The following is a 69,473-nucleotide window of genomic DNA, read 5'->3' as shown; positions in this document are numbered from 1 at the left end:
CGGGAAATTTAAACACGGATGTCTCGCGGCTCAATGCTGCCCGTCAGCGGTCCTTAATAGAGGAGTGGTTTGGGTTTGGGTTAGTGTGTTACACAGACAATGAGATGCCCGCTACGAGGTACGGAAACGGACAGCCACATGTTTGTCCACTAGAAAAAAGCTCGAGTCCTTCCCGGTTTTAACTCCCTGTTGACAGAGGAGTGTCGTTCGCTCGGAGGACGAACAGTGGGAATCGAAGGAACGTCTGCCAAAACAGACTCGTGAAGGGTGCGAAAACAGCAGAAAGTCAATGGCGCCGCCGTTTATACTGCAAGTTCCAGCACACCGAGTAGCTTGGAGTCTCGAGGATGAACAGCAACCTTGACGTCAGCCATTATTTTTGTTCAGCTTGAAGGACTTCCAGAGCGACAATTTTGGCGGTGCCTTTCACTTCTAAGCACGCGCACATGGTTGCCGGTTGATCAGGCACAAGTTAAAAGTGGGGAGAGAGAGGGGGGGAGGGACGTGCATGCACAGATATAGGTTTCATGCCCTCACTGATTACATGTCGGTTGTGCTGGCGGGAGGTTTAAACAGTCCACCGCCCCATTGCAAACTTTCCTCCGGTGTCGTCAGTGGTCGAGGGGATTGGTTTGGTGTATTGCGGGGACAGTAAGATGCCTACGACGAGGGAGGGAAACAGACAGCTCCATGTTTGTCCCCTAGCAATAATCTCGAGTCCTTCAAAGCTTGATTCAGCTAAGTGTAAATTCCTAATCGCAAATTGCAAACAAACGTGTTTCGTTTCGTACGTTTTGTGTACGGCGTCCAGCTTCGCAGGTCATCCTTCTTCAGAGAGTGGAGAATTTTTGTTGTGTTTGTGTACATGACGTGCTACATACACATTTGATCACGCGTGGTTGTTGTAAAAGAATGTAAGATATATATGTGGTGTTTAATGGATAAAAAAATTCCCCGCATTTCCCCGAGGGGAAGAATGTGAAAGTGCGAATGCACGAGTTGAATTTGCGCGGTTCGGTAATGTTCGCGAAAGAGAGATCACACACACACACACACAACTGCAAAGAAAGAAAGATGCATTTATTCACAGACACCTATTTGTGTTGTCGTTGTACTTGATTGCTAGAGCGGATCTCAGCTTTGAAATTTCGTGTCAGTACTCCTTTAAGCAGGTGCATTAGCCCTTCTCACGCCCGATTCTTGGCCAATCCCCCACGTGGGTATGTGCCATGTCAGCGGCCAGGCAGCGCGCGCCCATCTCCCCCCGTTGCCAAGGAAGACGAGGAGATTCCTGGCCAATCCCCCACGTGGGTATGTGCTATGTCAGCGGCCAGGCTGCGCGCGCCCATCTCCACGTGCGCGGACATCGCCGGTGGACGCAGGTTCAGGGTCGCTTAAGAAGTGCATTGCACTTAAATTCCAGTTGTTAGTCTGCGCTGGTCTTCGTGTCTTCCTTCAGTCTTCGTTCTATATGCGCTCGAGTTACAGTCATGAATTGTCACCAACTAGCCTGCGTTTCAGTGTTAGAGCGCTCAGTACTTCACCTGGTAGTGCTCCGCCATAACCGTGGTGGTCAAAAATCTCGCCAGCTGTCGTGAACGTGAAGACTGTGCGTTCACTAATGTAACTCCGTATCCAGGCATGAACTCGGTCGTCACATCCACGCACTCTAGAGCATCCATAATAGCGTTGTGGACCTGATTTCCTTAGGCCGCTTTGATGTAAAAAATAGTGCACCCAGGAATCGACAATGGTTTCCGTATTGCTCCACAAATTACCAGTTCCAAAACACTGTCACACGAGGATCCCTGGCTTCGAAATCCTGTCATCATATATGGGTAAATATTATTTTTCTTAGGTAGGTAGGTAGGAATAACTTTATTGATGCCGGCAACCGACGGTTTAACTCGTCGTGACGTTGGCCAAGCGTCGACCCGGGGTTATGCCCTACTCTGCAATACCCCAGTTCGGCCCGTTTGTGGCGGGTCGTGAGGCTTGTGCTTTTCGAGCGCACCCCGGGCCTGCTGGACGGCCCATAGTTGAGTGTCCTTGTCTTTAGACTCCACTGCACTTTGAAGTTAAGAAACAATTCGATTCGAATCAGCACCATTATCTCCATAATCGTTACAATGCCACTTTCTAAGGCGATGCGTCTGTACGAGGAAAGCTCCGAGGGGTATTTTCCTTGCTTCAGTGAAACCAGAACTCAACTGCATTTCCAGTGATTGAGACCCGAGCCAGAGGCCCTCTTTGCGCTGAGCCATGATAGCACGGCTTCGCGAACTCCACTGACAGTTTCCCAATACGCCGTACTGGGATCCTCACGCCCGAAAGCAGATAAAGTGTGGGAGGATGAAACACCTGCAACCAGCTCATGCACAGTGGACGAAATGTTTACGCGGTCATCTGTTGTCTGCGCTCTAGGTCTTTTTAAACTGAACGACACGGCGCTAGATGTATCTACAAGAATTTTGTAGTACACGTCGACTACATCCACTTTCCTTTCGCCCAGGCGTGAGCAAAAGCTCATATCAATATTATAGCCACCCATAGTTCCTGATATTTGTAGTGCGCAATATACAGGTGTCAATTTAGCTGGTTAGTTTTCTTGCAACGCGCAACGTTCCTGTTTTTTTATTACAGGAGCGAAGTTTTTCGTGCGAGAAAACACCAGAACAAATTTGGTTGCAGGGCCGGAATGTGCGCAAGAGCAGAAAATATTCTATAAACAAATCCAGCATTCTGGGAAAAAAGAACCGTTTCCACAAGGACAACGACAGTTCAATTTATTTGAACGCACTGCCACTCGCTGGGATGTTATTCTGTCTTTTTTTAGCTCCTGCTTCCGCTAGCCTTTGCGGTCATGGCCGCACATGTCCCTACTCTTTATTTTTAGGACGCAGTACGCAGAAGCATTCTGATTTTGTCAACAGGATGAAAAAACCGAAGCATCATAGGGATGCAAACATACTGACGAAAAATACACAGTAAGGGAACTGAATAGGAACTGAACAAAAACCACGACCCTTTTTTAACTACAGTGTGGTCCTTCGTGTGTAAAGTGTGCAAGCATCTCAAAAGCAAGTAGAGGTGCCGAGAAGCAGATGCAAGAAACAAGGGACGCCCCATAAGCTTTATACTTACACAGGCAAAAATATCTGTTGTGAAACCGAACCAAATATCCGTAACTGGCTGATTGAATGACAGCTAACGTTTTGTGTTTATCAAGAACGGTATCTACCCTGAACAAAACAACGGTTCTGATTGGCCGCACTTTCGCAATCGAATATGCAGCCACGGCAAATAAACTGCTGCTCAAGCCGGTAGATACCTCCGGAGCCTGGCACATAATTATGGATTAAGAACCTCGGCATCACGAACAAGATGGTTGTACTTTTCTCTCCGTGCCTGATTTCCGTGTTCATTTCAATGGCTGTTCTGGCCCGCAATGCGACGCCGCGTTGGTAAGAATAGCTATTTTTTGCTCCTTTGTCGCAATCGGGCATTTTATTGATCACAAATTCGCAAATTAAAAGCGCGTCATCAAAACGAAGTTGAATGTAGCCTAAAACTTTGCATATTAGCTCCATCAGTATGCCGTTTTAAGCCGGGTCAGCTTTTCAACGCCTGTTCTGTGATGAATTTTGTGTTTCATGTAAAACAGCCTTACTTTTTAATGAGTGCATATAAGCAACAGCACAATAAAAGCAGATATTGGCGCAGGCTGAGGTTTTCTGTTGACTAACCGGTTTTATACCACCCAACCTTAACATCTGCCATACTTGAGTGCGCATAAATGCCGCTGAGATGCAGACAAATATTTTAATGCGTCCATTGATGCGTGGAGAAGTTTGTCTAGACCTGCGTTCTTCCTCGACTGCAGTAATAAAAGAACCATTGTTGGCAATTCACCCTACGACATCAATCTAAGCGTTAGAACGAATCTCGCACATAACAGCAGACGAGGATTAATTAAAGTTTTTTAACGGTAACACGCTTCAGCACCCGGGGGTCAGTGATTTCCTGCACACGTTCAAAAGGCAACACTCCACACAGCGCAAGCATCAGCCCTGCAACTGATGTGCCTTGAATCGAGCGAGCCATTAGTCGCTTTCACTGCGCAAGTGCACCGGGCGCTCGCTTCACCTTGGCTGGTCCTGAAGGTCAACTTCAAGGAACCAAGAGATCACTGCGTTGGGTCGGTAGTAATGGGGTTCGGTTGAAAGAAAAAAGTGTTGAACCTGCATGGGTATGGATTCGGGTTGTAATGTTTCAAGACACCTGAAACAATGAGGGCGTCAATTCCAGCAGATTTCGGATAAACACTGCTGGCCTAATATAGATTTGCTTCGGTGTCTCATCTTGCCAAAATTTCTTTTCAATGCACCGAACAGATTTTTTTGTGGTTCCTCAATGAGGTGTTCTCTTTGTAGAGCGTGCCCCGTCCTCATTTTTCCTTTCAGTGTAATAAATTAACAGTACTTACCTTTTGGTTTCACGTGTTTTTGCGTTTACTAGCTAGCACTGGAAAGAGCATAACGGATGCTCACTCCAACTTACCCTTCCAAACTCCAGCTTTAACGTGATGTTGGCAATATTCAACAGCTACTGTTACACTCCCACCAGACGACCTCAATAAAGACTGTCCTATTGCCTACGTGTACTTGCCAGACAAACAAGGCGTGGATATTGGGGTCGGCTGAAAGGGAACCCCACATTGATGCCAACTGGACCGGTAATGAAGATTGCGTTTTGTGGCCATTCCGACATGGGAAGGCTTTCATCGAGCAGGACAAATTCGAGATGGCAGCTTTTGCAAAGAGCTAGGAATTAATTTTGTGCTTTCTCTAACATGCAGGCAAATTAAGCTTTAAAAGGGTCAGGAGTCGATACGCAGCGGTATCGGTTTTACTAGCCCCATTGTAAGAAACCCTTCGGTCACTTTAACGCAGCATGGAAAGAATGAATGCGGAAGAACTCCAGCGGATAGGGAAAAAGTCGAAGCCCCTTTCGTTAGAAACATTTGGTTTAAACGCGAAACTTTCTCCTATGCAAACAGAGTCAAAATTCAAAAACCAAACTGCCGCGAAAGCGTCAGAATGGCGTAGTCGGTTGGACGTCCGCTTCGTATAGTGAGAAACCCAGGTCTGATTCCGAACACAGGAAGCTTTTTCTTTATGCCCTCGATGTGCCTGCGCCTATCATGATCATTTTGCAGACTTGTTGTGCAAATTAAAATTTCCTGCACTGCGTCTTGCGCGACGAACATCAGTGATTAGCAGGAACCTTCGCTTTGATAAACATCATGCACTACGACGCAACACTCAAGGGAGGACACATTAGCTCGAATAACAGACAGAAATCACATTTGCGCCACTACAGTAACAAAATGGATACCACGAGACGTCAGTAGAAGTAGGCGAACTCAGGGGACTTTATTGTGGGACGAGAAAACAAATTTTTGGGCAAGTGACAGCTGAGACGGCATACGATGAGAGTAGTTGGAAGTAGTCGAATGGGGATAATGAATTTTCTGTTACTTTTCTGTGGAGCTCACCATAATACTGAAACGCACTTAAAATTACAAAAGCAGACAACTTTTCTTTCTGAGAATTGAAGTTGCTTTTCTTTTTTAGCACGAAAAAACAGCGAAAAAGAGCAGCAGAGAAACTGTGTAATGAGAGGTCCTGTATTTCGATGTTGCACTTACCCTCCGCGTTGTCGGTGGTGGCAGAACAAAGAACTGCTCTTGCACTGATTTTCTGTTTGGCGTTTATACTTGCAGACCCCACGTGGTTAACGCCTTTTAAATTGCGTATGCTGACTACGACGCCAGTTTTGTCGCGGACTTTGACATTGAATTTTTTGGCAAGACACGTTTACAGCTCATTTACACGTTTACAACCAGAACCATTCTCTCCCTAATCTTCCGGTGTAGCTTGCGAAGGCGATGTGTCTGTATGAAGAAATCTCCACGGGGGATTCTCCTGGCTTCAGTTGAGCAACCACTCCAGTGCATTTCTAGTTCTTGGGAAACCATACAGAAATGCACGTTGCATTGAACAATAAAAAAGGCTTTCCGAAACTTGCTTTGAAGGTTTCTATAAACGCAGTACTGTACGTCTTCGTGCCCTGAAACAGATGACCTGCTGGATGATGAAACAGCGGCATCCAGCTCTGGCATCCTGAACGGAATGCTTAGGCGGTCGTCGGTGTTGCGTGGCGAACTCTTTAACCTGAGAACCATGGCGTAAGATCCATCAGCCAGCATTTTTTGGTATGCTTCGGTTACCTTTACTTCGCTTTATCTTACGCGTTCAGCCAAAACTCAACCCCATTTTTATGTGCCATTTGTGGGACGATATAAACACGCGTCATTTGAGCGATTACTTTGCAAAGCTCGCAGCTCCAGTTTATAACACGTGTGCGTACTGAACTGCACAAGTTATGACGTGACAGAAATCGGTTGCAATAGACGCAGGCACGCAAAATGAGGAAACGTTCAGCTAAGCCCAGCGTTTCCGGATTAAACAACTTCGAAACGCATTCTTTTATCGGTTTTCGACGCCCTGACATCTCCTTGAATAGCAATATATTTCTTTGCGTACTGCTTTTGCATATGTCCACCGTACAGGCCGCACGTGTCCGCAGACTTTGTTCTGAGGAGTAGAACCCTAGAAAGTGTTCGTATTTCTTCAACAGGAAGGAAGTATCCACTATTTGTACGAAGGACCAAATAAAAACACACTAAGGAACAAAACAAAGTATAAAAAAACTGAACAACAGGAGCACCAGGAAGGCAAACATTTTTAGATCAGTGCGGCCGTGCATGTACGCTGTATCAAAGTGTCTCAAAAGCAGAGGCAGCCAAGGACTCATGAAGGAAACAAGGCCGAAACACGCGCGCACTGGTTCATATTCTCACATGAGGAAACAATCAAGGCCACCCAAACACTGGTGGTAGGCTGGCTTTACTGCAGCTAATGTTCTTGTTTTTCTAAAAAATGGTATCTTCCCTGCAGTGAATCACGGTTGTTATTGGGCAGACTTTCAAAATGGCTTACGCAGCTATGGCAATACGAGCTTCTGCTGAAGCAAGCCGGTCATTTCAGAGGCTTGGGTGAATTCTTAGTTACGGACGCAAACATCACAAGCAAAATGATCGCACTACTTGTCTCTGCCTTCCTGATTTGCATGTTTACGCCAGTGGCTGTGAATTCTGAAGCATGCGGCAGCAGTTCTGGGCCACCATTCAAGGCCTTTTTGGTAAAAATTATAAATCGTAGTGACCACAGAAGAGTGGGTAAGATGTTGATCGATATTGAATAAGTAAAGTGAAGGTCATCATACAAAGGATGGAGGGCGTAACTTTAGAGAATGCCAAGTAATTCTATTACTATGACTGTCTTAGAAGGTTCAGATCATATAGTACTATTCGGCGATGTATTTCGTGTCTTATGTTGTGTTCAATAAAATCTTGAGTGCGCATCAGCAAAAGCACAATAAAACCAGATTATCTACGCACTCTTAGGTTTTCTATAGGCTCTTTGTTTTGAGTAAACATCCAAAGTTAACGTCCGACATGCACTGCTATGCGGGAAAAGTGGCCGTTAGCGTACTGATATCCCTTTCAAACCACCCAATCACAGCTGTCGTATTTAGTCTAGTTGGAGCACGTTAGCCTAGTATAATCGCCGCGCTTTGGCCGACATGCCTGAAAGCCATACCTCGGCGAAACAGGACGCCACTCACTCGCACTCACACAAAAATATACTTTTCGTCTCGCACTCGCTCACACTCACGTTCACCAGTCACCCTCACTACTCACTCGCACTCACGCTCACCATTTGCCGTGAATACTCGCACTCGCGCTCACGCTCACCGCTCGCCGTCGCCACTCGCTCTCGCTCTTCCTCACACTCACCATTCGCCGTCATCACTCGCACTCATATTCACCACTTGCACTCACTCGCCGTCATCCATCGGACGCGGGTGTGCAAGCAGACCCTCCATAAATCATGTAATGGAACAGAATCAGCGCATTACGGCGCCAGAAGTCCATCCTAATCGTATTCTTTAGTCAACACATTACCAGAGAGTTACACCTGTGGTGCACCATTGCAAGGCTGCAGTGACGACATATTTCGGAAGCTAAAGGTAATCGCGCATTAACAATCACCACAGTGAGCGGCTCCTGCGGCTTACATCCAACAACAAGTACAAGCGCAATAGTGGCGCTCACCGCGGTAACCCCCACAAATCGCCCAAGTGCACTCGCGAGTGGCGAGTGGGGCTCACCCCTTCCGAGCGATGAGCTCACTCGCACTCGCGACTGGTTAGCGGTGCTCACTGCGAGAGGCTCTCGCACTCGCGAGTGGTGAGTTGGGTTCACCGCGAGTGGCACACGCACTCGCGAGTAGTGAGAGAAGCTCAGTGCAAGTGGGGCTCGCATTCACTCGCACACGCACTCGCCAGCTGAAAACGATTGCGAAACACTCTCACCACTCACTCGTGAGTGGTGAGTGAGGATTGTGTGAGTGCACTTGTGAGTAAGCCTGCCGACCTGTGCTTATTGCCCCTGCTTAGCTTCACCTCAATCTCATGTTCCAAATTTCTCAAAATTATAAACGCTCTGACTTCTGGTTATTTCTTATAATGCTTCACGAATTTTTTCCCTGAAACTATCACTTTTAAGCCCCAGCTCTCTGGCTCAAATGAAGGGCCAATTCCTTTCTAGCTATTTCCCCCACCAGTGGGGCTAACCCAGCGCTGTCCACGTGTATCGTCAGGATAAGTCATTTGAACGCTTAGAATCAGATGCAGGCAGAACTTTGAGAAATCCCTGGTTGCCATAAATTAACGAAAAACTTTTAGTATTGAATATTCATCCAAATGCCTGCAAGTGAACGTTGCGCACCTAGCTCAGAATAATTTGCATTCTACAAGACATATAACTGGACTAGGAAACATCTCTGCGGAACAAAACATATACCGTTGCGTGATAGACGTACCCTTTTGCAGCAAATATTGAATTATAGTTGCACAGATGTTCCAAAGCTCGTGGTTTTAGTCAAAATGTATTCAATTCGGAACGTACTGACGTACGATGAGTTTTTTGGTGACGATATAGAATTTCAAATTAGAAGCCTGTGCGCCATATGTTAGCTTGCATCAGGAGTCCTTTGACAACTTCTACGAATATCTGTACTCAGCAGTATGTGAGGTTTATACTTCATCCTAGCGGCGACCTGATTCAACGTACGTGCCGGAAACGGTCCGAATACTTGATAGGGCAGTCTGAAAAGCCACAGAGGCTGACCCGTTAATCCTGCTGAGAGAAATATTCAGAGGAGGACTGATGTGTTTATCTGCTAACGAATGAGCATAGATTTTGTAGAAAAAGGCCTGCCACAGAAACTGCTCATCAAAAAGATTTCTTCAAGTTTGTAATTCAGCTCTCCGCAAAGTGCAAAGGAGATAGCCAGAGTTTAGAGCAATTGTTACAGTATACTTCTCCCCCGCCCGCGATTATGATAAATTGTAACTACAACAGAAGGATGGTGGCGTAATAAAAACCTGGTGTGCAGTCAGAAGTCGAGAAGGGACAAAAGGTTAGACCAAAGTTATATTACAACTTTGGAACAATAACCGATAAGATTCAGGCTACAACCACACACACAATTAGTAAATGAAAAACTTACCCCGATGACCGCAAAGCAGCTATTACTTGTTGTCGAAAACACCATAAAAAGCAGACTTAGTTATTTAAAAATGCGAAGGAATTCACTGAAACATGCAAGATGTAAAAACTTGACGAACAAGAAACGGTAAACATGTCTGCAGGGTTGTGCTATTGAAAAAACAGACATAAACTTAGTGACATTTGCGCACATCATTTTTTCATAGACCCAGATATCTTGAAGGTAGCAGGAATCCAAAGACTAGTCGAAGATTATGTTAACAGACCCTCACTATCGCTTTCAAAAAACGAACATCCTTTTCTGTAGCCTATGTCCCCCCACTATATATTGGATGTTAATGCGACATCAGCATCCAAAATACAGTGGCGTTAAGAAAAAACAAGAAAGGAAGACAAACGGACAAAAAAGAACTTTTTTGTTCGTTTTTCGCACTATCCGAAACTCGATTGAGCTGGATTAACTTCAAAAGACTCGTCATGTGCGTACTGCTCCCCATTTTAGAAGTTTCTTTTATCCTTGAACGGCAACCCGTGCAGGTCCTGTTGTACATATTGTACCATTCTTTCCGTAACTACCCTTTTCTTTCCCTTTCTCTTCAGTAGATGCGTGCTATAGACAGGCTCTGAGTCCAGTTGGAAATTTTACTTCTAAGCCCAGGCTGTGTTAATGCATTTCTCCTAGTGTCCCGTCTTCTTGCGCTGGTTATCCTTCAAACCGGTTATAGTTTTACACTATTCTAGGGAGGAGTTAAAACCAGGTGTCACATGAAATGTTCGACAGCAGACTTATCTTCCTTCGACGATACTAAGAACTTAGTAACAGGCATTGCCTGCATCACTGCATATTTTCAGCTTTGATCCAATGATAGGTTATGATCCCATGGGGATGACTATGTGCGCCTCAGAAATCACATTTTAAAACACGAAATGTGCAATGGCGTTAGGTGGCGCCATATTGAACGAAAACTGTTGTCCAGCTAAGCCAGGAAACCCCGTAAATCGTCCAGCTTCATGTGAAATCTCTTGTAGTTAGGAACTCAATAACGCCTCCGGTTATGGCCACTAGATCAGTCGCTGGCTGCGCGCCTTCCTGGTACCCGAAGTTCCCAAGAAGCAGTGGAGCTAGCTAGGGAACAATGTAACCTGGCAACACGCAACGCATTCAACCACTAAAGAACTTGACGCCATCCTTTCTCATGCGTATTGCCTATGATGATGATGATTTTGGGTTTAATGGCGCAAGGCCAACAAAGGCAAAGAGCGCCATGACAATGATGAAAGAGATGAGAAATATTTGTAAAGGAGGGACTAGTTTAAAAAACTTTATTCAGGTTGGTTGGTGTATAGGGCCATAATTAAAGCATAGTGAGTATACTAAGATAAATGGTGTATAGGGTCATATTAAAACAGTGAGTGCAAGCACCTAAGGTGTAAAGTCTCAGGTTCAACCACTGTTTTAAAACACATAATGAACACAGGTGAGGTTATGGTCTATATGATATGTATTTTAAAAAGTCTACATCTGCTACGTAACTAAAAACTTTTTTGTAATGCGTATTGCCTAGAGATGCCGGTTTTCACAAAATTGTGAATGATGTGAAAAAGGAACATTTTTTTGTGTGTCTTCAGAAAAGTTTGAACAACTGATTGAACAACACTCGACACACTTCTTAAGGCAAAAGCCGCATATGTCCCATCAAACGCGAAAGTGATCGTAGCTGCTGGAGAATGCATGAATATAACCAAATTACGGCACCTGTAAAAAGAAAATAAGCAAAGTAAACATACATAGCAACTCATTTGGCCTCAAATAGAATTTTAACCTGAGCCGCCATAGCCGCAGCCATCTGTGGTAACTACAGTGCTAACCCGATACCGTGCCAGGATGGAACAAGCATTAGTCGGTTGCGTGCCTCATGACAGGTGAATGTGACAGCACCGCAAACAGATGCAAAAGGGAAGACGTATTTGATAATCACTGGCTTTCGCCGTGAAATCCCTTAAGAGACTGAAGTGCCCGGTGGATTTTTCAGTTAACACTGAAAAAGTATAATTGTTACATGGTGCATTACCAAAGTCCCAGCACAGCTGCCGCTCTCAATACCTGTTTCACGTCGGGCTATTCATTTCCGAAACCGCTTCTATTCCTGCAGATTGGTTGCATCAGAATACATTTCCTCGGAGGAGTTCTGTTTGTTTTTATAATGTTCTCCTCACCGGAAAAAAACAGAAAGCCTGATTTTATACGGTTTTTTTTACTTTTTTAACCTCTCACTTCTCTGGTAAGCTCTTCTCACACAGCGCAATGCTGATATTGGCTTTCATTCTAGGAATAAACTAAACTACAGGTACCGCTCGGTTCAAAAGTATTCTCGGTGCCGTATGCCTCAAAAGCAGAGTACAGTAACTTATGTAGTATTAGAGTATACCTTAAGATCAGCGTGAAATTCGCCCTACTTGGATGTCAAGTGGTCGTACTCTGCAAAAAATGCTTCCATCTTGTGCACCCCGTCTGCAATCGGTCATACACATATTTAGTGCAAGGGTGTTGGAAACTGCGTTTGGTATTCTTACGTTGATTGTATGCATACGAGAGTGGCAGGTAGTAACACATAGTGCTATTGCTAATGAGCAAAGATGCCTTGATGAGCATCCATGACCTAAAACGCAATACCCTCAATTCATTTAAAAAAGAAAAGCATCACCTCTAGTGTCTATCCTCATGTAGCTTGTACCAGTCTTTCTAGCAGCATTTGTATTGTTTTTGATACGTAAAATGAGCGCACTCGTGAGAAAAACAAAACAAAATCGTATGGTTTATTGATCAAGTTATTCACCCGAATTTTGTAACACAGAACAAGCAGATATCAGGTTCTCGTTGAGATTCTCCTTGTGCCGCTTAACCCAAACGATGGTAAGTTGAAGTAACCTCCGCCATTGTTCATCGTGACTTTTGAAATCAAGCCAATCTAAAACCTTCTCATGCTCTACCTACACCCAGGTGTACGCGGCATTTGAAAGCTCTTACCTTGCAGCCTCGACGTGAACACCCAACCAAAGATTCCGTATTCTACTGGTGCGCCAGGAGAACAAGGCTACCATAAATTACTGCCTTGAAGACGGAACGGCGGTGTGAGAATCTCGACCGTTTCGTTGCTTTATTGTTCAGAAGAGGCCTGTATACAATGCTCAGGTCATGTCACTTGTTCGGCCCTCATGATTAAAACATCGTCGTCAATATCCCTTCATACTCTGCTTTCTGAATCCTAAACGAAGGAAATGGAAGTGTGCAACGTCAGTTTTTTTGGGGTATAAACTGAAGAAGAAAACCATTGTGGACTCAACGACAACTGTCGTCAATTTTTCGCCTGATAATTCTCCGCGCACCAGCCACAAACTCAGTTCCTGTTTGTTATTTAGCTAGCCTGCTTGATTAAAGCAAGCTTCGTGTTTAAGCAGATTCTTCAATGAGATATAGCTATCAAGATATTTTTCCAATAATTTTTATTAGTTCCCGGTGAATGCACCACAATACAGTAAACGGTCACAGAGTCGACCACCAGCCTCTTCCTTCATTCACATGCTCCTCTTGACAAAACTTGTGTCCCTTTTTTCAGATACGAAGTCACAGAGTCTTATTCGTTTACGGGTATGCCCGATGTGTTCAACATCAGTTTTTCAAACAGTAAGTACTGCTTTTGTTTTGGGAAGTTCTCAAAAAGGTCAAGAAGGTTATGTTACCATTTCGTTCTGTGCAATGTCCAAAACCACGTTTATAATATTGGACCACTTCTGGAGCTACACGCGGCAAAGCATCTGCAAAATATTTGTTGTATTATCTGAACGTTTTACAGGCAAAGCATGACCTATATGAACTGAGTTGCCCGTTCTGGATGAGTGCGCTGGACGAAAAATTGGAGCCATTCCAGTGAGAAAATTTGGATAAGCAGAAAAACATTTTAGCGCAAGACATTGAGGTGACATGGTGTTTATGTGAAATATATGAGCAAACGTTATTATGGTGGAAGACGCCCGCCTTTGCCTTCCCCGCCTATTCACGTCAACAAACGAGCGATTAGACACTTTCTCTGGGCAAGCGCTCGAGCCGCTGCCTTCACTTTGGCTGATCTTGAAGGTCAGATGACTGTAACAAAGTATTTCATGAATTTTACCTGAAGCAACGTGCTGCGCATAAAAAAAAGAAAAGTTTATACTTTACAACACGGTAACTGTACCCAGGCTGGTCGAAGATACCGGAGACAACGGGTGCGACTCTTAAGTATAACATTTGGGAAAAAATGTCGGTAAACCATCAAAGCAGATTAGTTTCAGTGCGTTATCTTGCCCAGTTGTTTCCATCCAATTCAAGTAATTTTTTATGCTTCATAACTGAGATGTCTTTTTTCTAGTTCATGCCCACCCTGTATTTTTTCTTCCATTGTATCAAAGTATAGAAACTTAGCGTTTCAGCGGAGCAGGTTTTGCGTTTAGTAGTCAGCGTTTGAAATGTCCACCTCCTAAGCTTTGCTATACAACAGGAATTCAATAGTGACTTTCCTTAAATTTTCAAGCACTATCTCAAGCGCGATATCCATAATATTCCACAGCTATTGTCACATGCACACCGGACGGTCGCAAAAAGCGTAGTCCTATTGTCTTAGGCTACTTCCGAATCAAAACATCGCGAAAACATTGTTGTCTAGCCGAACAAGAAAAAAAGACTGTTCCTTGTAAAAATGAAGCTATTTCTTAGGCACTTTGCCTTGCAAGCGAGTCAAGACTGATCGAGCACCAAGCCCTGGCTGGCACGACGGCGAACAACAAACCCCGCGAGCCGCTCTCCAAGTTTCCCTTCCATCGTCGCCTTCTCTGCTGCTTCTTATGGCATGTACCCACACGGCTGGAAGCAATAATGGTCTCGCGCCGTAGCCAGGAATGTTTAGTCCGCATCTTAGCTAGTCAGACTTGCTGCGTTTACCTGATTTCACACAGTCATTTCCAGCCGAATTCCAAGCGATAGTTCTGGGCTTAAAAGAAGTACCTCCGCAGCCGGTTAATGTTGCAATAATAACTGACTCCCTGCCGGTTTATTCTGCTCTTTCTACGTCCGAAAATTCCGCTTTTATTCGTGCATTCAACTTCCTTGTGCCTTCCCATTTGCAGGGCATCTGCTTAATTTGGGTTCCGGGTCACAAAAGATTACTGCTTCATGAGCAGCTGATTCCTTGGCGCGATCGTCGTTGAATGGCACTCCGGTTGACCCATGCCCTAGTCCCGTTATTGTAGCAGGAGCAAGGTTTCATACCTATCAACGCCTAGCAAGAGTGCAGGAAGGGATCATCCCTAGTTTTGAAGATTGTGTTCATTTAAAACATACTTGGAATTTCCGTTTTCATGCATCTCCTCAATGCGAGGTCACAATCGCTGTCGAGTCCCCCAACTGAACTTTTATATGCACCGGGCTGGTCTGGCGTCCTCCACCCGATGTGGTGTCCGCCGTGAACAGGAGACTTCAGAGTACGTCCCGTTGCATTGCTGCGGTTTTTCAATGAAGAGGCAACGTCATCTTGCCACGCCATCTTGACAATATGGTCTTCCTATCTCCATGCCCGTAGAGGGAGAGATGGGGAGGGAGTGAGAGAGATGGCACCATAGCCGCGCGTGCCGCCCTCGTCCAGACCCTTCGAAGGACGCTGCTCTGCGTTTTCTTTCCATCGGCGCTGCTGCGTTCGGGACGCCGTCCCCGCGAATTCTAATGGCTGGAAGGGTCTTTGCTTTCACTGTTTGGAGAGCCACGTGTGTAAATTTAAGTGACGCCGCCTAAGTAATCGTTGCTGTCGTTCCCAGCTTGGCAGTCGAACCACCTTCACAGCATAGATTGGAGCCATTTTCTATCCGTTTACACCCTTTTCCTAAACTCCCTGGGTTTTTTACTGAGCAAATCGCTCTAAAAGAAACCAAAACGCCCAGTCGCCCCACGACAACAGACAATGAATACTTCCAAACACTAGTCTCCTTTTCGCTAAAACTTACCAGCACCCCACAGCCGCAACCTTTCACGCCCACATCTCAAGCGACACAAGCGTAGAATGCGTCTGTGTATCTTCTGCCACGGCGAAGAAAAACTACTGCGGCGAGCCTCGCTCTTTTAACGGGCCTTCAATAATAAATGCAGTAACTCTATTCCAAAAGGTTCCCTCGATGTTGAAATTATGCCATCGCGGCCAGCATCTCAGGGAATAAACGTAGATATTATCCCAAACTTTCTCCAACTTGACCCTGTGGCGCCATCATTGTTTTGCCATACAGAGTTTGGGGTGCACGGTGAAAGGCGTGCTGGGAATGCCAAAAGTCATCAGAAAATTTGGGTAACCTGATGCCATGTACACGGCTTTAGTTCTTATTAGCACACATTTCAGTTTGTTTCCGCGCAGACTCAGGCTTTCCTTCCTTGGTTTTTGCGAGCGTTGCGGAAATCCTTTGTACACCTAATAGAGAAGTGAACAATGTAGGCGCTGGCACCAGTCCGGGGGAAGAGTTCGAGAGTGAGTGAGTGAGTGAGTGAGTGAGTGAGTGAGTGAGTGAGTGAGTGAGTGAGTGAGTGAGTGAGTGAGTGGGTGAGTGAGTGAGTGAGTGAGTGAGTGAGTGAGTGAGTGAGTGAGTGAGTGAGTGAGTGAGTGAGTGAGTGAGTGAGTGAGTGAGTGAGTGAGTGAGTGAGTGAATGAGTGAGTGAGTGAGTGAGTGAGTGAGTGAGTGAGTGAGTGAGTGAGTGAGTGAGAGAGTGAGTGAGTGAGTGAGTGAGTGAGTGAGTGAGTGAGTGAGTGAGTGAGTGAGTGAAGAAAATTTATTTGCCCAGTTTGACTGGGTGTTGCTGTTCCCCGCCGTACATTGAAGACGGTAAAGTATCGGAAGACTTCTCGCGGAGCCGAAGGCGAAATTGGAGTAGCGGTGTCATGCTGCTGCCGCTGTCTTTGCAGGGTTCTCGCTTATCACTCCAGTTCGGCAGCGCCCTCGGTCAGCCTACACAAGGCTAGCTGGGTGTGATGGAGTGAATTTCCGGGATGGCTAGTACCATTGTCTGCCGAGCTCCCAATAACCAACAGGGCGTATAACGATCTCCACTACAAATGGGCGCTACCTGCTCAAACAAGGGTATCATTGTTCTTTTTCCACGCTCCAGTTACTGGCACGCAGTGTGCCAAATTCAGGCGACCACGTGCACGCTTTGGGAGTGCGCCTGATAACGGACGGCTAGGAGAGCGGACGGATACGTTACTCAGCTTAGACATATCCAACCGAACCCCACCAGCTGATGCTACCGATTGCCACTGCTTTGAGATTCTGGCTTATGCTAAGCCAATTCAAGCTCAAGAATACTGGAACGTACATGTCGCAATGTTACAAAGTGAAAGTTAAGTCCCGTGCATGCACTGAATCGCAACATAAATCGAGCTGAATCGCAACACAAATCGAGCGCCTCCGCCGCCCGATCGTTTTCATTCTGCCTACAGCTACAAAGCTACAAATACCAGGGCATCGCGTACTAGAGTGCACCTCCCCACAGGGCATTTGCCCTCACCATCATGCCCCGACGAGCTCGTAAATAAAGATATTTATGCTCCTCTCTCTCTCTCTCTCTCTCTTCCTCTTTCTCTCTCTTACGACAGCTATCGATGCCAAAGTGTGTCCTCTCATTGATATTATGAAGGGTGCTTACCTGTCAAAGACATAAGCCCACGTCGTCTTCGGTGGAGAGAACGTGTTTTGAAAGATTATAAAAATTTGGCTCGCGTGTGACAGAACCTTTCAGCGTTGTATTCAGATTCCGTCTACACAAAAAATATTTCAAACGTTCCTGCATTTTTTATAGTTTAAGGCAAGTAGAATTTCGGGCAATCTCCTGCTCGCAAGCGGGTTAATGCTTGTGCAATAAAAGCCAATTTCCCTCCCTCTGTCGTTTTATTTCCACTATGATGCAGTCTTTAACTGCCCATTATAACGCCCGACTTCAATACGGTTGAATATTCATTCTTTTAAAGACAGGAGACTGCACAGTCCCACTTCGAGAACCACTGCACGATCTCCCATTGCACGCAAAATGACGAATTGTGCATCTTTTTTAAAGGCATTGCACTCGGAGTTTCAAGCCATTTCTTGTAATGAGATACTCACCTGGGCCGTCTGTCTTTTTCTCACAATAACAATTCCGCAATTTTCACGCATTCTACACGCCTCAGGCGAGTACTTACTCGTCGGTTTCTAAATGACCAATGCGTTTTCATCTGACTAAACGTAGCGCCCACTTTCGGTGTACTTTTTTTCAGAATTTTTTGGTGGGTGCCCCATTCACACAAAACAAGCTGAAGGTCAAACGTCGCAAGCATCTACACACATATAAAGCTTTGGCCTATACCAGGCAAAAAGTGTCTAAAGAGTCGCTCTAATCTCTTTGGGGGAACGTCGAACTTTCATTAAAGTTCTTCTCTTAAACAGTAACTTTGTTATGTGTTTCACGCGTGAACACGTTGCAATTTGTTCCCCTTTGTAAGGTCTGAGTCAGCCTCATCGGTCTCTCTACCGGACCGTTATTAAATTAAAACACGGCTGGCATACTGCGGTGCTTCCAGGCAAAGGACATGTGTTGGTTAGCTTATTAGAGCAACGAGAGCGGGTAGGGTGGCTGTATATTTAAGAAGTGGCTAATGCTTGCTACGGTACCATCGCAAGTTCTTCCAGAATAATAATTCCCCATGTTTTTGGTGAGCACGAAGAAACATTCTTCCAAAAAATATAAAGCGGTAAACTTAACGCCGCAATTTATTGCGCAGTTGTTGGTTCCGGGAAATGTTGACAGTTATGGTAGAGAATGTGGGTGCGTACTGTTTTATACAAGATGACACAAAAACCAAATTTACAGAAAGGGAAGCCGGTACACTGCTTCGTGAAACTGGAAACAAGCCTGGTTAAGCAAAAGTCAAAAACAGCACCATTTAAACAAGTCTGTTATTCCCTACAAATGCAATTTATAGTGTTTTTATTGCTGTTTTTGAATGCTTATGTCATCAGTAGTGGACGTTTCCTTAGTATTCCTTCCTTTTTTTACGTTTCTCAAGCGCGCATTAGTCGCAAGCGTTCTAATTTTATGAACGCTATAAAAATGGCCATATTATGTTGCCACGCTGCCTTAAAAGCACCTAATAAAATTATGAAAAAAGCGTGAGATCAAAATTATACAGAAAACGCACAATCTTTTTCAAAAAAGCTGCCCGTGCATACAATGAATCCTCGTGGCTCAAAACCAAGTACGGGTACCGAAGGGCTCATATCTCTCAAAAACAAGGCTACACCACATGGGTTTCGTATGCACGCGATTGAAAACATACAGAAAGGAGCCTTGAGCTCGCCAGTTTTGGGGGTGAGAGTGCAGTCTATTTTAGGGTTTTCTGTCAAAAACGGCATCCTGCCTGCATTTAACCGCGATCCTGATTGGGCAGATGTACGAAGTGCGTGATGCACCAAGGAAATATAAGCTACTGCTCAAGCCAGTGGGCATATATTGGAGCCTTTAGTTGCTGCTGAGCTGAGCACCAAGCATCACAAACAAAATGGTTTTACTTTTCTCGCCGTACCTGCTTTGCATGCTCATGCCAATGGCTGCAAATGCCGAGGAATGCAGCCGCAGTAATAGTCAACCATGCAACGCCTCGGCGGTGAGAATTTTGAAAAAATTTGTCGGTATAGAATAGTTGGTTATTAATTCAGGATTTTGATTTGAAGGCAACCGCAGAACATAAAACACTAAGGGGAACAGGAGCTTCTTGGTATTGCATATCATTTTTCTGAAGTTGCGCTTGGTGCCTAAACATAAACCCTGTTGTGATAATTTCTGTTGATTGGTTCTCAGAGCATATTTTAGAAAAAGCGGGGAGAGCATAAATAACCATCAATAAAAAACCTCGGAAAAACAACCATAATGTAAGTTCCAAGCATTCCGACCTGTTCTTAAAACTTCCTGAAACGTTCAACGATGTATTTCACATTTTGCCTTGATAAACCGTTTCTTGTTGAGTTCTTGGTGAACAGCAGCCGGAGCTCAATCAAAAAAATGTTTTGTGCAGGCTTAGCATTCCTGTCACTTTATCCTTTAAAAAAATTAAGCGTCACACTTGGCCTAGGCACTGACAAGCACTGAAGGGCCGGGAACTTAGTGAAAAGTTCCCTCTAGCGATTCGCGTTTGCAAAACATTTGTTTACGCTTCTGGCTTTATAAGCATTAGAATAGTTGAGAACAAATCATGAAAACACTGTGGAGAAGAGAAGCCTGACTTGTAGTTTATTTTACAAGTACGCCCTGGAGCGCCTGCAAAAAAACATAAAATGGTCCGTGGTTTTGGGCGCGCCTTAAAGGGAAGCTGAAGCGCTTTCCAAAAAATTTGAGTTAGATTAACAGTTATATAGTTTCTTGCGCGCTGATTCCGAATATCACATTGAAATTTATCGTACATGAGTCCAAGTGGCATTTATCTTGCAAAAAGCGTGGCCCCGCGCGCTTTTGGTCTTTTGACGCCCCTGATTGGTTGCGCCCGTCATGACGTCAAAGGAGGACACCCTTCGGCCGCGCGGGTTTTCGGAAGCATTGCGAACGATCGCACGGTTGCCTTCGCGGCAATTTAGCTTGCAGTTTAATTTTCGCACATGACTGGAAGTTTGTTTTATAATTTCCCCTGCTGTTGGTTCAATTATCTTGGAGCTTAAATTTGCTTTACACGACAGAGAACCCCAAAGCAGTGACTGTGACGTCGACTAGTGGGTTCCATCAAAATATTTTTGAATTAGGCAACCAGCATAGGGGGATTTTATACCTTATGTTAATATTAGGTACTGCCTTAACTGTTTCTTATTATACACAAAACCATTTATGCCGAAGATTAATGGGCGTTTTATAAACAATCTACCAGCGAAAAGCACGTACGTGCACTGCGCGAAAAAATAGCGTTCATGCGCTGTAAACGTATATGCGAGACACATCTTGCCGGTACACGCATAAACCAACAAGCAGACTCTGCTTCTGCGTTTCCTTTGTTCGTTGTCGCCCACCCCAGCCCCGTTACTCATCCCCGTACACAGACCCACACGCGCGAGCCATTTCGGCAGCGGCGCTACGGCGCCTCGGGATTGCTAGCTGCACTTCGATGAGTGGCGTCTCACTGTTTCACATGCATTTATTCTGAAAACACTGCAGCATACTAGTGCCTGCTCAGCATTATTGGCTGTAGTAGGGCTTGATTTTCGCTTGTGCGTTCCGCATTCTGCTACAATATTACGGCTACCTCGTTACAATTAACAGACCAGTCGGACAAGGCAGTTACGTTGTATTTACGTTACTTTAGGTAATCACCAAACGTTTGTGATAATGAATCGTTGGCCTGTTTCAGCATTTCTAGATTTAAGCATTTACCGCGCTAGTCGGACAGAGGCCGTATATTTACTCTTCGCTCCTAATTTTTTTAGTATCATCATTATATATATCACCGACTATCACTGGAGCACACTTGAGGTTCAGTGACAACAAGTGCTTGCCAGGTTATAATATGCAGCCACACGGAATCTTGGGCAAAAAATTAGGCCCCCGCAGTCGACACAAATTATGGCACGGTGGTGGTTCGGAGTGGTGTTTTTTTTTTTAATTCCAGACAAACATCACCTCATCGTGACATGTATACTTGCAAAATAAGTAATCTGGTTGTCTTGGTTCTTTTACTTCGTAGGAATACTGTTTACCTCTTAGCCAGGAGAGAACGTCTATAAGGATTGCCCCCTGTTTTAGTTTCGCCAAAAAATTGTTTTTTTGAACACTGTCCTGAGCCCATAGGGAAAGAAAACCGACGCGTTTAACGAAACAAGTATTTCCTGAACAAATGTGACTTGGTTTCTGGAATGGAACGAAACAACCCCGGCCAAAGTACAGCAGTATTCCCCATCCTTCCTAAATCTAGGATCTAATGTGAACATTCACGTCCGTCGCATCAAAAAAAAAACCGCATTGGAGCGGTTTACAAAGTATTTAACGTAGTGTAGTATATTCTCTGTCATCAAGCACAGCCACCTCGGCTGTCACTTCCGTATGTTACCAAGCATCCCGGCGTGGCATTATTCTGCTTAGGAATACGGCATGATAACGTATGCCTCGTTTGGCGTTCGTGCTTACTTTTTGAACACGAAAATTGTACAAATGAGTGCTATCAACCACAACAACAACTATCATTCACAAGGAAACACGGCGAAAAGAGCATGGCCGAGGCGGCCGATCCGGCCGGAAGTCCAGGTATGACGTTTTTCAGCCGGTTTTCGCCCGCGCTCTTCGGTCTTCCGGCATCGCGCGGCGAGATGGGGGCGGGGCATCGGGCCAATTTTGTTTGCGCATTGCGCCGCTTCTATTGCATGTATTGCGAACATATTTCGTACACATGAACTATTCAATGTGTACTTGCTGCTAGTCAACTTTTCTTTTAATTCTTAAACCGCTTCACCTTCCCTTTAAGGTGCCCGAACAGGCCTAGTTCCTTATTCAGCCGTTCTGCCGACATGCCATATACCTCAGGCGCAGTTTCCCCGCATATAGCTCACATTTTCTATCTTGAAGTGTGTTACGGGTTCAGAGTAATTTGTAACAACTAAACTTGCACGCGCAACTTCGCGGCCCTCCCCGCTACATCGTCGCAATCCCTGTTCAAGCGCACACGCAATAAATTACAGCAGTAGAAAACCGACAGCAATATACCTTAACTACGTGTGGGTTGGGGCTAGTTGGTAAGCTATTATAAGTTTTTCAAACGCAAATATTCAGGCAGAGGACAAACGGGACAGGAACAAGCGCTAACAAACGCTTGTCTCTGTCCCGTTCGTTCTCTGTCTAAATATTCGCGCTTGAAAATGTTATAACCGACAGGAGTCAGCCAGAACAGATTTCTGAAAGAACAATGGATAACCGGCTGAACCCCAGGGAGAAACTACAAATTCAAGCTCAAAATGAGCGTTTCTAAAAACATTGCCGTTGAATATTCGTGCTGTTTTGTGGTCTCAAAGGCATGGTTACGTATTTCTGTGGCTGTTACCCTAGGAACTGAAACAAGTATGGTACTCGCGAGGATCACTTATTATAAGACTCCAAGTCAGGCATGGATGATGCTGAAGTGTCAGAGGGCCACAAGGGCAAGTTAGTGTGCGGAAAAAAAAGGTTTTTTTTTTTGGTGCAAAGAAAGCAGCCACACGTTTAGAAAGAAACTACGCATGGCTCTCTCAAAATGTTTCGAAGTTTAACAGACATTTGTGCTGCGCTAAGGTGATCCTTGCTGAACCCGTATGATTTCGTTGCTTGACAGACATACCGTTGTTGCACATCTAAGGGTAAACCCCTGTTTCACGGACACTAGAAAACACACAGTGCTTACAGAATCACAACTTCGACACGAATTTCCACACAGCCCGTGTAGGAATTTTGCCCGGCAAGATGTTACCGTTAGAAAGTAAAAACCAAGACCATCCTAGACCAAGACCAAGTCAAATACCATGATGCAAATAGATTTGGCTGCATAAGAACGACTACCAGATGGCATTCATATTTTTCTAAGTCGCTGATCACCAGAGCTGTGAGGTGATTTATTCCAAACGACTCCCGGCAGGTGTATATTGCTGAACTCTCTTGAACCACACTAGGCGCACTGCATGGTTTTCTTTTATTCAAATACCGCCCTAAGTATGGATCAAAGATTCAAAGATTCAAACATTTTATTTCCTTAGAAGTACAAGCAGGCCGCCTGGTTCTAAAGGCTACAAAGCCTGTCAGAGGCCCCAGCCCCCTTTGGTACAGTACAATGATGAGGCAAACTCAAACAAGCTAGAAATGCTAATGTGAGTTACAAAAACACAAGCAACATGCAGAGCACAAGACATTACAAAACAATATGGGAAAGGTACAGTAACGTACATTAGAGTACAAAGGATTAACTTAAAACAAAATACAAGCGGACAATCAGACTACAACTATGATTGGGTTTTAAAGATATACACGATTACAAAACCTGCGCATTTAACACGTCTAGACGACGTCCACAGTTCCAGCCATTGAAGCAGATATTCTGTTTTAAGAGGCCGGGACTCCTTTGAAACCAGTTTGTACGCCCAGCTTACAGATGAAGCAACTGCCGGCGTCATTTGCTGTTCTTCTCACAGCTGCGTAGAGGGTACCTGTCTCACTATCATAGAGCGGATGTGTCTCACTTCCGCCTGGCGCTACGTGCCACTTCCGGTTGCTAACACTATGCGTGCTGGAAGATGCATCCGATGCAGGGTTTGAGCAATATTGATATATAAAAAATGGATACAAAAAAGGTGAAAAAAGGCATCGGGATCCGAATCCGAGAGATAATTCAGATTCATAAAAAAAGGTGCATCACAAAAAAACCCTACAGTTGTCTCCCATTATTAGGAAGTTCAAGATCTCGAAACGCTATGAAATAATAGAACTTCCAATTAAACAAAAACCATAAGAATATCAGTGGCAATATCACTATCAATAATCGCAACAAATCTCCCGCGTTGATTTCGTACGGAACCTCGAATATCATACGCAAATCGAACGTACGACACGGTTGTCTCGACGGGTGACACTTATCGCTGACATCGATACCCGATGGGTCCACCACAAAAACTGCTCACACAGCGCTCTCCTCAACTAAACTAAACATTTAAACTAAGCAGAGAGAAGCAGAGGAACTAACTAGGCAGACGAACTGACTAAGCAGACGAAATTAACCGAGAGAAATGTGCACGCTTGCGAGAGTCTCAACTGGCATCCCGCTTTATAAACGCTGCGCTGCCTCATTTGGACAGTGCATACATCAATTACAACACTACACTTTTTGTTCTTAATTATTTTAAAATATATAAAGAAATTACTGCCAGTTCGATGCTTTTTTATTCGGAATTACTTCCAACAAGCGATATAATGGGCTTCAGCTTCGCTATACGCAGCAGTTTCTTCTTTTGTACTGCATGTGGAAATGCCGGAATAAGAAAATTACCTCAATTGCCCGAAAATTACAATTAGGCGACTGAATAATGAAGGCCCGTCTTCATGTCCCACTATACTGACGGAGAAAGCCAATACGTCAACTTCTAAAATCCAAGTCAATGAGCATTACAAACTATTTGAGATTGCGTAACCCTTCTTGGGCAAATTTTTATTCAACATGTGAAAAAAATTGACTGGCAGCAATATGTGCGCCGTGTTTATATTAGACCGAAGGGTTTTATATTTCATTCTACTGCCCTTCGAAGTATAATAATGAATAAAGTGTGAGTGTTCTGACATTTTTACCATGAGATATGATTTTTATCAGGAATAAGCATAAATATTTGTACTGATATAATTCTGACTGGTCTATACTGCAAAAAGTTGTATTGTGTCAAAGTAAGTTAGACAGGCGCGCTTCCAAAGTTTCATGTAGTGGGATATAAAGATAATACACGTAAAGAAATGAATAAATGCTACACGTGCGCATCAAATAATTCATGTCATTTCCATTGCATGAAAGATTAGAACTCCCTTTCTTCCTAGGAGATTCAAGTCTGCTGTTTCGGTTAAAATATTAATCTGGAATAGCACCGAAGTGGGCGATATGGGAACCCCACTCAGTATTGTTGCAAATTATATAAAGAAAACAACCAGCTTCGTATGAAGTTAAAGGGACACTGAAGCGATTTGTAAATATTGCGGGATTTACTGGCGCAAATTGTAGACCGGAGTCTCTGGGCGATGTTTTAATCACTCTCGCTGCGTTTACGCGAAATTATTCAGTACAAAAATGGATGCGAATATGCTGCCCTCTTTTCGGCATCCTCCTTGCCGATTTCCTATGACGTTCCGTATGACGTCAAACCAAGGTGGCTTTGCCTGACTACGCTAGTGTAGAGCTGGCCGACCATTCGACAGAATCAGTCTGCCCAACGTTTATTCGGCCAGCGTCCGGGGGGTCATCTAAATTCGTTCGCACAGTTCAAACTAAGCCACGGCTATTTTGCAAGTGGCCAGTTTGACTCCTTGTTAGTACATGTTGTTTCTTAATCTCATTTTTTGGGCAATTTTTTTTGTACTGGATTCACCATTTTTGCACCGTGACGTTCATTGCTCGACGAGCGAGTTCACAGAACCCGCAGACAGACACTAACGCGCTAGCGAGTTATCGTTGGCGTGGTTTTGCCAAAATCACCGACAGCTTGCTGCCCAGTCCCGAATCAGCAGACCTTTGGCGTGGTGCGAGCAAGCCTCTTTAGATACAAGCACGAGCCAGGCAAGCTACAAAGATGGGGAAAACGCGCATCACATTTGAGCGTCTGCGGTGACGCGGAGGGCGTTCATCCACTGCGTACGCCTCGGCTAGTTATTGTTACGATTCCAAGCCGTGCTGGTAGGCTTATATGACGCGTTTTACAGCCCACAACATCGCAGAAGCGCGGTAAGTCGATTACTGAGGCATGGATGGCAAGCATGTAGCTTCACAGAACCGAAAGCGAAACTAGTTTGAATTCTAAACTTGGACATAGTCCCATCACGTAGAACTTCGTACTGACGTCAGTGCTGTTAGTTGGTGCAGCCACAGCAATTCGCGCATGGTAGTTTTTATTCTTTCAGACTTCATAAAATAAATAGCTCCTATCGTTCAAATTAACGATGAAAAGTGTGTTTATATGAGCCAGTATACCCAGTGCAGCCAAAAACAGGAGTTGACAACTTCACGTGCGTGTCCCTTCAGTGTGACGCACCAAACGTTGTCACTTTTTGGCCTGCTTTGTTGTATTTGCATTACTTTTAGGCGGACTTAAAAATTTTCATATTGTGACAATAATCGCATGCCCCCATTGCCTTATTTTATTTTGATAGATCGCTCTTTTACAAGTGTTGCTGATTGGATGCGGGGACATTGGCCTTTTTTTTCTCCTTTTGCCATCAAAGCTACCACAAACGCACCTTTTAGGGCACCATTTGTGCAACACCTGTTGTACTATGGTTAGCTCAAAATGACCGAAGCATACTTAAACCAATTTTTTTGCTTCTTATTTATGACACTAATCAAAGTCATCATGAAAATCCCTGTTCATTTTTGAAGCCATTTTCAGAAACAGCGCTTTAATTGTGGCTGGTCGTGATTAAGCCGGCGTTTGTAAATAGTGTGCTGAACCCATACCAAGAATTATAAAAACGATTTTATGCTCTGCTTGCCTTCAGCTGAACGCGGCCTCCCAAAGCACTTACCTTGCAGCTTCGACGTCAAATTTGACCCTGGGACTGTGCATTCATTCGGTACGCAACGGAAATGGAATGACCACCATCACTTACAAGTTTGAGAACGGGACACAAGCGTAAGAATTTCGATGCATTGTGTTGTTTTAACGTCGCGCACTAGGTTACAATAAATAGTTAGACAGCGTCTTATATTAAGCCCCAATTGGTCAAATGCAGGTGACAAAGTAGAATACTCCACATTTCATTAATAATACTTAGTTTTAGGGACGGTCCTACAAAAGAAGGAAATAAAAACCGTTCCGACCTCGTCAAAATAAAAATACTCACTCTGTTTTACCGTATTTATTTCTTTGTATTTTCCCTGACTTAAAAATGTAAGAAACTGCGAGAACTTTAAAAACCTATACGTTACCTCAAGAAATAAACAAAATTTTGGCCGAGAATAGGTACTAGCTTACTAGAGAAGTACAAAAAGAAACCATAGTACATGAAAATGGGGTCCAATAGGTAACGAACCACGTCCGCTTGCCTGACAGTTTTTTTATTTTATTTTATTTTAGATTCCCTTTACTGCGTTGTTAAGGGCACCGGAAAAGAGCGACTCACGTTCCCGTGCTCGCTGTGAAACTGGAAAAAGGAAAAAAAAAACCTTGTAGCACCGAAGTGCTTCGATGGCAAAAGTCTGCCAATACGTATTAACAACCTCTTTGCGACTACATCGTACTGGCACCTCTTTTCTGGATTTCGTTTCTCTGCCTTTTGTCATGAATTACGTTTAATAGGTTTTTAAGCTCCAAAACAACCATAAAAATGCGACATATGTGAGCAAATAAATATTGTCCACTGACACACCTACACAAACGATTGCAACGGGCTGGTTGTGTAGACGTGCTCGTGACCACGAACCTTCTGTTGCTCCTTTCAGATACGAAGACACGCAGAAAATTGTGTTTACAGATGTCCCCGATGTGGTGAATATCACTTTCGGCAGTGGTAAGTGAAGCTGCATATCAACGAACTTGTACAATGCTATGAGACATCCACGCAGATTATAATTCCTAATCTTTTCCTGCTGCGCAATGTCCACAAGAACTTATAGCAGAGCTGCGTATGGCGAGATACACACCAAGGCTGGTCAGATAGGTTTGCGCATAATATCTTAATACCTGACAGGAAAACCACCAAACGTATGTTATCCACGCCGGGAAAAAGGGGGTCACTGCAGCAGTACTGAACAGTACTGAACAGTACTGCAGCAGATGGAGGAAGAGTGGCCGCCATGCTTCGAACGTTTATTAGATACAATTTTCGCGTCCACTGCAGGAAATATTTGTTTGTTTGTTTTTTATAGCGGACCATCGCTTTTAGACATTCAATTTATACTTCGTGCTTTATCAGTGCTACTCAGATCCAGATCTCCACTATAGTTCATGTACTTTCATGGTTTTATCAAAAATACAGCACGCACACCGGCCATTGTGGGTTAGGCTGAACAGTAGCCGCAGGCATGGCCTCAGTTCCTGACGCAAAATTGTAACATCGTTATTGTAAATTTGTAATAATATTGCATTATGCACACTTGCAACATTGCAGAATTGTCATTCCTGTAACATTTTCGGTAGTCTGTGCCACCTGTGTCAAAAAGAGGCTGAGCTGGTGTTGGCTGGCAGTTACCGACGCACGACGGGGTCACCGCCGTGTTCGGAAGGTTTCTGAAGTGTTCAATGATGCGGCGCCTGTTTCGGCAATAATATCGCCCACTTGGGCACAGTTCCGGAACATCACGAGCTTGAACGCTTCGTAAGCTATATCCTACAAAACGTGTCTTAGTTGGTTTCCCTGAGACATCTGTCAGCCAACTTTATGATAAAGGCAAAGTAGGTCCTCAATATACGCGACGCAGGTCTCAGTGGGGTTTTGCATGCGGAAAGCGAGGTCGTCATTTGCAGCTAGCTGCCTACTCAGGGACGTCGCGAACAAACCTTCCGGCCCCTTCTTGAAAACTTCTCAACTCTCGAGGCGATCGTCGTGCGTCTGTTCCAAAATTTGGCAGTACCTTTAAAGTAGAAAAACAGATTTTTAAACATGAGTGCTGGTTTCCTCGGTTGGGATAGAATGACGGATTGTTATGGCGGCCGTAGCCGCTGGGTCCTCGCTGCGAATCGAGAGAAATTATGCGGTCGCTGCGAAGCTCCGTCTTTGTGAAAGGTTCAGCACCTCAGCACGAGATGTTAAAAGGTGAGGATGCCGTATAAAAAGGTATTTGCCGTATTTACAAGAGAAGTGGCTCGGCGCCGCTAGCACACACACAGGAATGCGCAACAATAACACCTCGTCTTCCTCTAACAAAACTGGTAGCAAAATTTATATCTTGTGTAAACAATGGCACGTCCCCCCATAACCACATTGTTCCTGAGTCTACCTTGTCTTGCCTCGTGGGAACATGAACTTATGAAAGCAAACAAACGAATGGTTGACATAAAATGGTTTCGCTCTAACAATCCAGATTGGGAAACCTTGACAGCCAGAGCTTGGTTATCTGGCAGAAAAAACAGACATTTCTTAACACCATCTTCGCAGCGCTTTTCGCAATGCTGAGCAGTGCAAGTGATGAGCACTTCAGATGAACACAAGAAGCATGGTACTATTGTCTAAATATATCTGCAAGGTAAAGCATCACGTGCATATCTTGCTTGGATAAAGGAAGCACTCCTTTAAACTACTGCAACTAGGCTTTTCAACTACTGCAACTGTTTGGCGGCAAGCCTACATACTTGAAATATCTTTGTGCTGGGCCAAAGCTTTTCCGATGTTCTCGGGGTTTAAAATTTTGCTTGTATCACAGAAAAACGAACAAATATTTTTTGGAGGCAGCTCCTATTGCGAGGAGGCATTATTAAGAGAGTTAAAATTTCTTTGCACTCGCAATAAAGGAACTCATTTTTGAAGCTCCATGTTGCAAGTGTCTCTTGCACAAGGAAATGCTCTAATAAAAATAACGAAATCTTGAAACAACTAGGTTCGTAGGCAAGAAATATTCGTGGTATTAGGGTCCAACGCGTGTCATTTTGGTTTGAAAACCCGCATCTTACCCATTGGACTACAGGCTTATTCGGGTAAGGCGCGCGAAAGAGGTGGGTGTCTACCGCATTTAACGATCGCGGCAACGCGGTGACGCACGTGGACAAGTGAGAGGAAGGATCCGGCACGCACTGAGCGACGGTATGGCTATTGCCGTGCCTCAGTTTCAGATTGGTGCACGTCTCACATACTGTGCTATATAGGGAATCTAAAAAACCTCCCTTGCGATAGGATTCGCGACCTATAGCTGAGAATTTTCAGGAATCCTGCGGTAATGCCAAGCAGGCCATGGCCATCGTTTTCAAGCTAGAGAAGAATCACGGTAAGGTAGTGCATGCCTATGCCCCAAAGTTTAATTACGAGAATGAAGCCGTTGATAGTCCCTATAAGATGGGTGAATGCAACGCTGGGCACACTCTAATTCTAGAAGCATTTGTGGCGAAATAGCCAGGCGACCGCCAGCAGGTGATTCCGCAACGTGAAACTGAAAATGGTAGTCGGAATCGCCGAGGTGATCCGCTTGCTGCATTCCCGAAGAGAAATGCCATCAGGGCGTTGAATGCAGTTATCTGCAAACGAAGGAATATAACAAGCCCATAAAAGCCCCAAGGGGCGACAAATTCAGGGCTTTTTCACTATGAAGGATGATCACCGAAGATGGATGCAGTCTAAGGCGTGCCCTACACCTAACACATTTGTTTGTAACTTGCGATTGAGCATGCTTTCTAAACATACAGATCAACTAAACTTGAAAGAAGTAGATTTTAATTCTAGCAAGGGAATATGAGGCCGTTCATTTCTCTCCGCGTCATAAGCATCCTACTATCTGTGTAACACACAAGTTCAAACCGCTCCACCACGGCCTGTCCTGCGCTTGTATGTAAGGTTTGTGGGTATTTTCCAAAAAGTTTTATGTAAACAACTCGAGTTGCTGGGTGCGCTTTGCGCCTATGTATCCATACTCCCTTTATTCAAAAATCGAGCACGTACAGTTTCGTTGTGAAAATCAAAGCGAGTTCATTCCAACTCCTATTAGAGTTTTTGTGTGGGATGGTAATGTGCTACGCCTTGTGAAAAGCAGTCATCCCAGGATGACGATGACCATAGCAAACTCAGATCTCGAAGGGATAAATACACTAGTAAAATCGTCTCACATTTCGAGCTAGTACATTATACAGGGAACGAATATCGAATAATGATCCGGAACAAATTCGCGGTAGCAACTGAAACAGGAGAGGGCAGGAATGGCATCGACCTACATAATGCCCGTAAGGAAACGGACATCGGAAAACTCCTAACGATCAATGTAACGAATGATGTAAACAGAAAACACTGCGGAAAATGGAATGAAAAAAGACGGAGAAGCAAATCGACTTTACGGAGTTGCACACATATTCTTACGAGAAGAAATCCAGAATACTAACATTGAATTTTACAGCGTCAGTAGTAGTCAACAAACATTAAGAAAAAGCTTGACGGTAAACATAAAGAAGGGAGCCGTTCACAAACTTACCAGCCCAGCCTTAAAAAGCGAAACGGGTGAAATAACGAATATCGTTGAGGAGATTTGGAAAATAGCAAAAGGGTTTCATTTAGATTTGTACACTCAGTAAGCAATAGTGAAGGACCCAACTTGCTGCCTAATGTTCCACTACTAACTAGGGAAGACGTTACAAAGGCAGTCGAGGATATGAAAAGAAGGACTGGTGCAGGAGACGGCCAATAGTCCGTGATACGTAAGTAGTAGAGATCTCGCTCTTTGAAAGCTTGCGAAATTTCCGGCAGGATTCAGCACTAAAATGAGCCCCAAGAATAGGATATTTCTTATCTAATTATATTTACAAGAACATTCATGTCCATCAAAAAGCTAAACATACCTTTCTGTTGCATAAAAGTTGTTTTTCAAACTGATTATAAACAGTAGAAACTGCCCCTCACATGAACAACTGAAAAAACCGGATATTTAGAAACATTTATTACCAAGAAGTCCCGCTGCTACTATCGACCAGGTAATTTTTACCTTGGTAGGGTAGAATAAACCCTTTTATATGTCATATACGTGGCACAAAAAGCGTTTGAGTCAGGAAATACTTAGACCGCAGTAAAAAAAGCATAGAGGCGTTGAAGTTGAGGCCTTCACAGGCCTCCTGTACGACATGCAATGGCTTGAAAGAAACACAACAGTTCTTCATAAAGAAAGTGAACTATTCCCTCTCTAGAAGGGCTCAAACAATAAACTACTATCACCCCGTAAATATTCAAAAATACTCTCGATTTAAGCGCACAAAACCAGTGATGCGAGTAAGTAGACGAGAGTAAGAACAAAATAATTTAGCCACTTAGACGACATTGCCTTGCTGAGTGCTCGGGATGGAGATCCGCCAAGAATCATTAAATCCAGCAATCGAAACGCTCTAATGGAGTTATGAAGTTATGCCACGAAGTAGTACAAAATGCCCCCCCGCCCTTCTTCAATGTAACTAAATAAATGCATGGAGAGATGGATTGCATGGAAGGTCAGTGAGCTTGAAAACCACGAAAATGTCAATCAGGCCTAAAACTAGTGTTTGCAGCAATGCACATTGGAGGCCCACACATTTAACTAGCAGTAGGCTATGTATGTTACCGTGAAGAATGCGATATGCTCGATCCGCAAATTCGGTTATTATTTACTGGGTTGACACTTTGGGACGTAGCGAGCACCTAAAAACCAAATAAAATATTATCTCAACACTACGAGTCACTAAAAGACTAATGAAGGAACTCCTTAGTTCCTAATGAAGGAAGAAAAGAAAGAAACACGTAGTAAATTACAGAGCAATTTTCTGCCACAGGGATGTTGTGTCTGCCCTCCATTCTTATGTTGTGGCGACAGGCAGGTTTTCCTGCTAGCCAGCTAAACATTCACACATACCTCATTTTTCTTCCTGAATCTACTTTCACATTATACATATTTAAAAAATTCTGTTGGGTATTTTCTTTTCTAAATTTTGGGATCTAAAATAATATAGGTCACATCCTCATTAGGCACAAAACTTCTTGGCCAATCCCCCGCGTGGGTATGTGCCATGGTGGGAGGCAACCAACCAACCAATTTCCAGTAGAAAACTTCTTAGCGGTACTGATGAGGAAGAACGCACGTTACGTGCGGCAGGGCATGCAGTGCGTGGCGCTGAATACCAGTAGGCCACAAGTGCAACAGAATTTCTGCCGATGTATGGCACTAGGCAATGGGAATATAGATGACTGAATGCTGGGATCAGAAAATATGGATCAGGGGCAAAGACAGAGAGAAAAATTAAGTGCCCAAAAGACGAAGTCCATGGAATCGTTTGGAAGAGGCCTCCGTCCTTCATTGTACGTTCCTTTTATGATGATTATGATGTTTTTTTTTTGCTTTTTTGTTGTGTACCGTACGTCTACAGCACATAATTGGTGCTGAAAACCACTTGCTGCTTCTCAAAAATTACGATACGTTTTGCTGGGTCACATTATAGAATACATCCGGCAACAACCCCGGGGGAATTTCTCAGCAGCAGCTGGCTATTGCGAAAACTATACGCATTTTACTGTTTCTGCTTTGTGCTCAACGCTGCTGCTCACAGCAACTAAGCCAACTGAGCCTACACTCATTTTCTACTCCACGTTCACTCTTTCAGACCCCAACACTACTTACCAAACCATGGTTCCGTATGCTGACTACGAAGCCTGCTTTGTTGGAAAGTTCGAAACTGAATTCTTAGGTAAGCAAAATTTATAGTTTAAAACAAGGGCTTTTGCACTTCCACAGTTGTCGGTACGGGTGTGATTTGTTGGCAGATTGTAGGTCTAATAGAAAATTCAGTATTGAAGCAAAACGCTCAGACATTTGCAGGTTGCGCTGGAGTGGCTTTGGACATAAACCTACTTCAGTACCTTAGCAATTTCGAAAGTCGGGTGTGCCAGTATTGATGCATTTTGGCAGCACAATAGGATACTGGACACAGAAAGAGGACAGCAAAACCGGTCGTTGGTATCCAAAACGTATATTCGAAAGAACGCACTTAAACTTGGTATGTTGTGAGTACGCTTATTTAACTCCCTTAGGGCTCAACGGAGCAAGCAATGGGAGGGGGAGGGTAGTTAAAGGCCAACTGCACTCAAATTTCATCTCTACAAAATTTAATTTAAACGTACTGAACCTACCACCTAACAAGCTAGGACATGGTTGGTGGCCCCGCTAAATGCGTAGTTAAATAGAACGTTTAAAATAGCTCCCTCGCAGGGGTCACTGCACCTGCCGCGAACACGCAAACAGCCATGCAAACCGCCATGACGGGGAAGTAACATTTTTTCTACGGCAGCCAGGAGTACCGGTCGAGCTCCACTGGGCGCTTCCCTTAGCGCTGCTTCTCCTATGCTGCGTTGAGGGAAGGTTTGCTCTGGCCGACCGGCCGCGTACGGCCGCTAGTTTGGCGGATGGAACGTCACTTCAGCCCGGCCGTAATGGCTACGGTCTTCTCTGTTCCTGTTTCAAGATCTGTGATTTTTGATGGTCCGTTGTGTCGCGGGTACGCGTATTCGGGCTGTCATATTTTGTATCTTGCAACATTTTAAGCAGACTGTGCAGAAATACTGTATAAACGAGGTAGAAATTTTGAGTGCAGGTGGCCTTTAAGGCGAGGAAGCCAGGTTAATGTGAGGTGGACAGGGCCACATAGCCATCTATGATAGTGCAGCGCCCGTGTTGCCGTAAATGCAGTTCTGTTACCATCACACATTCCCGTCACTGACGCTGTATTCTGTGGAATGCCCATACGAAGTCATCAAGGCCTTTCGAGGCCATGGCGTCAGCGCATGGAGGGATCTTACCATTTTCTGTTAGACTCCATTGGCAGGCGTAGAACGCCGCCCCTAACTGTACCTTCTGTAACACTGCAGCCATCTACACCATGTCGAGCCACCAGGACAAAGAGGGCCAAATACCGGTTTGTTGGGCTTGCGCTTGAGTGGCAGGTATTCCTTGTAAGCAGTTTGTAAGCAGTTGTAAGCAGTAAGGGATCCCCGGATCCCTTAGCAGAAAGGCAAGTGAGGACGGCGCCGAGCAATTATGCGCCAGGGTGTCAACGCGTTCACTCCCGTCAATGTTGCATGGTCAGGAACCCACGAGGAAACACGACTGATGATACTCGGTTATGAGGGTTGTGCATGATTTGGCCCACAGGTGCTATCTGGGCGCCGTGTTTGAGATAGTGTATCGCTCTCATAGAGTACATGTATGTAGCCAAGACATGAATGGGAAGCAAATTTATCGTGTAGGGTGTCGTTCATGCAATTCCAATAGTTTTGTGGTGCTTGTCGCAAAGGTGTAAGGCAGACTGTTTTCCTAGAATGGGTGGCTAGGATTGCTCCAAACTGTGACGCCATAGGTTTCTGTAAACACACCACTGGTGTATAAGACGTAGATACCGTCCAGAATGGAGTCACTTGGGCGGGCTGTGAGCTGACGACTCCCACCATCACCGTCAGGATATTGTGGTGGTGTCATTTCTTGTTGGAGGAAGTTTTCGTACACCTTCGCTCTGAAAGGGCATTTTCAGTGCCCTCGCAAGCCAAGTAGTCTGACTTGTATGCTCATACAGGAGGTGACCCCTTCACAGTCACGCCTCTCTGCTTTGTCTGAGAACCTCATCAGTTATGTGTGAAGTCCGCATTTAGATTTGAGCGTTGGTACTGACGTTGCAGGAGGGAGACGGCTGACAGCACCATGGCTTTAAATTCACAGCCTCCAGTTTTCCATGTCTCGCGACAGTGAGGTGTTTGAACTAGGATGTACAATGCCTAACGGCTTTGGAGCACCACCCATACAAAACATCCAGTGTCCTCCATGCTTGCACAACCAAGTTTTGTTGCACTGTGGCATATTACGCGGATCGTACTTATCATAGATTCCTTGACTGTTTTGAGAAATGCCTTAGCGGTACCCAAGGGATAAATATATAGATCAACGGCGTGCAGCTATGCTGTACCTACCAGAAGATGTGTGCCTCAGCCAGTAGGTGGCATTTACACACCGAGCTTCGTCCCGCCAGCTTAGCTAGTTTGACTGTTGTATTTTGTTTTGTCGGCGGAGGCAGTGGTACTGACCTCAAAAGAAAATCCTGAGAGCATTGTTGTGGCATCCTGTAGTGCCTTATAGTGCTTCAGAACGTTCTCATCACCCGAGCACCCCGTTACATCATTTCCTTATATGAGGACGCGAGTATGTTGCACTCTCTCAGGTTGCACAGCTAACTGCATAAATGCCTGCTGAGTATGCGACCAAAGCACAGCTGCCTGGGAAAGATTTAGGACATAATTTGAAAAAAGCCTACTGAATACCCCTCTGCTCCTACATCGAGTTTGCGGTCTGTTAAGGTGTGCGTACGGAATAATCCCAACCAACTGAAAGGGCTAATTTCAGCACAGCCGGAACGATACTGTCATGGGATGCATTATTATATGCCTCAGTAGTATCAGCTGCAAGACTGGTGCGATTGGTGAGATTCTGGGGGAAGGCTCGTATTTCCTAGGATAATAACGGTCTCGGGTGCGGGGGCCACGCAGAATTAAGACGAAAACACGTGAAAACGTGAAAACGCAACACACAGAGCCGCGTCCGTCAAAACACGTGATCAAAATGTCCCAGGACGTATAAACAGCAGATGACTTGGAAATGCGGAAGTTTCGTTGTATAGGGAATGTCCTTTCGGAAAAGCATTCGTCCTGCAATTGACACAACCACGCTGCTGCTGCGGCTGCTGCTGCTTATGATGATGATTGTGGTGGTAAAAGTGGTGGTGGTGATTATCATGATGTTTATTAGGGTTCGTAGTTTTTCTCTACGAGTAAGATTCTTCCGTTCGGCTGCGTTCTTCTGTTTGAGTAGTAGTGACTTATAACATCTTAGTGTTTATATGGTAAATCAGATAGAAAAATCGTACAGAAAATAAAAACAACACACTAAGACATAAGGCAAAGCAGGGCGACAAAAACTGGCATGCTATCTTACATTTAAATGCGGGCCCCATCAACGTGTTCTGAGTATAGAGAATATATATTTAACTGGTCCTCCCAGTTATTTCATTGAGGCTGGGTATGCGACTGCCTTGAATGTCCTTAAAACATGCTAATGAGAACTAACTTTCGATTCTCTGTTTGTGTTACTATACTCATAGAAAATTCCTGCAGCGGTTACAAATTTTACACAACTTCTGCTCTGCTTATGCTAACGGAGACCATACTTCGCATAGATTTGTTTCTCGCAAGGCTTGCAAGTGTATCGCTCCTTTGGTGTCTCGCAAAGAAGCGACCGAACTAAAAGATTTCCGCGCGGTGAAGCTCCTAATGTCCTCATGTTTTGAGGCGAAACCAATTTTATTTGCTGTACTATTCATACATCTTACACATCAGAAAACATCGAACATGTAGCTGCGCTGCGAACTGAATCGAGAACTAAGCATCGTGTGCGAGGTTTTGATCGTTCGAATACTCGCAAGCCTACACTTGTATGGCTTTTCCAGTAATGTAGTATATACTGCAGCAAAGTATCGCAAAGCACATTGGCTCTCGAGGGTAATGGGCTATAACAACTGTTGTTTAACGTATTCCTGTCCATGCAGGATGCCGCCTAACGATCTTCGATAACGCAACGAGCGACCAGATCACAGAATGCATGGAAGGTTTCAGTGAGGCCTGTCCAGGAACTGTCTACGACACCTGGAACGAAGACTTGTGCACCTAAGCACAAAGTCCCATCAAGGCTTGGAGCTGTCTATGCCGCCTTTGTGTCACGTAAAGAGCACTGCGTTATTAGGAGACCCCCTGCAAGTGTTCTTTATCCGCGCACACTTTTGAGCTCTGCCATCGCTGTTGCACATTTTCTTACACACGTTTTATTCTCCACTAGAAACATGTAAAGTTCTCAAACAAGCTCAGAAGCATGGAGGCCAGATATTGGTGTTTTATTGAGGCTGCCGCCTTAGCTAACAGCAGGCTTTACCAAAACTCGCGGCTTAGCAGTATTTACATCTCGGAGTATCTTCTTTTTTGCGCCATTCGGCTCCGAAAAGAGTATCTAGAGGATATCGTTTTACACAAATGTACACTTTAGAGCTATCTAGCCTCAGGCATGCACTTTTTCTGGCGTTCGGAGGACTGGAAGTGTTCTATACTTATTTTACTGAACTTTCGAACAACCTCAAAAAACATCTGTGGTTGCGATACCAATACCTTTGTGTTTAAAATAAGTTATTATTTTTACTTAATCAACTAGAAAGCACCATAACATCATTAGAAGTTGTTGTAGCCGTCACTTGAAAATTAACCTCTCTTCTTTTTGCTCCTGTCCAATGTTACTCTTTCTGCGGTCTTGCTTTCTACACTGAACGCCGACTTAAACCATGGCCGTGAAGCTTTAGTGACGGTACCTCTTTTTCCCGCCGTTCTTTTTGTTCGTACGAAACAGCATCATAACGCATACCTAAAGCAATCATATGACCCTTACCGAAACCGCCGGCCAGGCACACAACAAAACCTTAATAACGAAAATAGAGCGCCAGCCGCGGCATCCAAAAGCAATACTGTAGCACAGCACAAGTGGACATGAAACACTTCCAGTGTTTTCGTAACGCCACACAACACCAGCGCCACTCGTTGCTTTAGTAAATATAAGGAGAAGTCTGTTTGTGAATGAACTATAATTCTAGAAAGTGCGGGCTCTATTTCCATTGAGATCTATAGGCTTCCCTTTAAATATCTAGAGATCTAGACGGCCCGCTGCCAATACCGCTAACAAAAAATTAATATTTCGGGTTCTGTTGACATTTTATACTCATAAAACTGATTATTAATCTTTATTGCGTTTTCAAGAGTTGTTGCCACGTTTTATTTTGCTTTGCAAGCATTTTTACCCAAGTTCTCAACAATAAACTGCATATGCTATTCTTCTTGGGGCATGCATGTGTGTTTTTTCTAGTAGTACGTTGTTTCGGAATATCATTGTTGTATGCCTCACTGGGAGGCTCTTATCCTATAACCCCGAAGTAACTACAAATGATGCAAAACGCTTACGTACCAAGGAAAGACAGAAGGGAACCAAAACATACCAGATGTATATAGCAGAGAATACATGAATGTCAAAGTTAATTCATGATGGAATAATGGTTAATACTAGTGATTAGTACGATCGTGTTAAGGCAGGTGGGCGGAATAGCGGGAAGAGTTCATGGATGGGCACGGCAGGAAAAGGGGTCCCCGCATATTTCAATTTTAGAACATGGCATTTGCTACCTGCGAGAGAGAGAAGGAGGGAATCAACTTTTATTGAGCCCAATAAAGGTATTGGCTAGTGCACGGCGGCACCGCATGGGGTGGAACCCTCTTCTCGGGTCCCATATGCGTCTAGCAGCTGCTGGCCCCTGGCTGCCAGAGCGAGCTGGATCATCAGATCGGGGCTACGCAACAAGGTCTTCCATCGCTCATTGGGGTCGGGTGTGGGAATAGGGGTGGGGGCGGCCGCATCTCAAAAGATTCGCACTCGGCCAGGACGTGTGCCAGAGTGCCTTGTCTATCCTTGCAGAACGGGCAAGTATGCTCGTACCTGTCCGGCTTCATCTTGTTTAGTAGTGTGGTTTGTGCTAGCAACCCCGCTTGTATTCTTCGGATAACGGTCGGGTGTTTTAGGCTGAACCGCGGGTGAGTCCTGGGACGTTTGCACCTGTGCTGTCTGTACATTTCAGTTATTTCTCTGTAGCTCACGACGAGACGCAGCAGCGCCGGCTCGTCCTCAGCCTGGACGGACAACTCTCGGGCATGGTGGTCGGCGAGTTTGTTTCCTTCCACCTTCGAGTGAGCCGGCACCCACACAAGCTCTAAGGCTCGCCTCGGGGGCGTTCGCTCGGACAATGTCGCATGTGCCGCGGGGGACACCCTCCCTTTGCGGAAGCTGGCGTACGCCTTCTTAGAGTCCGTGACTATAGTGCCGGCCCTCGGATGTGTTAGCACGAAGTCCATGGCAACTTCCTCCGCTTCGACCGATTGGGTCCGGTGGACCGATGCCCAGGTCACCGTGGTGTCGATGGTGGTGACCACCGCCGTAGCCTTGGTTCCGTACTTGGGAAGCGCCGCGTCCGCGTAAAGGACGTCGGGGTCCTCTTCGAGCTGGCGGGCCAGCGCCCTGGCCCTTGCGGACCGCCTCCCTTCGTTTTGCCCGGGCTGCATGTTCCTTGGAAGGGGGTTTGTACTTACGACGTCCCTACACTCGGGAGATGACGTCTCGGTGGTATTCTTAATGAAGCAGTGTTTGATCGCGCAGCCCTCTAGCATATTGCGGGGAGTTTCGGTGCGCCCTATATTACACCTGAAAGCATAGACGAACCGCTCAATATGTGGTGAGCTGAGTTCCTCGGGTCACGAGTATGTGGAAGCCGCCAGCTATGCGTGAAGGGTGATGTCGGCGTCATGAATGCGCTTTAATTAAGTGCACAAACCTTGGTAAAGAAGCTAAAAGGCACCAACCAATTCATCATTCCTAGACACGTTTCGCCTCCCACAAGAAAGCCTTGTTCACAAAAACAAATCCCGGGCCATCTCAACTAACGTGAAACCTGGTGAGGGGCAAAGCATGCACTGTATAAGTGTTTTTGGTGCCTTGGCGTTTTTGCAAACGGAGATGAAACCGTTGTGGAGTACAGGTATAGAGCTTTTTTGTAAAGGTATCTTGTCTTTGAAGCACGAAGCTCCCTACCACAGGGTGTAAACGTGTGCTCCGGTGTTTTTTAGCACGTGTTACGAAGGGATCCAGCGCAAGGCGTAAACGAGTGTCCTGGTGTTTTTTAGTGAGCATTACGTTCTCAGGAGAGGCGTAAACGAGTTTATCTGTGTTTTAGTACCGCGTCGACATAAGACGAACGACAATTACGACAACAACGACGACAGGAGACGCCTACAACCCCAGCCCCTAAGGATCGCCGCCCCTAAACCATAGTGTTTTTTTTTTTGCTTTTTATGTGAACAGGGCTCCAATGTGGAGAATAAAATACCTCTTCTAGTTTTTTTTTTGCTCTATTTATGGGTTGGTGCCTTTTAACCCCTGCAATGTATCCTTCCGACCTGAAGTGTATTCGCCGCACACTCAACACTGAAGCTTGGTGAGTGCTGATGCTCAACAATATGAGCAGTTCAGTCGCAATATGGGACATTAGTCACCAGCCACAAGTATGGGACAGGCAGCCTGGGAATGCCGTAGAGTGGTTAGCCAGCCCAAACTTAGACGAGGCGAACGTCCGCTATGAGCACGTACATAGCAAGACACCAAGATTATAGCGAACTCGGGCAGTTGTACTTTAACCACAACCCCTTCTTGCCATTCCGTACACCACCCTCCTAGGGGGACCTGAATTTGCGGATAAGCCGTAAGCACATAGATGGCGGCTTTGCAGAGCGGAGATGCATTGGAGCCACAACGATGATCATGAATGGATGGCGTAGCGTAAGCTGTTAAATTTGGGAGGCGAGGTAGAGAGTTTGTCTCTTGTAACAGGAAAGCCCAAGCTCGCAGTTTGCCTAGGCGAAAACGTTCCCGAAGTTCACCAATCTTTGCTGCGAGTCCGAGAAAGTTTTATTGGGCTATAAATTGCGGCACAGACAGTTAAAAGAAACTTAACTTAGTTGGACTGATGAAACTCACACCACGTTCTGCAGCTGCTGTACTACAAACTGTAGAAGCTCATGGTGCGTGAAAGCAGAAGGGACAGGCTTTGGTGGGGTCATGCTCGATGATGCGAAACGGGGCTGACTCCCCCGGTCTTCTTTCGGTGGAGGCTGATGGTGCGGTCGATGAATTAAGCGGGCACGGCGCTGTGTGAGCTTAGTCACCTCAGTTTGCGGCAACGCCAACTGCTGGTCTATCTTGTGTAGCTCTTCCCTAACCGGAGACAATTGTACAGTTTGACTGTGCTGTTTCTTCCGGCAGCGGGAGACACGGGGCGCATCCCGGTTCGGAGGCTGGTGGTAATCCAAAGGCTCGGAGCGTCTTCCGCTACTACATCTTCGCTTTCTTGCACCCTACAGTCGAAACGTTTGGACAGAGGAAATCTTTGAGCTTAGACCGGAGGCGAAAAGCGCGTCGCTTAGCGCCAGTAGTTTTGTAATTGTTAGGACACTTTTTGTCCGTGATGTCGTGGTCATCCGTGCGACACAGCGCATCGAAACTTGACGTGCGGTGAGGCGGACGACTTGCTAGCCAGTGCCTCTGATGCCATGGGAGCCGGTGGTTCCGAGGCCGTTCTCACCGATGGCTCTGTGACAGGGAATAGGCACGACTTTACTATGTGTCCCTGACGATAGCATTGGTGACATTGTACCCCTCCTTCCTTGTAGGGAAGTGGGTGAAGAATGCACCCAGTGTAGAAATGACGATCCCGGGGGCCAAGAGCCCATTATCGGACAAAAATAGCTTGGTGTTTGGATTGCCGGATACCCGCCTGCAGGTCGTCTTCAGGGTTTTCTCCGGGGTGTACTCTTGGAACAACATAGCGCCGAATGTCAGTGCCTGACAGTAGGTACGCTTGTAAAGGTAGCGGTTCCTCAGCCGGCAGAAGAATATGATGTATTGCGCACAGCCGCTGGACAGCCTGAAGAGACGACACCCAGACCCAGCAACCGAGTTGCGTTGGTTCGGTTGTGGTAGGCTTAGCCGGCAAATCCGGATGTTCCAAGGCATCCGTCCAGTGTCTGCTTCATTGTCTTCGTCAGAAGAGAAGGGATGTTCAAGCGGTCTCGATGTTTGATCGCAACTTTATACATCGAGGGACTCTTCCGATTGGCTGTATATGGCCCTGGGAAGTGACGGCGGCTATACTTGATGAAGTAACTGTCCGTGGTGTATTCCCTTCATCGGTCCGTACAGGGGTGTGTTTGTGACAGATGTACACAACCATTTGGCCACATGCGAGAGTGAAACCTCGGTCGCAAGTTGGGATGCACCTTTGCCAGACGGCCGCTTCGATAAAGTAGAGAGGTCAAGCGGGGGTAGCGGGAACGGTAGAGTTGCCTTCATTGGCAGCGGGTCGTCCAGTTCCGGGCCTGTAGCGACGTCAGAAGCATCGTGCGTCGCCCCAGGTTGAGGGAATTGCGGTGCGCAGAGCATTTCCGACATGCGGGACATAGGTGAGCATCGAAGCACCCACCAGTGATTGAGAGACAAAGTGGTTAGGCCTAGCGGCTGGTGTTCTGGATCAGATGCAGAGGACAACCCCCAGGGTCATCCCTTTGCTTGCCATCGAACCTCGGAGGGACCAGAGATGTTCCAGCGTCGTTACAGATCCCGGAAGGTGAAAACCAGCGGAATAACACGAGTTCAGGCGAGAACGACGAGCAGAGGAGGAATACAAACGAACCGCTCTTTATTTTCTTTCTGCTTCAGGTCGTTTGAATTGAGGGAGGGGGCTAAATTATGGGTTATTCGGGTTTTTATTCATAAATAATTTTCCTTTTACAGCCTCTTTCCAGAAATAATTCAGTATTTTGGAGTGGACACCTATTTCAACAAGCTATTTAGGCCTGGCCAATCCCCCCTTGTGGGTACGTGCCAAACTCTTTGAGGACATCATCATCATCATCATATTCTTTAAGAAAAATGAAGGAAACTTACACTGACCGGTAAGACTCCAAGGTAGCAAAGCTGTGTGCAACCTTAATGACCATCACAACGGTTTAAGATTACGATTACAGCCGATTTTTTTGTTTTTAACTGCCGATAGGACCTTTACTCCATCATTGTCGCTGAGCACCTTTCATTTTTTTGTTGAAGTGATAATCATTGGACATCACCTAAAAGCGGCGTACGCTATGACATGTCTATCACCTTCCGAGAAGCGTTCCACGATTACGGCGAACACTGTAGCTTCGTTCGTCAATCTTGACCAATCTCCCTAAGTGGGCATCCTTCGTCTGACAAATATGCCCCAGGTTTGCTGGGCGATCGCCGCGAGCGCGCACACACGAGCGCTCGGCATTTTCTTGTTTTTTTACCCTGGGCAATTGGCGCAACCTGGGCCAGCATCCATAAAAATTATGCTTCGCTTCACAAAATGTGCATGGGGTACGCTGAGCGGTCGGCGCGAGGCACGCACACACGAACGCTAGACATTGTCCTGGTTTTGTTGAATGCCGGGTGGTCGCCGCGACGCCCGCGCTCACGTGCGCGCTCTCGGCAATTTCTTGGTATTTTTAACTGCAGAGGCGAAAAATTCCGACTTGCTAAACAGCTTCGCTGTTAAAACATCAATGTGCTTGTAGTATAGAACTTCATCTCACCCAGATATTGGCGTGGTTCCTCAGTCCCGGAACTCAGGTGACGATTCGTCGATGTCGGGCCTGGATCCAGTACTTGCTGGGCGTCAAGGTCAGCGTCAGGGGTTAGGTTAGTGAATTGATTGATTGATTGATTGATTGATTGATTGATTGATTGATTGATTGATTGATTGATTGATTGATTGATTGATTGATTGATTGATTGATTGATTGATTGATTGATTGATGGGTTTAACGGGCCGTCGCTGCACAGGCGATAAGGCGCAACGTAGAGGAGGGCTTCAGATTAATTTTGGCCACCCTGGGATATTTATGTGCGCCGCAATCTCGAACACATTTGTGTTTTCGCTTTCCGGTTATTCAAGATAAAAAGGAGCGCGAATAAAACTTGGTACAACGCCATATAAACAATTCATCGGAAACTCGTGTCTGCTTAAGTTGTTCAAAAGGAGAAAGCCTAAGGATTATCAAAGACACATCTACTGCTATTTCGTGTTTGCCTCACTTTGTTCGCTTTCGTTTCTTCGTTGTTTGATTCAAATCACCCAAAGGCCCACTTGCCGCACCTAACTATGCAGCTTTCCGCAGTCTGGGCTCTTTCCCGCGTGCACCTGTTATGCGCATGTGCCGCCATGTACAGTTGTCAGCGTGTACGCATCAGGCTCATTCTTGTTCCATTATGGCAGGCTGTCGGGCTTCCGTTGTGGTTCCAACAGTTAGTTGCAGCTTTTGTAACTGTAACAACACCTGGCGGCTGCTCTGGCAACCAGCTTTCAAATACCTTACGAGCCCACTTTACTTTCCTTTTCAGTTGGTACCAGGCCATTGTGTGTGGCGGACACGGAATAGGCAGACGCGAAGGCAAAATAGTCGTTGGCTTAAAAATTTGCAATACCGGGCACGACCGCTCTTTTAACCAATACTCTCCCCAATGCCACGACGAATTATTGGGCTCACCCTTGCCACCACCACAGATGGCTCCATCGACTGGACATAGATGCAGGTTCTAGATGCCCACAGAGAGTCAGTGAAGCCACGCGTCGATATCTCATCGAATGCGGCTCCCCTTAGCTTTTACTCATCGGTACCAACACCTTATCTGCGGTGCGAGTGACCCTGAGTGTGAAATGTGCCCCATACCAGAAACTATTCGAAATGTACTGTGCAACTCTCCCTGCTTCGCGCATCACCGCAAAAAGTTACCAACGTCGTTGGCCCGGTTAGACAATCAGGCACTGTCTGAAGATATCCTGCTGGGACCCTAGCCAGACCCGTAGTGGTCAAAAAAGGCTTTCAAGGCCGTGTTGGCATTTTAAGCAGCTGTTTGACAGCTAGATCGTAGCATATATCCCTTGTGGTGAATTATGGAAGATGTACTACACATACCTGAGGGATTTTTTGTATATAGTTACACCATCTCTATGTAGTGATACCCTTAGTTTTTCGATGTTGCTATACAAAAACAAAAATAATGTCTTGAATGAAGAAAGAAACAAAGTTTTATCAGTAATGTTTTATTTACAATAATTAGAACACAGTATAAGCGCAGGGGTTTTCATTTTGCAAATAATTAAAAGAAATTACACAAGGTGCTTTGATTGTTCCCCTATGCCCAAAGCACCGCCCTGAACAATGCTTTTGCATTTACTCTGCAAGTGGCCATTAATCATTTCGCTGCACTTCGTCACACCAATCACTGGCGCCAAAACCATCATCCTTATTGGGCTGCATGCAGCAGATTCTGAAGTCATTGTTTCACACTGTTGCCATACTAACAGTGCAAGGGTAGAGATTCCTACATTCTTCAAGACAAGGCTTAGATGGACGCAGTGAGGTCGGAGTAACGTGATTTAGCCATCCAGGAAGCTGCAGCAAAGGGCTGCAACACATAGTTCATGTGGCTGGAAACAAGTACTCTGGATTACTCAGATATCTAAGGCATACCATTAACAGATCAACCACCTGGGTTTGGGTCTGATCTTCTCATCTTGTGATTTTCTCATTTGTGGCTAGCCGAGCCGCAGAGATGTAGGACTGAGCTAAGATGGCAAACGGTCGCTGGAAGCAGCAACATGTCGCCCTGAACAAGAGCTTAGAATACAAACAGTACGCAATATTTCTGGCGAGGGCAACTTGCAGTCTCTGCGGTTTTCTTCAGAAATAATTTAGTGAACAGACAGCTGTCACTATTTACAATCCACCTTGTATGTTTGTAGGCCTTTCGATTCATGTGTAGCGCCACCATCATCATCAGCAGATTGGCCAGCTGGCACGGAACACACCCGGCACCCGGTCTGGACGGGCACCGCGGTTCTACTCGCCTCGTCCTGATCATGGCATGGCCAGCGCAACTTCAATAAACGTGGGCTCGGCCACACCACCTCATCGGCCGCCTACACATACTTCCTTAAAGACAATCGCAAAAGGTAGTCCATCTCCTAACGTCTGGCTGATGTTGGCCCACATTATGGCAACGGCCAACGGTTAAAAGTGTTTCTAAGCGTAATAGCATGTACTCCAGCCATTGTACAGATATAAAGTCTGAGGTTTGATAATTTCAACTTTGTTACTCATTCAATCGCAATTAACAGAGCTAGTAAGTTCCAGCTGTTCCCAGGCGGCACAGAAAGTGTGCCCCAAGACCGGCCCGTCTATGGCCGCTTTCTGGCATGTCCGGCCAGCATCCAGGTTCTGGCAGCCACTGATCATGCGTTGAACGGCCAACATTCGGCAACCAGCGCTTCGGTATTTTTCCGTCCGCCCGTGTCCGGACGCACAACGGCAGCTAACCGGCTGCCAGATATTCAGTTCTCTTACGGCTGCCGATGTTGAGAAAGAGAACGGCCGAAGTACGGCTTTAGGGCATCCGTTTTTTCTTCGGGAAGCGGTAATCGGCCGAAGCACGGCAAGCTACCGGCCACAGAATATCCGTATTCTTGCGGCAGTTGGTGTTCGAAAGGAGACCGGCCGGAGCGCGGCTGCCGTGCATTCGTTGTTTCAACGGTGAACCGCGCGTCCGGCGGTAGAATACTCGTTTTCTTCAGGCAACCAGTGTTATGAAGGATACCGGCTGACGTACGGCCCCAGAATATACGTTTTTCATTCGGTTAGGTGTCCTCGGCCGAATTACGGCAAGCGAATGGCCACAGAATATTTGGCAACCGGTGTTCAAGAGGAGACCGGCCTACGTAAGGTATCTGGTTATACGTCATTTTTTCGGCAAACGGCATACAGCCGAACAACGGCACGTGCCTGGGCGCCGAGAATTCATGCACAGACGTGTTTGGAAGGAGACCAACCGGTTTTTTCCTGGGCGGAGAAAAAGCCGTTAGGGAGCCGAACGACGGGGACGCGTTTTTCATTCGCTCCGTGTTTCTACGTTTTAAATGAACGAACATCGTTTGTCAAACAGTAATGAGTGTTCTCGGTGAACGGGCAAGGTGCAAGGACTCACTGGATATTAGCAGGGAACCTTTTAGGCCATCGAAATGTCAGTTATTGCCACAAGAAGACTGTGCCACACCGACGGGTGAGCTAAGCTTCGCCAGTCATCGCCGCTACCACGCCTCTGCCGCCGGCTCGAGGCTATTCGCCCCCTCAAGAAATGGAGAGCATTGGAGACATCGACCCGGCAGAGATGTCCGATCCGAGATGGAGATGGTTCACCAAAATAACTGGTTTTCAAGGGCGTCGAGCAAGCGGCCACCACGCAGGAGCTAAACCGCCACCATGTCAAGGACTCCCCACCAAAAAAAGGCAACTGCGAGCAAAAGCGCAAGTTATTCTGCTTACAATTAAACTGCGACAAGCAATGTTGCACTATGTTGTTGGTGATAAACGTAGAAGATACTCACTCGTGCATTGGTAGGATCAACTTCATGCCCTGTACTATGTAACTTCATGGGATTTTACGACTGCCTATTTAGAAAAAAAAATTATTTTAAATTTGCGATAACAACAGAGCCTTGTCACTGACGAAGCCTAGCTGTTAATTTAGTTCCGATGTTTGAAGGTGAGCTTAGCTACTCTTGGGATATGACTCATTTGGTTAAACATAATCGCCAGCATCCTAGCAAACATGGATATTGTCCGGATTTTCTTGCTCAACGCAGATTGTTGAGTTCACGCACGATTTGGCTCTTGCAATAGACAAGCTTAAAGTGGTTGACTGTATATTTTTGAACTGCAAAAAAGCAAATGATGGTGTCCCATATCACCTTCTGCGTAGTACATTTCATCCTATGAACTGAATGAATCGGTTTTCGCATTGTTATTACTATTGGCCCTATAGCTTTGTTCAAAAGTACTGTGTAGTTTACCGGACTATAGCGAATGAACGTGACTCCGTATACCTGCAGCTTTATTTGAATTTAATAACATCCTCGTGTGCTGATTCAGAAACGCTTTTGGATGTTAAACAGTGTGTTAACGCTACCTTTACAAGAAAACTTTCATTCCAATTGAATACGTATACCGTAAATTATGCTGCTGTGACAACGGCCGAGGAATATAAATACTTAGGAGTTAATTTAGGGAGTGGTTACAGGTTAAATAGGCAGGTTCACACCATAAAAGTTGCGGCTGCATATGTTTTTGGCTTTCTGAGACGAAATTTCAGTGAACCTCCATCTAAATGAAAAGAACAACCGTATTTCTCTCATGTGCGCTCAACTTGGAGTACGCATGTGTTTTCGTGGATCCCTACACCAAAGAGCTGGTTGATACGCTCGAAAACATACAGAATATGTCAGTGCGATTCGTATTAGGTAATTGGCACGCTCAACTTAGCATGAGAGAAAGTAAAAGTAAACTGAAATGGCAGGACGTGAAAGATCACAGACGAAACCACAGGTTGAACGTTTTTCGTAATATCTATCATTCCAAAACTGGAGTAGAAGGGGAAAAGTATGTCCAAGCGCCATTCTACATATCGCAAAGTGGGACCGCTAGCCTAAAGCAAATTATTAACTTTCTTTAAAGGTGACGCTTTGCTCGATTCATTTTATTTTACATCAATACTGCAGTGTACCTAATTATCTTCCACGTATGATTGAATTAACTGTTTATATTGACAATTTTCAGCGCGCTTTGTAGAATTATTTTGTTATTTTGTCTCAATATTTAATGCTTAGTGTTATGTATCTCCCTTCTGTAATGCATGCAAAGGCAAGCAGGCATCAAAAAAAAAATAAATAAAACAATGAATAAATAAATGAATAAGAATAAATAAATAAATAAATAAATAAATAAACTTCAAGAGGCGCAAGTTTGCCTCCGACGGGTTGAGAACCCTACGCATTCAACCTTGACCAATAAAATATTTATTGCCCTATTCGTTGCAGTATGCAAGGTTTTCTGTATGCATGCTACCATTGCTATGTTATTGGTTTGAAACAAATTATGTAACTCTAATTTTCCGCCTTTCCTTGCGTGAACACAGAGGGATACAACTCCAGCCACCTGAAGCAGGGCGTCATTCGCAACGCGTCTAGAATTTTTTGAACGTAGTATGACATTAGAAGAAAATGAAGTTCTTTTGGACTATTATATTAAGTGGTGTCGACGTATACTCATGAAAACAACATTAAAATAGATTGAAAATGAAAGTACCTGTTCGCTCCTTCTTAGGATCAGCCCTGCGCAAGATCATCACAAAAGTCGATCGAGTAGAAAATGTCTTTGCAAGAAAAATGGGCAAAAACTGGACATACTTTTTTGTGAAGGAGTTATATTAAATGCTCCTGAGTGTTTTGGTGAGAACCAAAACGCTTCGTAAAGGCATTCACGCCGGTTTTATATACATCAAAATTGGTCAAGCAACTGTTATAAACATAGTTGATGTAGTCATAGCATGAAAGTGTTCCGTATTATTGCCCTAAAGAAATTGGCTAAAAGCGGCGCAATTTATCTCTCTGAAATTAAACCCACTAAAGTATGCACCCTCCGCCACCGCCCCCCCCCCCCTCCTCTTTCCTCGTTTATTACAGGTAAGCCCCCACAGAGGATATCAGGACCTGGACAATACATCTATTCAAGCTCTACCAAGAACTGAATATTTTCTGTGTTCGGCAGTAAAGGAAGCACAGCAATTAAAGGAACGACAATTTGTGAGAACTGTTTAATAAATGAATTTTCCTGTCAACTGAGGCTGGTAATTAAGCAAGGCTGCGCTGAAAGCTTGACGGCTGGTGGTTGCGCGCGAGCTCACTTTGATGTGGCTGCATTGGACCCAAAATGCTGGGTTTGTGCTGCTTCTGCACTGCGCGAATGAGTCATCTTCTTGCGCGACATGCAGTGACCGGCCTCAGTACAGTTAACGTAATGTGGCTGAACTCCAATGCCCGTAGCACGGCCGTATTTCCGGTAGCTTTAGTCCGGCTGGAGTCCGACGACCGCATCTCGGCTGTCCTCCGGCGGCCGTACTTCGGCCGTACACAGGTGGCTTTGGAATGGCCGGAGCCCTACGACTGGAATCTGGCCGTATGACCGTAAGCCGGTCGACTGGCCGACGGACATTGGCCGTTGTACAGCCATGGGAGTACGGCCGTATACGGCCAAAAGGCCCACATTTGGACATGGGCCGAACATGGCTGCCGGAAAACGGCCGGACAGAAAATCACCGGCCTGTTTTAGGCCGAACAGTCCTGTGCTGCCTGCCTTTCATTGCAAAGCTAAGACATTCTCATAGATTCAGCTGGAGGTTTTTAATCAGTGGTTTTTACTTCTAGGTTTTTCTGTCACATTTAAATTAGCACAAAATCTGCTAATTCATATACATATAAAATACAATTTTAAGCACGTTGTGTGCTGCAACAAATTTCCGCCGCTGTGGCCTTCGATATGATTGCATAAACTGCTTCTTTGAGACATTCCAGAGCTGCTGCGATTGTTTTAACAGACAACACACCCGTAAAGAGGCAAACTTTTAAAATTACGTAAAGGAAGTCCCCCAACAAGGGGATTGGATCGGACATGGTTGGAAACAAAGTTTATGTTAGGTGACGAGTGAACTAGAACATATCTTGTGGAGCACAGAAACAAGCATTTACTCACACCAACTGTGTAGAAGGCTCTGGCAGGGTTTTCTTCTGTCAGTCAGCCCAGCACTCCACATGTGAGAGACACCGCTATGGCAGTGACAAACTGATGGAAACAAGTCCTATCACAACCGAGCGCCTACTCCCAAACTCATCTGTGCGCTTACCACCACTGTAGGAACCGGCAGCTGGATGTGTGGTGCCAGAAGTCGGCGCTCCCCTGGTTACTGGAATGCGCTGGCGCATTAGTCTACGCATTCTTCCGTTTTCAAAAGCGAATCTCTTTATTAAATCATAAGTTTTTGTGTCCGCAGGTAAAAATACCAGTAAATTGCGAAGCGCCCCGCGCGGGGCACCTTGAGTATTCATGGTGACGGTGAGCAGCGACACCGCGGACACTGAGCTCCCAACATAAGCCGTTTCCAACCGTGGCGAGGTGTTTAAAGGTGAAGGGTAGAAGCCGTAAACGGTGGCCGTCGGAGCCTCGTTTTTTGGTCCTTGAATCAACAGATAAGTCCAAACCCCTCTCTTCCCAGTCTGTATTCTTCGTCTCAAAGTTTCTTGAAGGAATCATTGGCAAATCTTTCGAGGCAAAAAAACTACGAACAGGCGAAGTGTTAGTTGAAGTCAAGACGCAGCAGCAAGCCACAAATCTCCTGACCCAAACCCGCATGACAGATCTGGACATCACTGTCACACCCCACCGCAGCCTCAACAGCTTGCAGGGTGTGATATCTGAGCCAGATCTGCTAAGTGAAACAGAGGCCGACCTTCTGGAAGGCCTGAAGGACCAGGGCGTTACCGCTGTCAGGAGAATCACCATCCGTCGTGACAATGTGGAAATACCGACAAAGCACATTATCATGACATTTAACAAATCAAGACTTCCTCAGCACACCAATGCTAGCTTCATTAGGTGTGGTGTACGTCCGTACATACCTAACCCGCGCCGCTGCTACAAGTGCCAGCGATTCGGGCACGCTACAACTTGTTGTCGCGGCAAAACGACCTGCGCGAAATGCGCCGCACATGACCACCCTACTGAAAACTGTGACTCTACTACCTTCACCTATGCAAACTGTCAGGGGCCACACGCAGCATGGTCCCGCAGCTGTGAAAAGTTTCAACTAGAAAAGAAAATCATTAGCATCAAGGTCACTGAAAACATCACCTTCCCAGAGGCGCGGAAGAGGTTCGCCTCTTTCCCTCTGGGGAGGTACGCCGACGCAGCTCGCCGGGGGGCGGAGCGGCGTCTGGTTTCTGCGGGGACCCAGTACCGCGAGTCGGACTTGGTCCCGCCACCACCCCCCCCCTGGGTTGCCTCAGGCAGCCCAACCTGCCTCCGCACCGCTCGCTGAGCCAGCAGCGGCTGTGGCCGCAACCACGTCTGGTGGAAGCGATGCTGCATCCTCCAATTCCACTCCAGCTTCTTCCCAAACCACAGGCGAGGCCACAGAGGAGATGGACGTGGGGAAGCCAGCGGCAGCTCCCACCACCGCCGCACCGCCTGCGCCATCCGAGGCGTTCCTGAATCCCTCGGTGGTTGCGGGCAAGGAAAAGCGCGCCCCAAAGGGTTCGCGGTCCAAGGAGCCTATTCCCTCAGGCGCTCCGAGGACATCCGAGGATGAAATGGACGTCGGTCCGTTCTTGTCTGCTGTGCACCGCAAGGAACGCGTCCCGATGCCAAAGCCTCCCGACAAGCCAAAAAAGACGAGAATCACAGCCCCGAAAGACGATACATAAACAACACAGTCCAGTAGCTCCGAACACTTCATAATGGGAAGACAGAGCATAGTACAATGGAACTGCAGAGGCCTCTTTAAAAATCTTGACGATGTAAATGAAATACTGCATGGTAATCAGCCAAGTGTAGTGTGTGTTCAGGAAACACATTTGAATTCTAAACACACAAATTTCTTGAATAGGTACCTGGTATACAGAAAGGACAGGGATGGCTGCACACACGCTTCTGGGGGTGTGGCCATAATCGCCCGGAAATCTTTAGCATGCCACCCTGTCACTTTGAACACTGTCCTTGAGGCTGTAGCAATTCGAACAATAATATTTAATAGGTTGATAACGGTATGCTCCATATACATTCTTCCTGATCGTGCACTTTCGAGCTCTGACTTCGAGGCGTTGGTCGACCAGCTGCCCGAACCATACATCCTAACAGGCGACCTTAATGCACACAATTGTCTTTGGGGCTCTACTCGTACGGATGCCCGAGATCGCCTGATAGAAAAACTCCTTACATCTTCAGGAGCATGCCTTTTCAACAATAAACAGCCTACATACCATAACATAGGACACAACACATACTCATACCTTGACTTGGCTATTGGCTTCCAGTTCTCTTACCTCTTCTCGAGTGGGGTGTGGGAACTGACCCATATGGCAGTGACCACTTCCCCACCTCACTAACATATATAGGTAAAGGCCCAAGCAGTTCATCTTCCCATAGTAGGTTCAATGAAGCACGAGCTAACGAAACACATTTACGGAGACATCGAAACTACACTACACAACCATAAGACACCTTCACGTGGATGAATCCGCTCAATTCCTCACGGCGCACATCCTCGACGCCGCCGAAAAGTCCATTTCCCATGCCTCTGGTGCCCCGCGCAACCAGGGGAGGCCGTGGTGGAATGAGGACTGTAGGCGGGCGCGGGAGGCCCAGAACAAGGCGTGGGGTATCCTCCGTCGGTACCCCACGTCGGGTGACCTCATTTTGTTCAAACGGGCCAAGGCATTCGGAAAACGTGTGCGCCGTGAGGCAAAACGAGAGAGTTGGCGCACCTTCCTTACATCCATTAACTCATACACAGACGCACACAAGGTATGGACAAGAATACGCAAACTTAAAGGCCAACATACACATAGCCTCCCCTGGTCAGCACAACTGGGGACACACTCGAAGACCAGGCTAACACACTCGCACAACACTTTCAACACGTATCCAGCTCTGCACACTACACAAACACTTTCTTGAAACATAAAGCCTCTTGTGAAAAGAAGTCCCTACGCGACAACAACAAATCACAGACTTCTTACAACTCCCTTTTTTCACTACATGAGCTGAGGGCTGCTCTAAGCACGTGTAAACCCTCAGCTCCAGGCCCAAACAACATCACATACACAATGTTACAACACTTACACGCAGACACACTCGAAACACTTCTACATCTATTTAATAAAATATGGCTTTCGGGGCACATTAAAAAGTCTTGGAGGGAGGCCATAGTAGTGGCTTTTTTGAAAGAGGGAAAGGACCCGTCGTCCCCCTCAAGTTACCGTCCTATAGCCCTGACGAGCTGCCTGTGCAAGCTCTTCGAGAAGATGATCAATCGCAGGCTGGTGTACTTCCTTGAGTAAAACGGTCTTCTCTAGGGCTACCAGGCAGGCTTCAGGGCGGGGCGCTCCACCAATGATCAGCTTTTTGCATTGGAATCCTACATAAAAGATGCCTTCATTCACAAACAGATCTGCATTACAGTCTTCTTTGATATGGAAAAGGTCTACGACACGGCATGGCGATACGGCATCTTGAGTGACTTGAAGTCATTCGGTGTTTCGGGCAACATGCTTAGCACTCTTTCTAGCTACATGTCTGAACGAATTTTCCGTGTAAGAATTGGTAGTGCACTTTCTAATGTACATGTTCAGGAAAATGGCGTGCTTCAAGGAGGTGTTTTGAGCTGAACACTCTTCATAGCGAAGATGAACTCACTCCGTAAGGCAATGCCACCAACCATTTCTTGTTCAGTTTTTTTATTTTATTTTATTTTATTTATTTATTACATACTGCGGACCACACTTAGGTCCAAGCAGGAGGGCATGGTACAATGCAAAGAGCAATACAACAAAACATACACAAAAAAACAATGCACAGTTACTCAGTATCGCAAGTACTTCATTCGGTTATCTGGTTCCAGTCTGAAATGGTGCGTCGAAAAAACGAAAATTTGAACGTGTCCGTTCTCGCGAAGTACGGAGTTAGTGCATTTGATTGGTGATCTCTTGTCGGTCTTGTGTTTAATGGAGAAAGAAAAGGGGTTGGATCAAGGGCAGGTTTGCTATTATATAAAAGAGAGAGAAAATCAAGGCGGGACTTCTTTCTACGATCCTGAAGGGAAGGAATATTATTAGCTAGCATTAGGTCTGTGGGGGAGTCCCTTCGCGAAAACCTAAAATAAACAAACCAAATGGCCTTCCGCTGAATCCTTTCAAGTTTCTTAATGTTTTGTTTAGTATGGGGGTCCCACACGATACTCGCATACTCCAGCTTCGGCCTAACGAAAAAAAAATAACTAAGAAGCTTAATGTTTGGAGGGGAATTTCTGAGCTTATATCTTCGGAAGCATAATTTCCGGAAGTCAGACGAGCAAATATTATCTATGTGCAAGTTCCATGATAAGTTGCTTGTTAATGTAACGCCGAGGTACTTATAGCTGTCAACCTGTGTGAGTGAAGACGATCCTAATTTATACACGTGTTCACTGGGGTTTTTCTTTCTTGTTACACAAAGATATACACTTTTTTCCAAATTTAATTCCATTCCCCATTCTACACACCACTTACGCACGTTTTCAATGTTTTTCTCGAGTTCGTTCTGATCATTAGTACTTGTGACTTCCCGAAACAAAACACAGTCGTTGGCGAACAATCGAATTTGAACAGTAGGGTCAACAACAGTTACTAAATCGTTAATATACAACAGAAAAAGCAATGGTCCCAAAACACTACCTTGTGGAACCCGAGAGGTGACAGGAAGACACCGAGATTGTTCTTCGTTAATTTTTACAAGCTGTTGGCGGTTGGAAAGGTAGGCTGCAATCCAAGAAACAAAAATATCCGGAATGTGAATGTTTTTAAGTTTTGCTATTAATTTGTCATGTGGTACCTTGTCGAAGGCTTTTTTGAAATCTAAAAATATGGCATCAATTGGTATGTAGATGATGTTTATGTAGATGATGTCCAAATATCTTTTAAATCATGTAATATGTGAATCTGTGAACGGCAAGTCCAGCTGGCTGGGCGGACACAAACGGCTTTAAGCTGAACCCCGTAAAAAGTACTTGCGTTGTGTTCACCCGTGTTCGTGGGATCCATGTGCACCCTGACATTACTCTAAACGGCGTGTCGATTCCTGTAAAAAAGGAGCACAAGTTTTTAGGCCTAATATTCGACAACAAACTAACATTTCTTCCTCATCTGAAAATGCTTAAGCAAAAATGCCTAAAAACTATGAATATCCTTAAAGTTGTCTCTCACCAATCGTACGGTGCAGACAAGCAGCTACTCCTGCGTCTTTATACTGCACTGGTAGGATCTCGCTTGGACTACGGCAGCGTCGTATATGGATGGGTCTGCAACGAAAACGGCACTTAAAATGCTTGACCCAGTTCTGCATTTGGGGCTTCGCCTTGCTTGTGGCGCCTTTCGCACCAGACCTGTTGAAAGCCTCTATGCAGAGTGCCACAAATGGTCCCTTTATCACCAGAGGATATATACTGACTTGTTGTATGCCTCTAAAATCATGTCTCTGACAAATCATCCTCTTAACTCGACCATTCATGATGCATCCTCACAGCAGCTCTTTCTAAACCGTCCATCTATTCCCATGCCGTTTCCTCTCAGAGTGAGAGCAGAAGCTTCTGAGCTAGCAGTGTCATTTTCATATATCCACAAGACAGCGATCATTGATTTTATTGCACCATGGCAAGCCAGGGATGTTTCTTGTGACCTGTCCTTTGTGCAGTTCGACAAAAACAGGGCACCAAGGGCAGCTATTATGCAGCATTTCCTCTTCTACAGGATAAGTACCAATGTGCAGAGTTTTACTCCGACGCATCAAAGACAGCTGATGCTGTGTCTTGTGCTGCGCATGGACTGAACTTTAACGTTGCAAAAAGAATGAACTCCCACAACAGCATTTTTACAGCTGAAGCACACGGAATTTTACTTATTTTAGACCACATTGCCCAGGATCAAATTTCAAAGTCCATAGTTTTTACAGATTCTCTTGGTTTTGTACGTGCACTTTTGTCTAGAAAACGCTCAAAAAAATTATGTAATCAATCTTGTTTTAAGGGCCTTATGGCAGCATCAATTAAGTCTTGAAATAACAATATGTTGGGTTCCTGGCCATTGTGGAATAGCCGGGAATGAAACCGCAGATGAAATGGCCACTGCTGCTACACTCTTTAATTCAGTGGGCATAGCAACACTGCCGTACATAGATATGAAGCCACACATCAGACACCAACTTCACAACACCTGGCAAACACACTGGAGTGAACAGACAGATAACAAGTTACATGTAATAAAACCTCACTTGGGACCACACGCTACTGACTCACACAACAGACACATTGAAGTTACCTTAGCTAGGTTGCGGATAGGCCATACACATGTAACACACTCACACCTGCTCACTAGCTCTCCAAGACCTGGGTGTAGCAGGTGTGGGGAGGGCCTATCCATAGTCCACACCCTAATCACATGCAAGGCACTCGACACCACAAGACACAGACACTTCAAGGAACTATACAGACAACACATACCACTACACCCTTCGTTGTTCCTGGGTGATAATGACATGGTCTCTCTGCAACGCGTTTTTAAATATTTGTCTGATGTAAACTTTTTAAACCTCATTTTCTATCATGCGTAATCAAAACTGGCCCTATACACCAGCCATCACCATTGCCGTTAATTGATTTTACTGTTATTTTGGCTTTAGTAGCCACTATTTTCTTCTAGATACTTTTATTTGGCGCTTTGAAGAGAAAGGCACTTACGTACGAGTTCGGTTACCGTGCGGCCGTGGAAACCTCGCGGCAGTTTTCAAATTCTCGTTTTCAGCACCGTAACCTTTGTGCCTTCTTTTTAAAGATGACAGCTAGGGATTCTGAGAGGTTTAGCGAAACTCCCGCCTTTGTAATGACTGTTTTATCTAGAGTCAAAGTAATTAAAGGACCCAATGGCTCAAGCTACAAACCTTGACCCCCTTCTCTCGAATTTTACTATATCTTGGAAATAAAGGCGGCCACTGATAGACGGCGAAGGTGTTACAAAATGCGCGAGAGTGTTAACGTCAACCTGTGGTTTCAATATTTAAGCATTCTGCGTCGAATGTCCGCAACACGAACCATGTAGTGCATTTTCATTACACTTAATGGCATAGGTTTAAAATAATCATTCAAAAGAAAACAAAAGAAAATACAGTGGAACCCCGTTGATACGTCCCCCGGACTTACGATGACCCGCTTCTTTTGACGGATCACCATAGTCCCGGAAAGCTCCCCATACAAACAGTGCATTAAAAACCCCCAATGATATGATGTCCGGGTGCACATGGTCCACTTCATAGGTCGGCCTCTGGCGTGGATAAACCGGCGTTTTTGCACTATCTTACAACGCTTCGCCGCCTTGTCCCGACCTTCTTTATTCTAAACCTCCGTTTGACGCTCCTTGATGTGCAGAGGTCCGTAGGCGGGCCAGACCACGGGCTGAACAGACGCAAGTGGACGGGTACTCATCACCGGGAGTTAACCTGCGACGGCCCCACGCGGCAGCTGTACGCCAACCAGCTGACTGCGAGAAGTCGAAGTTCAGGTGACAGGCGCGCCGTGAATTTGAAGCTCCCGTCGAGCTGCCGACGAACGCGAAAATACATACGACGCAACCCTACGGCGATGACGGAACAGCCACTTTCCCCGCACGCTCGAGCCAAGTTTCTTCCTTTCACAACGCTCTTTCTCTCTATATCTCTGCTCTCTGCTTATCAGTGTCTTTCAAAGCCACGTTGTCACTCCGCTGCTTTCTTTGCTAGAGTGCCTCAATTCACGCGCATTCGCCGCAATGGTGAGGGCGCGTACGTACCCGTTGGCACCGCCATTTTGGGCCACTCGCTAGCCGCCGCAGCAGCAGTATTATCTGAGGCCATACCGTATAATAATTTTCGCCGCAACACAGCTTACTAGCCAAGTTTGAATCATCTATTTCGCGATGCTGGGTCTTGTAGGAGACCAAAACAGCTATGTGTTGATCACTTAGACCCAATAGCGATGGCACGCGAGCGTTCGAAGGGTGGCTCCACCTTGTACGGCACTGCCGTTTTTTTTTTCAAATCCTCCTTGTGCTATCGTTAGTTTAGCTTGGCCTTGGCAGTTTCACCCTCGCCTTTTCAGCTCTCAATTTTCTCGACCACGCCGGACTTATCTAGCGCGCAAGGCACAGGGCTGGCGGGCTACCTGGCCGCCATGGAGGGGAGGGGGCACAACATAAGCTTGACTTCTTTTTTAAAAGTGGGATTTCAGCTAAAGCTTTACAAATCATGCGAGAACGCGCTATATTTAGATTTAGCGCGGTAACGCGCTAATTATAGTAGTTTAAATAGGTTCTTAGCCCACCTGTCATGTGAGACCGTCTACTGGGCGGCATTTGCCCGCACCCTGGTCATACGACACCCCGGTCATAGGACGCTTTCTCTCGGTCCCTTCAAAGTCGTATTATCGGGGTTCCATTGTATAACAAAACGGAACAAAAGTCGCCCAATTTAGATATGACTAGTGACAAACAAATCTGCCAAATCTAGCAAACGCCATTCGTCGCAGGATACATCCCAATTTTTTTTTTTGAAAGTGAAATGACAAATTGCAGTTGTATCTAATCATGCACTTTCATGACGATTTACAAACCAATGAAGGTAACTGCGAATGAACTGACGAATTAGGCGTGTATTCCGATCCCGCGCTCTCACGTGATTAGCTGCCTGGATTAAGGCATTTATTGCAATCTAGAAAACCGAAGCTTGCTCAAACAGAAAACCGCGTATGAATTATTATGCTTTATTGGGCAATTCTCAAAACTTCTGGAATTTCGTTTGTGCCGTAGGGTTTGTTGGATTGTACAACCTGCGACAATGGTTTGTGTGCAGCGCAAGAGACGCAGTTTTGTTTAGGAGGGAGCTTGTGGTAAAACGTGACCACAAGATTGAGTTGTGCTAATGAAAGCAATTTTTGGCTCCCTCTTGTATCTCCCCTTCCGTCACGTAGTAAATATTTTTGGAAAAACCATTAACTAACTCGCCAGCAACGAAGTCTTATTACAGGCACGAAGAAGTCCTTTTCTCCGTCAGGAAATAACTTTATAATATCATGCGGTATGCATACTGTGAACGATAAACAGTGCCCGTTGAAAAAGTATTTCTGTGAAATTAACCAGTATTCTATTTTAAGTAATGAGGTTACGTTCCCTCATCCCTCAGTCTTTATCTTTTGGGTATATATTAGAAGATACCTCAAATTTGTCACTTGCTCGGGACGATGCGATTTTTTCGTCAACATTCAAAGGCCAGCACCGCACCGTGCTTCGGTCGGCTGCCCAATCTGGCTTCGCAGGAGAATTTAGCTACCCCCCTGTCCTTCCCCTCCCTTGAGCACTGGGAGAGATCACTGTCCAGCTCGGACCCTCACTAGCAGCTCTGGCTGGTGAAGACAGCCCAAGAAGGCGGACTCTCTCACGAGGTCCTGAAATAAGCACTCTTCCCCAGGACTAACGGCTCCATAGAAATGTTTATTCCTACTCCTCCTAGAGTCTTCTCCTCACCACCACAACGCCGGTGCTCTCACCTTCAGGCACCAATCAGCTCATAATTTAAGATATTTATACTTCTCTCTTATGAAAGCCAGCGATTCCGGAGCGTGTCCTCTATTGATGTCTTGGACGGCTGATAAGTCAACGTCACAAAGGAAGCGCGTGTCTCCAGAGGTAAGAGTGCGTGCTTTGGAAGGAAAGGAAGTCTGACTCCCGCATGATAAATTGCAACGTTGTAGTTGGAGTCACTGAGCGATAAAAAACATTGAAAACGTTCCTCCTTTTTACAGTTGACGGGATTTCAAATTTTAGTTGAAGGCACGATCTTCGGCTCTAAACGCAGTGTTTTTCCTCTAGTGGCACATTTTTCACCAAAAAATGCCCAAGCCTTCTCGCCGTAGTATTACTTCGAAGCTAGAATGCGATTTAAGCATTAAGCATTTAATCATTCTAATGCATTACAGTGTCTGATTCTAATACCATAGAATCTTCGTTCCTCCTTTTGTAGGAGGGGAAACTGGCTAGTAGCCTATAGAGAACAACTGCGGAATCAACAACACTTCTTCCACAGATTGTGAAACAACCAATCCTGCGTCTCCGCCGAGGCACTGCAGTGAGAATGCTGAGCCGTTCCTTGGATTCAGACATGCCACCGTACGCCTTATTTTTCCTTTCTTACGATAACGCGAAACCCACCCAGACACTCTTTACTCATCTCAGGCCAGTATTTATTCATAGGATTGAGCAAGCCATTGCCCAAAAGTTTGCCTGGAGATACCAGCCACGCTTTATGTAGGTTCCTAAGACTTTTTTTGTTGCATGCAACTCACACAAAGTCATACAGAACCTAAAAATCGCAATCGTCTTCACATATATAAGGCTTTGGCCTAAATAAGACGTAAAAAGCCTCAAGTGTCTCTGTATTTCTTTTTTAGGTGGTACAACGATCACTGAAGTTGCGCTGTTAAGATGTTATTTTGACGCACGTTTTGAGCTTCAAAAAGGTAGGAATTCGCTTCCTTGGAAAAGCTTTCAATCAGCCTCGTCGGTTGATCCACCGGCATAAGTTTAAATAAAAACATGGCTGGATCACTCATCTGTTTCCAATCAAATCACATGACGGCTGTTGCTTTGCCTCATAATGGAATGAGAGGTAGTATAGTGCCTAAGTGTATAACACGTGGATAGTATTTGCTACGATGCCATCGCAAGCTTCGCCCGAATAATCGCAGTCTTTCTTGTCGGGGAACATTGTGCGTACATTGTAAGGTGAACGTCGTCTCGGTGGAAAGATTGTGCGAAATAAAAATGAAGGGGTAAACTTAACTCTGAGATTTTTTGCGTCCTTCTTCGTCCCCGTTTGTATGAGGAACGCCAACAGTATGGCTGTAGCGATCAGTTCCTGTGAAACATTGACAGTTCTTGTGTGGAATGTGGCTGTGTTCTATTCTGTGCAAAGTAACACGCGAACAAAGTTCGCCGGAATGGAAACACATGTACGAATTCAGGGAGGGCAGATGAAGGAAGCATAAAAAATAAGAAAATTTAAATAAGCCAAGTTCACTTCCTTTCGAACTCTGACGCTACCGGGAATTATATGTCAATTTTTTTGTTGTGGCTTCCGGATACTTGCACCACGAGTAGCCAACCTTGCCTTCGTATTCTTTTGTATGACTTTGTTTCTTATCTCGCATTACTCCCAGGTGTTCTGATTTTGCCAATAGTCTGAAAATAGCCAAATATGCACAAATCATGAAATAAAATTATACGAAAAACGCAAGCTTCTTCTTCGAACACTGCGCACGTGCCTACGATGTATCCACGTGGAGGAAAATCCAGGGGAAGGAGAGAAATCCTAATGCTTTTTTCTTCAAAAACAAGGACTAGCCACATGTGCTTGATCGTCACAGCAGTGAAAACATAATGAAAGGGGCCCTAAGCTCTGTAGTCGGTATCGTTCCAGTGCAGCTAATTTTTTTGTGTGTTTGTCGAAGCGGTATCTAGCCTTCGTTCAACAACGATTCCAATTGGCCAGAGACAGAGCATGGCTCATGTATCGAAAGCAATATAAGTTACTGCTCAAGTCAGCAAGTCAGATCGGAGCTTTGTATTGAACGCTGGGTTCCAGACTGCACAAGCGTCCCAAACAAGATGCTTGTACTTTTCTCTCCCTACCTCCTTTGCATGCTCATGGCAATGGCTGCAAATGCCGAGGAATGCGGCGGTACCACTGGTCAACCATGTAACGCCTCGGCGGTAAGAAATCCTCTCACTTCCAGTGTAGAAAAAGCATAGAGACAATAAATAACCGTAGTAAACAAACCTCCTAAACAGAGCATGGAGTGACTGCGAAAAATGCCGACCAGCTTAATAAACGGGAGCGGGTTTCGTATGTTTAAATATTTCTCAAGCGCTCAACAAGCGTTGCGCTCATAAATGTTTCCTTATCGAGTCCGCGGTGCGCAGCAACCAGAGCTTACTAAACCAATTTTTTTGTTCTGGCTTAGACTCTTGTCGGTTTATCTTATTCAAGAAAATTCAGCTTCGCGCTGGGCCAGTGTTCTAACCAGCGCTGGGGGGCGGTGAACAAGTGAGAATTGTTAAACCACTTCGCATTGGCCCACACTTGAAATACAACTTTGCAAGTGTGAGGAGGATACGGAATAAACGATGAGAACCGAACGGAGAACAGGCCTTTTCTTATAGGCACGCACTTCAGCCTTTCAGCACTGACCAAGATTCTCAAAGTATTAGTCGTTCTCCGAGGTTCGTAATAATGAAGCTTCTACCCGCAATTTCAAAGCAATACCTGTTACACCATCACCATCCCGGTTCAAGCTTGCACGAAACACATTTCAGCAGCAGAAATCTGTTTGGTCTCAGCCAGGATAAATTTCCAGAAGCAAACTCGATAACCGCCTGAACCACGGCGAAAAGAGACTAATTCAAGCAAATGAACGTTTCAGAAGATATAAAAATTAGCCCAGCCTCACTGAATTAGCGTCGCGAACGCTGACAACAGCGAAGCTGCCTGCCGTCCCTTAATCGAAGGCTAAGCTTAAGTGGGCTTCTGAAAGGCAGCAGAATTATTGCCGTTCGAGGCAATTCTTTTTTGGCGTGTTGCAGGGCTCGCATTAACTACTGGAACCTCTTGTTACTTTTTAAGTTGAAACACAGGCGCGACTGCTCGCCTTAGGCGCCTTTTATTTTTTTCGCGGCGTATTTTTCTTTGCTATTTCAAAAATCAAGCATCTATGTATTTTTATTTAAAATATCAATGCAAGTATCACTTTTGTGTTCATATCTTCTCGAAAATATGCTAAATGTTTTCTTGCGGCGCAACAATGTTGACAAGTATAAACATTTCCACCGGAATGGGTAGTTTCGAAAATCTCTGGTTAAACATTGCGTTTAAACGTTCCTTTAACTTGCGGCATGTGTGTGTATCGTTTGCAATCCTCCTCAATAGAATATGCCCTCTGCACATCGCTGCGACTGTGTTACCACTTTTTGTCCCATGAAAGCCGTGAACAAGAACAGCTTCGCTGTTAAAAAATATCGGAGTTGCAAAGTGGTGCTGCTTTCGGGCTTGAAATGCATGATCAACGACTTTTTGGGTCGATCACCCTACGAACCGAGCTAACAAGGGAGCCGGTATAAGGAATTAACTACTCGGAGACTCCAAGTGAGGACTGCAAGCTTTTCAAATTTTGGAAGTCCACAAGCGCAGGCGATTTTCTTTGAAAAATGTTATAACTGTTGAACGATGCAGCCAAGTGATCAAACTGAAACTCTAAACAGGTTTGCAAGAATACTTGAAGATGTAACCGACATTTGTGCTGCGCTAAGGTACACTGTTGCTCAACACAGGTGATTCCGTTGCTTTGCCTACATATCGCTGTTTTACAGCTACTACTAAACCGTTGCCTGACAGGCGTATGAAAACCCACTGTATTTAGTTCAGAACCATTTAGCACACTACGTGTTGTTGTTCGATATGTAATGCCTTAAGGAAATGCAAATAAGTTGACAACCACCACTGATGTTCTGCACTTTGTTTTCTTTGTCCCTGTAATCCGCGCTTTTTCAAACTAGTCAGGAATCTGTTAGCCAAACATCGTACCTTGCGGCTGGCGACATAAAAGTCGAAACTAGTAAAAGCCTACGCTCCAACGGATGCCTTCTATGAAAAGGTAGTTGACATATTCCACGAATACGTGAACTCAGCAGTACGTCAGGCTAACAGCGAGTACTCATCTTCAATGAAGGCTTCAATGTAAAGGGGCGTGCAAAACTATCAGGGCAACCTGTGGTGACCGCTACGAAAAGCCGTCAAGGTGGAATCATTTACCTTTCAGAGAAGCAAAACCTGAGGTAATTGAAGCCTTCATTGGCCAACGGGAGAAATAGAAATGGACACAAAATAGCCCACCCGTATAAACGGCGCTGCACATCGATTTCATTTTTATTTTAAAGGGACCGTGCACCACTTTCTTAAACGCTTTCACTTTCTCCTTCGCGTCTCAAAGCACTGCGAAAGCTACATTTATCGCCAGCAGGAAGCGGCAGCGCGTGATTTGCTCGTCGCAACACATATACGCCTTCCGTTTCTGCTTTGTTTTTGTGGCTTTATTTTTAAAGTGGCTTTTGAAAAGCGTTCACTGCCGCACTTATGGAAAACCCGCCAACAGCCGCTGCATGGCATCAGTAACGTAACTCGGGCCATGGAAAAACGTCAAGACCGCGAAAGGGAGAAAAATCTTTCGAGCAAGTTTCCAAGTTATCTGATGAGCATAGAGCAGTAATTTATTTGCTTATTCAGTTTGCGACCCCCTAATTTATGTACTGGGTTTGTTGGGTGACTACGTTCTGCTCGCATTTAAGATTTCAGAAAAAGTTGAATAAAGTATTGCAGGGTTCCTTTAATTCATGTATTCTTCGGAAAACAGATGTGACAAAAAAGATTTTAGGAAATCAAAACTGCATACTTACGTGCATATTTAAACATATTCATCGCGAAAAGCACTACGGCTTTCAAAAGACAATGAACAAGTGCTGCACTCGGAAGAGACATGGTAGCAGAACTTCGACAAAATATCCGTATGTATTTTAAATTATAAAAACCGAACTGAGGTCTCTACAATGCATTTCCTCAATGAAAGCCTCACCACAATACCCACGGGTATAAGAAGTGGGTGCGGCAGCAAAGTAATGCAGGAAAGAGACCCATGGAATCTCAAGCAGCGAAGGACTTCGTTCACGCCCACAACTGTGAATGAGCTCAGTGAAACAAATTGAGTGTCCTTTCGTTCTGTGAAGAAAGATCGCAAGGGAATCTGGACGCACTTCAAGCAATGGACGAAACAAAACACATTTGTTTGTAGTTTGCGGTTGAGCATACCCCCCCCCCCCCCGCGGTAATTAGCCGAATGAAACTTGGAAGGGCTAGAGTTTTATTCCAGCGGAAAAACAGGGGGCTGTCCCTTTACCTTCCGTAGAATCCGATCTATTGACAGAAGGCGGAAATTTCAGAACATTTGCAACCTTACCGCGAACTACGTATTCATTCAGAACAAATGAAACCCGGCGTAATATCAGTTATCTCAGCGGCTGATTATCGTATATGTTGTTTCTATATAGTTTGGATAAATTCCGTAAACATAGCCTCTTCGTAGACCGACATATGCTGACAGCAGATGGTAATTCTCTAACGTTTACAACTTAAGTGCGACGTAAATAACTATTACAAATAAATAAAAGTACGCGTCATAATAGAAACGTCTTAGGGCCCCATTTTCGTATCACTTGTTTTGAAATGGCATCACGAAAACAAGGGTGACAGCTGTTTTCCATAAATATACTCCCTCCATCGACGGCCATGTACCTACAGCAGATGGTAGCTCCACCATTATCACAGCTTCACTGCGAAGTACCTCACTGCCACCAGTAAATGGCACTCGGCTAATGTCAGGGTCTTGTTCATGTACAAATGTCATACAATTTGTTTTGGGATAAAACAAAAGTTATGTTCATTTTCTGTCTCCGTGTTTCCTCGTTAATTAATTCTGCGCCAATGTGGCCGCACACGCTTTGGGAAAACTGAGACATATACAGCTTCGCTGTAGCATCGAGAAACCAAATTTGCGAGGTTATGCAAGTGCAATACTTGGTGGAACTTTGGAAGAATTGGTGCCCCCAGCGATCCAACGTTTGACGAAGCCTTCCAGACAGGAGGAGCTTTAAAGTGGCAAAGAGGACAGCTATTACAGGAGACCAATAAGGGCGCACTCAGAGACGAAGGCACAACGTAGAGAGCAACGTGCAGTAGCGCTATGGTTTTAAGGGCACGTGTACTATATAAAAGTTATGCACGAGAACGCCATCCCTAGGGCAATTTTGGTAGATGCCATTCCGGCAGTACGCAAAGAAAGCATGCTACAAAAGGTGAACAGATGGAAAGCGGCCAGAAATTACAGAACAAATGGGATCTGCTGAACGATACAAGGTGAGTGTAGTGTAAAACGCAGCAGAATCCCTCTCGAAATGTCTTGGGGGCTTAAGGGAAGCGCCAGCACAAGAAAATGTCGACGTGATACTAATCTGTAAGGGTAACGTCCAGTAACAATTAGACTCAGCAGTCTACATTTGTCGGTGCAGGTTATTTACCAAATAATTGGCGCATAAGACGCACCTCCACACTTGCATCAAACAGTAAATAGTCTTCATTTTGGAAATATGACTGACAATTGAACACAGTTCATCCTACACCTAATTAATTAAGAAATGTAGAGGCAACAATAAATCGTATCAAATGCTATCGAAGGCTCTTCAAAAGCGTTTTAAGCAGTGGAAGTCACAGCAGTAAGAGAAACAAAGGGAGACCACCAATTTGAGCACATATACCTAGAGCATATACGGCGAGCGCATTTGTGGCATAAGATTCTTGTCACAAAAGGCGTGAGACAAGAACTCACAATACTTCAAAACTTTTGACCTCTGGTTTAGGGTCATTATCACTGACATTCGATTGGGGAAAATAAATGACGAGTAAACGCAGAAAACAAAGCAATTCACGGTTGGCGAAGAGGTAGCCTTGTTTGGGGATTCGGATAGATGTATGCAGAAAACTTGCTTTGGAGCTACACAGCATGAGCTGGGTCGTAGGGTTGACTATAATATCAAGCAATAACGTTGTTGAAAGTTTACTGCGACTGCAGGTACTAAAATTACTAGAACACTTGTCGAGGGAAACGGTCAAAAAGGCTAAAAAAGCCTGACAAAATGAAGTCCCCACCCCCAGCATGTCCTATGTCACCATACAAAATAACAGAAGAATGTACGCAATTATACAAACAAAAAAACACCGTTTAGTTTTCACGAGGAAACAATAACAATGCTGAACGCCCAGTAGGTGAAGCAGCCAATCAAACTAGGTTGTAAAACAAGACTTGGGCAAATAATCTTTCACGTTATTACAAAGATCATAATTTCCACCTATAATAGAAAGACATCCATAGAAGACACCGCAGAAAAAAATTAGAGAAAAAAGTGCAGTTTGCCTGAGCGCATATTGCGGACCAGGAAGCTCACTGCAGATTATCCGCCCTGATTACAAAATGGTAGCCAAGGCATGTAATTAAGGTCACGTAGAGAGCTCAGGGCAAGGATAAGAAAAGAAACCCTGAAAGAAACATGTGGTCATGTAGGGACAACACACGAAAGGTGTAGTTGAAGTTGTAGGTGTAGGGCCAGATGCCTTCGCCTTGGGTGCACACCACTTAGAATATGAAAACCACTCTGGTAATTATGATCCTTTTAAAGTTAAGGGCAAGCTGAATGTCGTCGAGGGCCTTCGTTTTAGTCCCCTTTCAATAGCGGATGCTGTTTTCGTAGGTCATTTCGGGGTCAAACTAAAGAAAAAGTGGAGGACTACGTCCCTAATAGGCGTCGCACACCTAAAATCAAATCATATCTATTAGCTATGCAGGCCTATTTTTTTCATATAAATATAAAGGTTCCTCGCTCAATAAGACGGATATCATGATCATTCTGGATTTTCAGTAATGGGTAGCTTTCATTTCATCGCTTTGAAAACGAAGCAGAAATCTCGTTTCGAAGTGGAAACCAAACACAGGCTTATTGATCCAATTTCGTTACAAGAAATGCACAAAGGCGCTCGTTGGCACCCTATTGCACAAAAAGACCCCCTTCTGATCTCCTCAGCGCTGTATAGCCTCCATGCCGACGGGCTAGCAGTTAAGAAAACAGACCTGTAACAGCCGATGAATCGATCGCCTACTGAGCTGCCGAGGCGCAACTTGGAGGCTCAATCACAGTAGTGGGGGGGAACCACAGGCTTACCTTGCAGCCAGACCGCATTACAGCACAGTGTAACTTACTGCATACATTT

General features: G+C 45.3%; 2 protein-coding genes across 2 annotated transcripts in view; both read left to right on the top strand.

Annotated features, from left to right (window-relative positions):
- The first annotated feature begins 19,278 nt into the window (after positions 1–19,278).
- LOC144146968 (uncharacterized) lies at positions 19,279–39,052 on the top strand. Its single transcript, XM_077678958.1, has 5 exons — positions 19,279–19,410; positions 26,988–27,121; positions 27,931–27,998; positions 33,746–33,829; positions 37,727–39,052. Exons 1-5 carry the CDS (start codon positions 19,306–19,308, stop codon positions 37,846–37,848), a joined length of 513 nt encoding a protein of 170 aa, XP_077535084.1. The 5' UTR covers positions 19,279–19,305; the 3' UTR covers positions 37,849–39,052.
- Positions 39,053–61,935: 22,883 nt separating this feature from the next.
- LOC144145103 (uncharacterized) overlaps positions 61,936–69,473 on the top strand; it is a 16,534-nt gene continuing 8,996 nt past the window's right edge. Inside the window, exon 1 of the mRNA XM_077676596.1 lies at positions 61,936–63,319. Coding sequence (XP_077532722.1) covers positions 63,215–63,319 — 105 coding nt within the window. The 5' untranslated portion in view covers positions 61,936–63,214. The remainder of the gene's footprint in view (positions 63,320–69,473) is intronic.

This window comes from Haemaphysalis longicornis, unplaced genomic scaffold, assembly GCF_048455015.1.
Source record: "Haemaphysalis longicornis isolate Haplotype H1 unplaced genomic scaffold, Haemaphysalis longicornis Haplotype H1 scaffold_7, whole genome shotgun sequence".
NCBI classification, from domain to species: Eukaryota; Metazoa; Arthropoda; class Arachnida; order Ixodida; family Ixodidae; genus Haemaphysalis; species Haemaphysalis longicornis.
This window is presented reverse-complemented; position numbering and strand designations above follow the sequence as displayed.

Coding starts and splice junctions, on each gene's coding strand:
- LOC144146968 (XM_077678958.1), top strand. CDS start 19,306: ATGGTTTTACTTTTCTCGCCGTACCTGCTTTGCATGCTCATGCCAATG. Junction 27,122..27,930: donor TTTGAGAACGGGACACAAGC/GTAAGAATTTCG, acceptor TGCTCCTTTCAG/ATACGAAGACACGCAGAAAA. Junction 33,830..37,726: donor GTTCGAAACTGAATTCTTAG/GTAAGCAAAATT, acceptor CTGTCCATGCAG/GATGCCGCCTAACGATCTTC.